Here is a 72,089-nt window from a genome sequence, read left to right on the forward strand (position 1 = left end):
CACCCGTTCACCTGGATTAACATTGTCCCAATCTCAAGTAGACCCCTTACCGCCCCATATGGACCCAACGATGCAATTAGACTTGACCCTATATGATATGAAAATTTACACGCCATGCACCAATACTTTTAAAAATAAACAGTTAATGCAATATTGACACAACGAATGTAACTAAATGCCTTATAAAATAAGCTAAGTCTAGGAGCGTACAAATACTCACAAGAACTCACCAAAAGCACTTTAAGACACTTTCGAGTCAAGATAAGGCTAAAATCAAACCACTCACCTTAATTCGGAAAAGTCCGGATTTTGCCTCGAAAAACGTGCCACACCTCAAAAATTGTGTAATTCTTCTTCCAATGACCCAATTGATTCCTATTTCACCATTTAAGACCGTTGGAATCAATATTTCTATTTTTCCATAATTTTTCTATTTTTATTTATTTTTCAAACATTTCTATCTTCGGAAATTCATTAAAAATACCTAACATCAATTTTCACAAAATATTTTTCCATGATAATTCTTAAAATAATTTTACCTAAATTCTGAAATTAAAATCAAAGAAAAAACATACCTCACGCGCCCTCACGCGCCACCCAGAGGTCCCGCGAGTGGCTGCCACGCGCCGCCGCACAGTCTTCTTCTCCGGTCGTCTTCTCCGATTCCGGCGATGTCCAATGCCCTAAATTCTTATAGGGGCTTGTAGAGCTCTTCAATGCGACCTCAATGGTGCCCTTAATCGTCGGAAAAAGTGGCCGGAGGTGGGTTTAAAACCCAGTTGCAGGTCGCGGCGGCGGTGGTTCGATTTTCCGGCCAAGCTTCCAAAACCTCTCCAAATCTACACCAAACGCTCCCAAATGCTCCAGAAATGATCCTCTCAACCCAAGGAACAAAAGCCCCTTATCCCTCAAGCTCGATTCAAGCAAAAACACAAGAAATTTGAGCGATTTCGTTTTTGAACCCTCGGCCGAAAACCTCCTTTTATACTCGTTTTTTACCCGATTCCCTACCATATCCGGCTCATCCTTATCCCTTAAACCCATATCCAAACTCTAAACCAATCGAGAAGCCCCAGAACGCGAGCCTAAGCCCTCAAAAGATTCGGCCAAATCGGAAATTTTTCCGCCATTAAAACCGGTCACCTCAATGCATTTTCCGGCCAATGGTAAGCCCCTACAGCTTCATCATCGCCTGAAGCTAGTCTAGCACCTCCCAGGCGACCTTCCCGACGTCCAGAGGCGGCTGGCCGGCGACCCATGTGCGGCGGTCGCGTTCACACCTTGGAAGTTTTGAAATTTTGCAGTTTAGCCCCTATTTAATTTTTAATTGCATTTTCTCTTAACCCTAAACACCCTTGAACTATCCAACACTTTCACAACAGCCCTCAAGTTCTATATTTTCCATTTCCTTTTGGAATTTCTGAAAAATTCGTCGATTCGTCCTCCCTCTGATATTTTGCAAAATCTGCACTTTTGCCCGAACTCTCCTAATTGCGTGCTTTTGACTTCAAACCTTTAAAAATCCCTGATTTTTATCAAATATCGTCTAACTGTGCCATTTCTTGTTAATTGGCTCATCTTAACTTAGTCACTCTTCTTTCGTTTAAGTTTTAAATATCGCACTTAGGCCCGAAACTTTGCTAAATATCATTTTTGACCCATATCTTCAAACATTCTCTTATTATTTAATACCGGGTATTACATCCTCCCCCTCTAAAAAGAAATTTCGTCCTCGAAATTACTAACTTACAGTATTAAAATAAATGTGGATAAGAAGTCTTCATCTCTTCTTCGCGTTCCCAAGTTGCCTCTTCTTCGTCATGATTACCCCATAGTACCTTCACTAAGGGAATAACCTTGTTCCTTAAGACTTGATCCCTTTGATCTAAGATTCGAACTGGTTCCTCAGGGTACGTTAGATCATTTCGTATCTCAATGGTCTCATTTCGAAGTACCTGCGTAGGGTCTGGCTCATGTTTTCGTAGTTGAGACACATGAAACACGTTGTGGATATTTGATAATGCCACAGGTAAAGCTAATCTGTAAGCCACTAATCCAATTTTCTCCAAAATCTCATAGGGTCCTATGTATCTTGGGCTTAATTTCCCTTTCCTTTTTCCTCGAATCACGGATTTAAATGGAGAGACTTTCAAGTATGCCTTGTCACCGACCAAAAATTCCAAGTTTCGTCTTCGTTGATCAGCATACGATTTCTGACGACTTTGACTTATCCTCATTTTCTCTTGTATTTGCTTAATCTTCTCAGTAGTAGTCTGAACAATCTCGGGTCCCACTAATCCTACTTCTCCAGTTTCTACCCAGCAGAGTGGTGTTCTGCATTTTCGCCCATATAATGCCTCGTAGGGAGCCATTCCAATGCTGCTGTGGTGCCCGTTATTGTAGGCAAATTCTACCAACGGTAGATGTTTTTCCCAACTTCCCGAGAATTCCAAAATGCATGCCCTCAACATGTCCTCGAGCGTTTGAATTGTCCGCTCGGACTGTCCGTCAGTCTGAGGGTGATAAGCTGTGCTGAGCTTCAATTGTGTTCCCATACACTTGTGGAAACTTTCCCAAAATCTTGACGTAAATCGTGGGTCTCGATCTGACACTATACTTGCAGGTATTCCATGCAATCGTACTATTTCCTCAATGTACAGCTGAGCCAGAGCGTGAGTCGGTTGCCCTATCTTAATAGGCAAGAAATGTGCCGACTTGGTCAGTCGATCCACTATTACCCAAATAGCATCGTTTCCTTTGGGACTTCGAGGTAGATTGGTTACAAAATCCATAGTGACGTGATCCCATTTCCACTCGGGAATGTCCAATGGTTGTAATTTTCCTCCCGGACGCTGATGCTCAATTTTGATACGTTGACAGGTATCACATTGTGCCACGTACCGTGCCACGTCCTTCTTCATTCCTGGCCACCAGTAAATTTCCCTAAGATCCTTATACATTTTTGTTGATCCGGGATGTACTGTGTATCTTGCCCGATGAGCTTCTCCCAAGATAACTTGTCTTAGACCCTGATCCCTTGGCACGTATGTTCTTCCTTGAAATCGAAGTATACCACCATGGTAACTGAATTCAGGTGCTTTAACTTGATCGTTCTCATCTATCCACTGACTTCTTCTTGTGTCTGACTGAAGAGCTGATTTGATTTGATTCACCACATCAGGTTGAATTGTCAGATTTGCCATATATCCCTTGATTGGTTTAGGCTTAACACCTACTGTTAGGTGGCTAAATTCCTCGATCATCATGTTAGCCACAATTTCGGAACTTCTTCGGCTAAGAGCGTCTGCAACTATGTTCGCCTTTCCTGGATGATAGGAGATGGTACAATCATAATCCTTCAAATACTCCATCCATCTTCTTTGTCTCATGTTTAACTCTTTTTGAGAAAATATGTACTTCAAACTTTTATGGTCCGTAAAAATCTCAAATTGCACCCCGTAGAGATAATGTCTCCATAACTTCAAAGCATAAATTATAGCTGCTAATTCCAAGTCGTGGGTTGGGTAGTTCTGCTCATGTCTTTTCAATTGCCGAGATCCGTAAGCGATTACTTTTTCATCTTGCATTAGAACACATCCCAACCCTATTCCCGAAGCATCACTATACACCACAAACTTTCCTGCCTCCGTTGGCATTGCTAGAATCGGTGCCGTGGTTAATCGTGCCTTAAGTTCTTGGAAACTTTGCTCACATTTAGCATCCCATTCAAATTTAACTTCTTTCTGCGTCAATCGAGTAAGTGGAGCCGATATCTTTGAAAACCCTTCTACAAACCTTCTATAGTATCCAGCTAGTCCAAGAAAACTTCGGATCTCCCCAACGGTCTTAGGTGCTTGCCATTTTTGAACTGCTTCTATCTTTGCTGGATCGACAGCTATACCTTCTGCAGAAATTGTATGTCCAAGAAATGCTACTTGAGTAAGCCAAAATTCACATTTCGAGAACTTGGCGTACAATTTGTGGTCTTTTAAAGTCTGCAAGACTATCCTTAAATGTTTTTCATGATTACTCTCACTTGCGGAGTATATCAGAATGTCATCTATGAACACTATTACAAACTTGTCCAGGTATGGTCTAAACGTTCGGTTCATTAAATCCATGAATGCAGCAGGTGCATTGGTCAATCCAAACGGCATCACTAGATATTCGTAGTGACCATACCGTGACCGAAACGCAGTCTTGGGCACATCTTCCTGTTTGATCTTCATTTGATAGTACCCAGACCGAAGATCTATCTTAGAAAATACTCTAGCTCCTTGGAGTTGGTCAAACAACTCTTCAATCCTAGGCAGAGGGTACTTATTCTTTATAGTTACCTTGTTCAACTGTCGGTAGTCAGTACACATACGTAGGGTACCATCTTTCTTTTTCACGAACAATATCGGAGCTCCCCAGGGTGACACACTTGGTCTGATAAATCCTTTGTCGGTCAAGTCCTGTAATTGCTCCTTCAATTCCCTCATCTCAGCTGGGGCCATCTTGTACGGAGGTATGGATATTGGCTGTGTACCTGGTATAAGATCTATCGAAAATTCAATTTCTCTTTGGGGAGGTAATCCTGGTAATTCCTCAGGAAATACCTCAGGATACTCATTCACGACCCTCACTGATTCCAACTTGAGACTTTTCTTTCCTGATTCGGGTTTGGCTGATTGCAATGTGTGCAGAATCACGCCATTTTCTCTCTTAGTCTTCCTACTTTGACCCTGGAACACCACCCATTCTCTGTTAAGCTTGGGTAAGCTCACGGTCTTACTCTTACAATCTATTTTAGCCTCATGTAGCGATAGGAAATCCATACCGATAATTATGTCGAAATCTTGAATGTCTAATACCACTAAATCAATCTTAAAACTTTCCGATCCCATACTAAAAATACACTCGCGGCACCCTACTGCAGTTCTTAGAGTTGAACCCATAGGAGTGGCTATTACCATTTGATAACCCAATTCCTTAGGTTCTAGTTTTAAACCTTCTAATGATGCATGCGACACAAATGAATGCGTAGCACCTGGATCAATTAAAGCATGAGCTGGAATATTCGAAAAGAACAGTGTACCTTCAATAACTGCAGGATCGGCCTCAGCGTCCTCACAAGTCAGATTGTACACTCGGCCTGGACGAACATTTTGTGCACTTCCACTCGGTGGTTCCATCTTCTGTCTTTTTGAGCAATCGCGCGAGATATGCCCTGGTTGACCACAATTGTAACACACCACCTTTCCCTGATTCCCAACCTGGGGCATTGCTTTGATCTTTGGGCAATTTCTCCCAATGTGACCTTCTTCGCCGCATCCATAGCACCGCAAGACACATCTCTTCCCAGGGTGTTTCCTCTTACATCGAGGACACTTCCCGTCATCCCTTGGTTGAGTCGTCGGACTGCCTAGTTTACCGCTCTTACTTCCTTCCTCTGTCTTGATGATCTTGGCTCGTGTCAGATTTCTCTCAATGGTCAAAGCTCGGTGCAATGCTTCTTTGTAAGTTTCAACGTCCCATCCACTTAAAACTTGTTGGAGATGTTCTTGTAGTCCTGAAACAAACTTTTGTGCCTTCTGACTCTCGTCAGTCTCATACATGGGTACATACTTAATCAGTTGAATGAACCGATTATCATATTGACTCACAGTCATCTCTCCTGTCTGCTTGAGCCTCATAAACTCCCAAATTCTTTCTTCCTTCCAACTCTTGGAAAAATACTTGGCGTTAAACTCCTCCTTGAATCCCGCCCAAGTATAGGTTGGTACATCCTCATTCTCAGCTTCACGCTCCTGTTGAGACCTTATTAATGATCGTTCGGTAGACTGCCACCACCGACCTGCTTCTTCTTCCAGTGTGTAGGTTGCACACCTCACCTTCTCCTCTTCACTGCATTGGAGATGTTGAAGTAGTTTCTCGGTCTGCTCCAGCCAATACTCGGCTGAGCTAGGATCATCGCCTGTCCTTCCTTTGAACACAGGGGGTCTCAAATGTCGGTATCGCTCCAAAGCTGTGGTCGTGTGCCGCGTAGGCTCCTCTCGACTCACGTATGTTAGCATATTTTCTAAAAATCGCTCCATTCGCTCAAATCGGTCCTCACTGGAGCTCGATTCCCCGACGTATCTTCTGTTCCCTCCTGAGTGATTCCTGCGATCATCCTGATCTTCGAGATTATTTCCTTCTCTTCTTCCACTTACGTCATGAGCTGCGTCCCGTAGCCTTCGTGTATTCACCATCTGAAGTGAATCACGGAAATAAATTATACTCAAGACAAGATTGTTTCTACACAAAGGGGACAGTTTTATTTCTTTATAATATCCCACAAACAGAACAACTTAGTACAACCGAAAAGGAGAATAGACATAACATCTTATTTCATTTTATAGTATATTTACATATCGCTTCGTCCAGCAACTATCTCTTCGGCCCTAGTAGTTCTTCGGCCTCCAGACCCATGGCTCCTTGTGGTCCCCATCACTGTCGGATGCTACCGGGGGTCCTTCGTCATCATCTTGGACTTCCTGAGATTCCTCATCTGATTCCTCATCAGAGCTAATATCTATGACCTCATCCGCGAGATTTGCAGCAATCTCTGCCTGTTCCTCCTCATCCATAACGTCCCCGAGTAGATCCTGATGCTCGTTCCGCATTCTTGCGCAGAATTCACGTAGAGAGTCGTCTTCCCAGTCCTGCCATAACCATTGCGCAAAAGTCTTCCATTCCCCCTCCAGCTGGTCAATAAGAAATCCGATCTGAAATTCTGATAAATCTACCATCTGTCGGTAACTAGGGGGCACATCATCAATAATTTCCTCCATTGCAAGCAAAAACACATTCATGTCCTCATTTTGCGGGTTTCCTCGAGCTTCGATCCTATTTGCCCAATGTGACAGCAGCACTTGATCCACCATTGTCTACTAATAATACACAAAGATTTTCCTCAGAAACCTCAATCAAGTGTTTCCTAAAGTTTTCATATGACACCTAGAATCCATATTCATGTTCTAAGTTAACAAACCTAACCGTGCTAAGTTCAATAACCTAGCCGAGTCATCCTAGGGTTTTAACCTGTCTCTGATACCAATTGTAACACCCCGCCCTATACAGGCATGTCACTATAAGGAAATTCCCGGGGTTTCTTTTTTTTTGATACCCGCGGCGCCTGTGAGCACAATCTTCGCATGCAGATGAAACACCCGTCGTAAAACTACATCCGGCTCCCGCGGTGATCAAAGAACCACTCCTCATGCAGATATATACCCCGAGAGTTCCAGTCTTACTCATTTAGCTAGAAATAACAAATCTTAACTGAACGAGATAAAATAAACACAGCGGAATACTTAATTAATCAAAATGACGTGGCCTACCACGTGTTACACACAAAATGTTCCCATACCGATATGTGTATACAACTTTGATACTAACGATTACAACACCGTCGAGCGGTTGCTCATACATACGACATTATAAATACTAGTGTTTCCAAAGTAGTACAACAATTATCAAATAAACACCACAGATTCACTGGCCGTCTCCTCGACCTCGCAGCTGTCCCTGACTGGAACGTTGAATGTTCCAGGGGCATAACCCATGTTAGATGATAAACCATCTAAGTGAAGGCATGAAACAGATATACAATGCATAAAGACATACGAGCATGGCATACTATACGACAACATGCAAGACACATCTAACTCGAGATATCACCTTGACATACTTAATCCCTCGAATATCCCACTGTGGCACACGTTCACCTGGTCCAACGTTAATCCCTCGAGTGCACCGTCGTGACACCCGTTCACCTGGTTTAACATTATTCCCTCGAGTGCCCCAGTGTGACACCCGTTCACCTGGATTAACATTGTCCCAATCTCAAGTAGACCCCTTACCGCCCCATATGGACCCAACGATGCAATTAGACTTGACCCTATATGATATGAAAATTTACACGCCATGCACCAATACTTTTAAAAATAAACAGTTAATGCAATATTGACACAACGAATGTAACTAAATGCCTTATAAAATAAGCTAAGTCTAGGAGCGTACAAATACTCACAAGAACTCACCAAAAGCACTTTAAGACACTTTCGAGTCAAGATAAGGCTAAAATCAAACCACTCACCTTAATTCGGAAAAGTCCGGATTTTGCCTCGAAAAACGTGCCACACCTCAAAAATTGTGTAATTCTTCTTCCAATGACCCAATTGATTCCTATTTCACCATTTAAGACCTTTGGAATCAATATTTCTATTTTTCCATAATTTTTCTATTTTTATTTATTTTTCAAACATTTCTATCTTCGGAAATTCATTAAAAATACCTAACATCAATTTTCACAAAATATTTTTCCATGATAATTCTTAAAATAATTTTACCTAAATTCTGAAATTAAAATCAAAGAAAAAACATACCTCACGCGCCCTCACGCGCCACCCAGAGGTCCCGCGAGTGGCTGCCACGCGCCGCCGCACAGTCTTCTTCTCCGGTCGTCTTCTCCGATTCCGGCGATGTCCAATGCCCTAAATTCTTATAGGGGCTTGTAGAGCTCTTCAATGCGACCTCAATGGTGCCCTTAATCGTCGGAAAAAGTGGCCGGAGGTGGGTTTAAAACCCAGTTGCAGGTCGCGGCGGCGGTGGTTCGATTTTCCGGCCAAGCTTCCAAAACCTCTCCAAATCTACACCAAACGCTCCCAAATGCTCCAGAAATGATCCTCTCAACCCAAGGAACAAAAGCCCCTTATCCCTCAAGCTCGATTCAAGCAAAAACACAAGAAATTTGAGCGATTTCGTTTTTGAACCCTCGGCCGAAAACCTCCTTTTATACTCGTTTTTGACCCGATTCCCTACCATATCCGGCTCATCCTTATCCCTTAAACCCATATCCAAACTCTAAACCAATCGAGAAGCCCCAGAACGCGAGCCTAAGCCCTCAAAAGATTCGGCCAAATCGGAAATTTTTCCGCCATTAAAACCGGTCACCTCAATGCATTTTCCGGCCAATGGTAAGCCCCTACAGCTTCATCATCGCCTGAAGCTAGTCTAGCACCTCCCAGGCGACCTTCCCGACGTCCAGAGGCGGCTGGCCGGCGACCCATGTGCGGCGGTCGCGTTCACACCTTGGAAGTTTTGAAATTTTGCAGTTTAGCCCCTATTTAATTTTTAATTGCATTTTCTCTTAACCCTAAACACCCTTGAACTATCCAACACTTTCACAACAGCCCTCAAGTTCTATATTTTCCATTTCCTTTTGGAATTTCTGAAAAATTCGTCGATTCGTCCTCCCTCTGATATTTTGCAAAATCTGCACTTTTGCCCGAACTCTCCTAATTGCGTGCTTTTGACTTCAAACCTTTAAAAATCCCTGATTTTTATCAAATATCGTCTAACTGTGCCATTTCTTGTTAATTGGCTCATCTTAACTTAGTCACTCTTCTTTCGTTTAAGTTTTAAATATCGCACTTAGGCCCGAAACTTTGCTAAATATCATTTTTGACCCATATCTTCAAACATTCTCTTATTATTTAATACCGGGTATTACAGCCGCTCACCGAGTGGTGTGAGCTGATTGAAGCAAAAGTTATGAGAAGTCCGGGAGAAGCCAGAGTCTCTCAGGAAATTAGCTAGCTGCTATAAGTATAGTAAAGTGACTTGTGGAAAATGGTCTAAGGGTGGGGTCGTGTTTGTCGTGATGACCAGTAAGATTCAAGGAGCAGCGAGTCTTTTGAGATGACGTGGTGGTGTCATTGTCGCTGTCAGAGAACTCATTGTTGTCATGGTGTTGTCCCTGCCGGGTAGGACAAAGGGAACCATTATCCATGGTTTAAATCAGGTGTTTATCGCAAATTGAGAAAGAACCTGATTTTGGGATTGCCGAAAGGTTCCATGCTTCAAGAGTAAGAGGCTTTGTTGAGAAATGTGAGATTTAAAAAGTCCAAACGAAATTGAAGCTGGGCGAGTAAATTTGGCTAGAAGACCGCTACAAGAGTAGGGGTGTTACCGTGTTAGGTTGTTGTGGTGCGGACTAAAGGCACGAGTCATCCTACAAGTGCGATGCAATAAGTGATTGTGCAGATGGTAATAAGCCAATCACTTGTGCCACGCACCGTAGGTGATGACGAGGGCTGATTAATGGTTTCGCGACCTTAAGCGCAATGGTAGGATCCTTGACTCGCGGTAGGGTTTAATAGCCAAGATAAGGCCTAGCATGGGGCATGATAGCGAAAGCCGAAATGGATGAAGTATTGAAGAGGGGTTGCTCAGTGAAGAGTTCCCTTATATGGGTAAGAGACCCCTACTAGCGTGCGATATCGGCTAGTAAGTATCCTTGTGTGCTCATGCGAAGAGCTCCTGGTTGGGAGAAGGTTGTGGCCCGAGTATGGTTAAGCTCGAGGTGAGATGGTAATGGTGCGTGTATCGTCAAGCTCGAGTTGGACTCGGGTAATGCACGTATGGCTGAAATGTGTGATTACCTGACATGGTGTTAGGTATATCGATTTTGCGTAATCGTATCGATAAATGAGGGTCGGCTGGTCAAGGTAATAGGCCATGTATGAAATGGTCGAAATTGGCTGGGTGAGCCAAATGGTTGCTTCCCATGTAGTGCTAGCATGGTTAGTTGATCGGTAATGAGAAGTTGCCATGAGGATCAACTCAAGCTGTGCATGCTTATGATTAATGGCGGTATGCCATGGTGACATAGGTGCTAGAGTGTCTTATTGGCACTAGAAGTGACATTGCGGCTGATGGTCAGTGCTAAAACGTTGCTGGTTGAACTAGCGTAAAATCGTGGCCATGTGTGATTGGCAATGGGAAACATTGCCGCGTGGGATCGGCGTAAAATCGTTGTAGACTGATCGGTGATGCAATGTTCGCAAGTGTTTATTTTGATCGATGGGGAAAGGGGAAATAAAGCTACAAAGCGATGCTTTGAGACAGAGAAAGTTCATCTGGAGATAAATGTCATTGCAGTAAACATGACCAGCGACCAGTGGTGCGGTTTGGCGAGAAGCCAAAGCGGTGTTTGGTTGATAAATGTCCTCGAGAAGTGGAGGACCAAATGCCTAAGTGAAACCTTGAGGTGAAAATGACCCGAGATAAAGGCCGAGAAATGGTTCGGTTACGAGATTCTCGAGCAGGGGATTCGGAGAGTAGCCGGAGAATGTGATTATCTTGGGTAAGAGATTTAGGCAAAGTGAATTTCGAGGACGAAATTCTTTAAGGAGGGTGGAATGTAATACCCAGTATTACATAGTATTGTAAATAAATGAGTTTTGACTATTTCGGCAGGGCCTCGGGTGGTCCGGGAATGCCAAAAGTCAATTTCGAGTAATTTATTAACAAATTTGCCGAATTGGCGGCTGGGAGTGCCTCGGGACTTGGATGTCCAGGGAAGAGGGCAAGAGATTGACGAGCGTCTCAAGATGAGATTAATGATGCTCGAAGCAGTCCGAACGGGAATAATTTTCGGAATAAATTTTGTATAAGCCCGAGTGGGTGCCAATACCGAATAGGCGGAGGGGACCTCCTGGAAGCTAAGGGGACCCTAGGGGTGGTTCGATTTTCTGAGTAACGCAACCCTTAAGCATTTTCGGATCGAATAAAGGTCCCGGGCAGGCGCAGGGACGAAATCGGCTTTATCGAGTAAAGTCGGTTATTAATGTTTAAAGAAGTCAAGTCTTGGTGTGGCTTAAGGATAATTAAATTAGGCTTAGAGGGCCCAAATGGCATTATTAAAAGTTCCTAAATGGAATTAGGGGTTCTTAAGTGTAATTAATGAGAATCAAGGGAGTTAATATGTAATTAAATATATATATATATAGAGGCGCGCGTGTAAGGAAGCTTCCTAGCCTCTGTAATTTGAAATGAGAGTGAGAGGGAGCTGAGTGAGAGAGCATTGCAGAAGAGAATGAGAGCCTTCGCGAGGGATGGATCAGAGAGCTTGGCCGAGGCTCGCGTGATCGGAGAAGAGCGAGTGATAGGGTGTTGATGGTCGATTGAGGAAGCTCGGAGGATAGCCGTGACCAGCAACAACGCTGGAAGCTGCCATGGCCGATGAGACAGCAGCTTCAGGGGAGCTGGAGCTTCAGCGAGGGCCGACTTCGATGGCTGGTCGGGGTCGCGGTGGCATGGAACGGCCAATGGCAGGGCTCGCGGTGACCAAGAGGCAGCTGGTCGAAGCTGGAGCGATCGGTCGAGGCAGCCATGGCAGTCGGCAGTTGCAGCGAAGCAGAGGCAGCGTTGGCGGGCGGACGTGCGACAGCCAAGAGTGGCCGTCAATGGCTCTGTGTAGGGTGGCGTGAGGCGGCCTATGCTAGTCGCGTCAACCAGCGACGTTGGGGGTAACCGGCCATGGAAGCTGCAACGCACAGGCAGCTTGCGCGCAGGGGAAGCCAGCAGCAGCAATGGCGACCGATCGAAGGTCGCGCGGTGGTCCGGAAGCACGGGCGACGCAGCGGGCTGGCTAAGGCAGTGGCCAGCGGCGTTCGGCGATGGGAGGCTGCTCGTGCACAGGCGCGCGCTGGAGGAGGAAGATGATGAACAAGGCAGGCCGCGCGCGGGAGAAGACCAAGGAAGAAGAAGGGAAAAGAATAAAAGAAAAAGGAAAAAGGAAAAAGAAAAGGAAATGTAAGAAAATCTGGAAAACTAGGGAAAAATCCCGAAAAATTCCAGAAAATTGGGGAAAGGTCCTGGAAATTATATTGAGGCTCGTAGAGCATACCGGAAGCTCGAGAATGGGATTTCGGGCATGTGATGGTAGCTCGGGAAGCAACGTCGGCGTGGGCGATTGGCCGATTTTTCCTTCCAATTGAATGAGGTAATTAATTATTTCTTTTGAATTAATTGAGGTAAATTAATTTTATTATTTTCATTATGCGAGATAATGAATTATGTAGTATTAGTTGGATTAAACCCTGTGTGAGGGTTATTTGAAATTAGTTAATGGATGATTTTGGTGATGTGCGGCGTAATTGAGGGCATTGGTTTAATGCCGGAGGTTAATGGAGTTGGGATTTTGTGTGTGGTTGCATCTAGGTTCGACCGGAGGGACGGTGATCCTAGAAGAACTTGCGGTTCAGGTTGGAGTTCGTGCCGAGGCAGAGAAGAGGCTTCGAGCCAGGTAAGGGACGGCCCCATGTGGAGGTGGCCTTGCAAGTTGGTAAATGTGTTTGATAATGTTTTTATGTTGCATTGGCATGTAGTGGTTATATCTTGTGTGATGCAAGAACTAGTGGACCTGTGGCCATATGGAGGACTAGTGGTGGGGGCTGATAGGTTGATGCCTCAAACCTTAGTGGGTTGTGAGGATGTGTGAGCCTAGCCTCATTTGCATGCATTTGGCATACATAAACATGATTATACTCATATTTACATGCATTGCACCCTTACTGAGTCTTTATGACTCATGAGGTTTTACCTCATGTGTAGATGATGCAAATCCGGATGCAAGCAGGGATGGCGCCGGGAGGCCGTTGTGGCAACTAGCTGAGTTGCCCGAGTTATGTATTTTTAATATTGCTTGTATGTAGCCAGGGGGCGTGGTATATGTATACCCTTGTGAGTAAATGTATACTTGTTGAGAGTTGGTTATATCTAATTGTTGTAATCATCGAAGAGTGATAAATGATTGTGAAATTGTTCATTATATATATGGCTTGGGTTATTGAAGCCAAGTTCGGATCGAGTAAAGATCAGCGAGGTATGTTCTCATAAATTCCCAATACTCAGCGAAGTGTTTGTATGCTAGCTTTGTGCCTGGGTCACCTCTGGCTTGCTATGGGGCGAGCTGAAGAGAGGTGAAGCTCATTCGGGTTTCGAGTCTCAGTCCGCTGTGTCTTCTTGATTGAGTTAGGACCGATTCCCGAGTGGAGCGAAGGGAAGGGCGAAGCCTAGTTCCCACCTAGGGCGTTTCTCTTGAAACATAGTCCAACCCTTCAGTTGTGGTTTGATAGGTAAGTAATCTGGTCGATTATTTACCAGTGGCACCTGTAAGTGGGAGCGGGTCGTTACATATTGTAGGGATGAGATAAGAGTTATCCATGCAAGTCTAATAGTATCACATGGTGCAAGCATTGATATTACAATGCTAGTCACAAAAATGCTAGATGTTCTACTATACACAGTCTTTTGTTTAGTAATTAAGCTGATGAGTTGTGGGGTAACTCTTCTTGTAGCTTGACAATAATCAATTTTTAATATTAAGGTTCTCCATTTTTTTATTTTGAATATTCTATGAACTCATCTATACGGGAAATGAATAATGCAAGTCCAGGAAATATTCTGGCATAGTGCTTATTTTATCTAGTAATTAATCGAAGAATAGTATCTTTACATGGTTGGGAACTAAAAATTAGGGATGGATGGTAGGTTCTGGCTTGGTTCACTTTAATTTATGTTAGGCTTCGTGATTTTTTCAAATTATGTTTCTGGAAAGGAAATTTTAAACTGTGTTGACTGCAATTAAAAAACTCTCATATTTCTAACTTTTCAGTTTTTTTCCTTGTCGTACTCTATATGTACCATAGGAAACAAGATCAATTCATGCTGATGCTGGGAAAGTACATCATTATTCCATAGTCTCACTATTTGAGTCACAGTGGAGCACATTGCAGATGGTTGTGCTAAGAGAGATCCTACTATCTGCTGTCCGAGCTGGAGATCCTCTTGCTCATGGAGTGTAGCTGCACAACTTCTTCGATCCTACTATCCTCTAATTACTCCAGCTGGACAAAATGGTCTTGCAAGTGCACTTGCAAATTCTGCAAAAAGGCTTCCTTCAGGAACTCGCTGTGCTGATCCTTCCTTACCTTTTATCAGGTATTTTGTTGGTGTTGAATATTGTTTTTCTAAATGAGAACCAGGATTGACTAATCTCAAGTTATTTTCTTAATTAACGAAGATGATTCTTTATTTCATCCAGCGGCACAAGGTACTTTCTTAACTTCTTATATTGGTTCTTCTGTGTATAAGCAAAGATTGCATTTGTCCTCCAAAGTGTCCAAAGCGAATCCAATGGAAAAAAGTAATTAAACAATTGACCAACACAAGTACGACATGTTCTCTAAGTTCTTGTGGTTTTATGGCTATTGCTATGTTAAAGGCTACAGCTACAAATGACTCCTATATGAGTTGGATTCCTATGTGCTTAAAAAAAATTGCCTGCATTCTATAAGAGGATATAAAGAATTTGCTAATACATGATTTGTGTGTGAAAGGCAATTGTGAGGAATAACTTGCATGTTGGTTAGTTCCTAGTGGACTTAAACTTACTAATGTAAAATGGAGGTCTATAATTCATATAGCCAACCCCTTCTAGTGGTATTAAGGCCTGTTATTGTTGTTGTAACATGAAGGAACACAAGGGAGATTTATGCTTTTGCAGAGACTTCACATGAAATAGCCATTTTGCAAGCCTTGGTAGCAACAATAAGATTGCTTCAATGTAACTAGAAGTTCATAGATTCTGGAAATAGCTTTGTTGAAAAAAAACTAGGGTAAAGCTGCATACAATCTCTCCCTTGACCCTTGCAAAGATGGGAATCTTGTGCACCCAAGCACACCCTAAAGGCTTGACATGAAATTATATCCTTTATTGTCTGAAATGTTCTACATTTTCCAAAATTTTCAAGCCTCTTCAAGATAAGAGTTAGCTAAGACGTGCTACTAGATATACTGGTAGGGATGGTCATGGGTCCATTGCAATCATTTCAACCCCATATTTATGGTGGAGGAAGCAAGCCATATGAAACAATAATTTTTGTTGAAGAATTCTCCCATAATCTTGTTCCATCAATGGGTATTACAATATATAGGAATAATGGTCATTAAGATCCCTTTATTCTAGGAATACACAGATAGGAAACTACTGAACATAGAATAGAAAATACCAAATATAAAACAGAAAGTTGACTTAAATCTAATCCCGTAAAATCAGGAATTATTCTGGGAATTATTCTAGGATCCTAACAAGCTGATACCTCGAGGAACATGGTCATTAGGGCTAAAACTTCATTAGTGGGGTGACTGCACATTGACAATGGAGTAGTCATGCATATAGTCAGAAGCAGCATTTGTATTGTTAAATCATGGAGATCATGCAATCATGACACAAGTCACACGGTGTAAGTGATAAACTCAGGCCTCGCATATTCTTCATCTTTGAACAATCTCTCTTTAGAACCAATCAAGGTAAGAATCCTTTGTAGTGGAGGATCTGTTCTTGAGAAACTCCTAATTCCAGCCTGTTAGTGTAGGTGCTCTAGACCCAATCAGATTGGGCATGTTGTACACTGACAATTGTAATCATGTTATTATTTGAATAAGGAGTTATTCAAATTCACAAGAAGTCATTCTATTAGTTTCTTGTTATTATTGTAATAACCGAATGAAACTAGATAGAAGTCCATATGATGTATACTGTGAATAATCTATAAAGATGTGAGATGATGCATCACAGTTTATAGACATCATTAAACGTCCCAAGTCGTAGCAATGTCAAGAATGGACATTGACAATTGCGGTAAGACTTGTATGTGCTATGTTTTTGCTATGTGATAGCAATGGGGGTCTCACACCCATAGGCATGGGGATGCCTAGACAAGTACATAGGTGACCAATGTTAGAGAACGTGTCACTGGACATGACTCGCCATGAAAATCCATTTTGGTTATATGTTGATGAAATTCTCATACGAGATGGGTGTAACTAATCCTTGGACCTGAGGTTGTCACGGTCATCTCATAAGAAGACCGGTATGCTTTGACATCGTTTCGATGGGCCTAGACAAAGGCTGCACGTGGGCGATCGTTGGGTATATCATGAGGCTTATGGAGATGGGTGCATAGCCAAGATGGAACTCGTCTATCCCTTGATAGAGGATGATGTATCTAAGGCGCCTTCGGTGGATATTCACTTTAAATCCATGGCCATGGTGAAAGAGATCAATAAGGAGTTATTGATTCACTTTCTATTAAGTGAAGATATCCGAAAGACCGAAGAAAACTCATGTGATCGTTATCAAGCAACACATCGCCATACTTGAGATCACATAAGATACATTGACGAGAGGATCGTATTACACGGTAACCATGCTCGTGAAAGGTTATTTGCGGATTATGAATCCTTCTGAATAATTGGGTAGGCATGACGCCTTGCTAGAGGCCAATCTTGTCTTATGTGTTCGTACCGACACATTGCCAACATATTCGGAAGCCTAATGAGTCATACGCAATAGGCACGGTCCCTGGCTTAAACCAGGAGAGTGGACGTATGGTTAAGTGGGACACTTCGGCAAGAAGTTGTGCCGTCGTAGGTTCTCACGGGAAAAGAACAAATAGACGTAATGACGTCGATATGACGAGGAGTCGTCATAATGGAAAGAGTTTCCTAAAAATGGCATTTGATTAAATTAGGAAGGAGTTTCTAATTTAATGATTTTCTATTTGTTGGAGTGGCAAATAGGAAATAAAATATTTTTGGGCTTAAGTTAATATTTGGACTAAATTAGATTTGGGCCAAATATTAAATTAAATATTATATTTGGACTAAATTGGATTTGGGCCAAATATTAAAATAAATATTATATTTGGACTAAATTAGATTTGGGCCAAATATTAAATATTATATTTGGACCAAATTAGATTTGGGCCAAATATTAAATAAAATATATTTGGGCTTGAATTAGATTTGGGCCATAATATTTTATTTAACCTATAAAAGGATTGGACCATTTAATTATATTTCTAGTTGGACTAGAATAAGCCCACTTATGATTCTAATTAAATTAGAATTAATGGGCTAGCCCAATCCATTAGGGTTTTAGAAACCCTAGGATATTTCATTATAAATATCCTTTTATAGGTTGCCCATTATAGGTGATTTTTGGTGTCGTTTTTCAAGAGTTGAAAAATGCATTGCCGTTCACTCTTCCCCGTTTCTTTTGGCATCGATTTGAAACGTGGGTGTTCTTTTACCGTCCATACACAAGCCGCGCAAAGGAGAAGGAGTTAGCACTCCTATTCCGCTCTCCTTGCCAACGGACGCGTGCCGCGTATCACGAGTTAGAGGCCGGACACTTGGACGGCTCGAATCCGCGAACGACTCGATAATCTAAAGGTTAGATTTATTTATTTGTTTGTGAATGATTTGATTTCGACGTTGATCCAATCGCCGGGATCGGGGTAAGGTTCAAAAATTTTGAACTACGCCGCTTGCCCCGTAGCGATCTTGCTTTACTTTTACAGCCTCCATTCCATAATCTGTTCTTGACGAACTCCTAATTCCAGCCTCCATTCCATAAAACCTTGAAGGTCCTGCATGAAGGAGTCCCTAAGCCCTATCTCAGCTGACGTTACTGAAGCCATTTGAGTTACTAAAGACATGGGATCCTTTGGAGCGGCTCCCATCATAGTTAGCAGTGGCATATGGGACCCATCAAACGTGTATGAGATGGGTGGAGAATTCCTATGACCTAACCAAATGGGGTGGTGAGTATTTTTATAACATGTGCAATGGTTGGGCAGAGAGATCTTGCTGAACTGAGGGGTGCCTAGACTAGTCCAATCAATAACACATAGCGTATTACTATTATTGCAAGTTATGTAAACAAGCTCAAAAATTGGAGACATGGAGATAGGCTCGATGCCTGGGGGGACAACTCATGGAGCCGTTCACTTGCTCAAGCTAAGCTGAAGGACTTGATAGCTTAGAGTGATACAAGCACTCACAATTGGAAGTAACAATCACAATTGGAAGTAAGAATGTTATTTTTAAAATTCTCTGAGAACATTTAGAGGTTTTAGAAACAGGAGAGCCACATTATATAATTGTTCATGAGCTACGCAGCCCTCTAACTGTTATTTCTTGATGTTTCTTTTCTTATGTGGTCTTCCCATTAGACTATGGTTTTTGTCTCTATGTGTGTGTGTGTGTCTACCTTTCCCTAAAGCTTTTTCTTCTTGCTCCCCATGCCCAATTTTATGTGCAAAATCAGATAAATATAAATATTCATAGAATTGAAACAAAATGATAGTACTGAAAAGCTCTGCTCCTGAAACAGTCCCATCTCAGAAATTCCTAAATCGTGTTACAAACGACTTTTTCTAAAACCTTGAAATATTTTCTTTTTGTCAAACATTAGAGCATTCACTTTTTCTCGTACCCCCCAAATATTTAAGAATTAGATGTATGTGCTGGTATTTGTGAGGTGTGTATCTGCTTTAGAATGCTGGGGCTTTACTCAAGATTCCAATCCTACCAAAACATGTTTGGTTAATGCTTTTCCTTTTCTTTTTTTTTTCTCAAAAAAATCTGCTTCTGACGATGAAGTGCCATGCAGTTTCCTGAGACTAATAAATTTTAATTTCAAGAATGAATGAAAGTCCTTGCCTTTGTCCCAAATATCCAATTCTATCGCCCAGGTTCCTATTTGATCCAATGGTTACTATAAATTCGTAGTTAGGAGTATCCTTTCACATGCATTTTTCAATGATTTAGTATTATTTTGTCCACTGTTTTAATCCTTCTAGATTGCATTCTTTTCCTCTCCACTTCTTACAAATGGACATTGTAAAATGCCATCCAGCAAGAGAAGATTGGTGGGCATGATCAGCTCCCTCTAGACCATTTACTTATACACCATTCAGCAAGAGAGGGACAAATCATACCAGTAAGCAGGAACTGATCTGGGTTGTTGGAGAGCTAGTCCAGGTGTTGGTGGAATTGGCCAACCCTTGTGGCTTTGATTTAATGGTGGATAGTATCTATCTGTCGGTGCATTCTGGAAACTTTGATGCTTTTCCTATCAGTGTAAATCTTCCACCTAATTCTTCAAAGGTGATCACCTTATCAGGCATTCCAACTAAAGTTGGACCAGTGACAATTCATGGATTCATAGTTCATTGTTTTGGCGTTATTACCGAGCACCTTTTCAAGGATGTAGACAACTTGCTACTTGGAGCAGCACAAGGTCTTGTGCTCTCTGACCCTTTCCGCTGCTGTGGATCTGAAAAGTTGAAAAATGTCTCAGTTCCAAATATTTCAGTGGTACCCCCATTACCATTGCTAGTGTCACATGTTGTAGGAGGAGACCGGGCTATAATTTTATATGAAGGTGAGATTCGTGATTTGTGGATCAGTTTGGCCAATGCTGGGACAATTCCAGTTGAGCAGGCACATGTTTCTTTGTCAGGAAAAAACCAAGACTCTGTTTTATCCATCCCGTATGAAACTTTAAAAGGTGCTCTTCCCCTAAAACCTGGTGCCGAAGTGACAATACCAGTAACCTTAAAAGCCTGGCAGCTTGGTTTGGTGCATAGTGACTTTGCTAGCAAAAATTTATCTGGAAGCACAGGGAGGCAAGCTAAGGATGGAAGCAGCCCAATGCTGTTAATTCATTATGTAGGTAATTTTTCAGCCATAAATGTTGGTGAAAATTTTCGGCTCATTACTCTGTTTTGTACTAAATGATATTGTTTAACTCTTGTAATCTTGTGTTTACTAGTCTATTCATTCTCTATTTGTAAGCCACATACCATTATTCAAGAATCATGACATACGATCTACCAATTAAGTTGTATCCATACATATAATTGTGCTTTTAGATTTTAGTGCTTGTGTGTTTGTTTATTCTTATATTATATAATATAATAGATTTGTGCAAGTAGTCATTGGATTTTGTTTTCTTAACTACCCAGTTTTATATGTGTTCTCCCACTAAACTCCAGTGTTGTTCCCTCAATTGAGAGAAGGGGGAAAAAAGAATCAGTTTTCTACCTGTTACAAGTTTGGTGTACCCAACCTATTTAGAATTTACAGGAAAAAAAAAACCTATTTAGAAACCCAAGCCCAACCCTTAATTTCCTTGCACTTTTTAGCCCTTAAGCCCTACCCATCATGTGTTATTCTATGAGACCCAATAGCCCTTGTAACTTATCCCTTCTGGTCTATTTGAATCTCGCCATTACCAATTCTATAAACACGTAGGTCTTGACTTACAAACAGGTTGCTTCTTTCCTTTCATATGGTTTGAATCTCTGTTTTCTAAATTAGTGTTAATTTATTATGTGCTTTTTGTAGCTTTATTTGCTTTCTTTAGCCATATTTGCCTCACATTAATTTACTTTTGCATGTTGGTTAGTTCCCAGTGGACTTAAACTTACTAATGTACCGGATAATATTTATTATGTGGTCGCTAAGGAGAGCCACCGATGATCTCTATGATGCTTTCTTGGTTGTCAGTTTTATTAGTGAGACACGGATTTTGGAAATGAATGCTGATGATGAGTTGGAAGAAACTGAGATAGATGGATTTTGTTCTCAAGTCCAAACTTTGTTCTGTCATGATGCTGTGTACAATCAACTTGTGCAGGTTGGTTATTATCTCATCTTCAGTCATATTATTTGCAAAATGCTTTTTTTTTTTTGGCTTGACCAAAAGTATTCTTAAACTAAATCTTAGTGTAAATCATTTAGTGTGTCTTACATGATGGCTTTGTCTTAGCTTAATTGAAGTTTACACATGAAACTTGTTTGTTTGTTGATAATGTTGTATTTATGTGTCTTCCTCTTTTTGTGGTTTGCATACCTAAACGTGACCCATTGAATTAGGTTGCTTCCCTTATGGCTTCAATGACTAATTTGTGTAAGATAGTTGATCACGAGTATTATTACTTGGTCACCTTTTTAAATTTTCATAATTTATCCAGAAAATGAACTTATTAATCCTCCATGCAGTTGTCTCTAAAATTAATTATTTGTAAATATCAGGGGATAAGCAAGAGGGTGGGCTTTTGTAGCGTTGATAAATTATGCTGGATAATATGTGGCTAATCAATATTTTGCTTCTAAAATGATCACTATAATCTGTTTACAGTTTCTTATGAATCATTTTGACAGGTTACTTCAAGCTCTGTAAGATTGGTTAGCTCTACCTCTAAAATGCTGCGTGATGAATGGACTGCCCTATCTGGCCACTGCTAATGCCACCCAGGTTTATTTCTGATCTCTTTCTTTTGGAATTGGTTACAAATGTGCTTATTATTATTGTTTTGGTATTTTGTGCTTCATTGGTAGTTCATCTAGATGGATAAACTTAGAATTTCATGGCTACAGAATGCAGGGTCATTTGCTGTCAAGTTTGCCCTTCTAGCTCTTATCATATTATGTTGAACCATTTGTGGGCACTATAAAGCATAAGTAGGAGGGGAGGGGTCTAAAGGGATAGTCAAACCCTTTGTATACCTGTTTCTTCATCTCCACAATTAGCAGGCCTAGTTTAATGAAAGGGAGTTGGTGATTATTAATTTGGCCACCCACTTATAAGAAGTTAATTCTACTTATAAGAAGTTAAGTAGCCTTAATTCCCTTCTCTCCATATAATATTTTTTCTCCCTCGTGATATTATTCATAAATAGGAAAAGTAACTTTATCGTTCTCTTTTTTCCCATCCTACCAACAGACTTATTTTTTTGGGGGGTAGTTATGGGCATATAATTTCATTGTTTATATATTTCTAAATGAAACAATTTTAAAGTCATTTCAGACAAATAGCTGGCATTTGTTTCACGACCTTATACAACAACAAAAACAACATATCCAGCCTTTATCCCACTATGTGGGGTCGGCTACATGAATTCTAGACTTCCATGTATTTCTATCTTTTGTCATATCTTTATTGAGATCCATACACTTCATATCAAACTTTAATGTCTCCCTCAAAGTCTTCTTAGGTCTGCCTCTACCTCTTTTTTTGATTAATTGTTCCATTTCATTAACTCTCATCACAGGAGCATCTCTTGGTCTCCTTCTCACATGACCAAACCATCTTAGTCTAGTCTCTCTCATCTTCTCCTCTATTGGCACTACTCCTATCTTATTACGAATAACTTCATTTCTAATTTTATCTTTTCTTGTATGGCCGCACATCCATCTTAACATCCTCATCTCTGCTACACTCGTCTTTTGCTTATGTTGGTATTTGACTGCCCAACATTCTGAGCCGTACAACAAAACTGGTCTTATAGCTGTCCTATAGAATTTTCCTTTCAATTTTAATGGGATTTTACCATCACATAACACCCTCGATGCATTTCTCCATTTTAGCCAACCTGCCTTAATTCTATGTGCGACATCCTCGTGAATTTCTCCATCTTTTTGAATCACTGATCCCAAATATCAAAAATGGTCTTTTCTTTGTAAGATTTGGTCTTCCAATTTTATTATAACATCCTCCACTCTTGCATTCTTACTAAATTTACATTCCATATATTATGTTTTCTTTCTGCTTAATTTAAATCCCTTAGATTCTAAATTGTTTCTCCATAACTCAAGCTTAGTGTTCACTCATTCTTTTGTTTCATCCACCAACACTATGTCGTCTGCAAATAGCATATACCATGGCACCTCTGTCTGAATATCTTTAGTGAGTTCATCCATTACTAAAGCAAATAAGTATGGACTTAGTGCAGAACCTTGATGCAATCCTATTGTAATTTTAAACTGTTCAATATCCCCTCCGCATGTTCTGACCCTTGTCTCTGCACCATGATACATGTCCTTAAGGGCTTGTATATAGACTATTCGGACTCATTTCTTCTCTAAAAACCTCTATAATACTTCTCTAGGGACCCTATCATAGGCCTTTTCTAGATCTATAAACACCATATATAGGTCCTTCTGATGATCCCAATACCTTTCCATTAGGCGCCTCAGTAGGTATATAGCTTCCATTGTTGACCTACCGGGCATGAAATCAAACTGATTTTTCAAGACCTGTTTCTTTTCTGAGCCTCTACTCTATTACTCTCTCCCAGAGTTTCATGGTATGGCTCATTAACTTAATTCCTCTGTAATTTTCACAGTTTTGAACTGTTTCACGACCTTATGTGTAGAAAAATCAGTATGAAAGTGATTGAGATTTGAGACAAATTATGACATGCGTTTGACAACCTTTATTTTTGATAGCTTAAAATCAGGATTGTAACTGGTATGATTGATTGTTGTCATTTGTATTGATTCTCTTCCCTTTTTAGTTTCAGCTGCATATGCATAAAAGGAGGATTGATCAATCAAATAACTCATTTGATGTTCTCTTCTATATTTCATCTTGGTATCAAGGCAGTGCCTTCAAATTTGAAGTGCAGTTTCTCTAAAAAGAAGCTAAAAACGCAAGGAGAAGAATATGTAAAGGTTAAAGAAAAGCAACATTGTTTAACTTATTCATGTAAGTTTGGTGTTGATTGAAAGCAATAGAAGGCTTATTGATAGATGACTGATAATATTGATTGGGGTCTTCATGCGAGTGAGAGTATTGTTAGAAAGAGAATATTCTTCAACTGGGTCTCTTCATTGTGTGAAATAAGTTCTATTTGTTGATGGATCTTGTGATGCATGGCTTAACGAGGGGGCCATTCTTTTTGGGGAAAAGATATGGAGGCTATTGGAGCAATAGCAAGTCAGGCAACCTGCATTATTCCGAGTTTGGTGACCCATTGTTATCAATATCATACCAAATAATGTATCAGGATGGTCATTGAGATGGTATTGGTACCAAGAACCTTTGAATACGTCGTTATAGTAAATAAATAATATATTATAAAAATATGTATAATTATAATAAAGTTGTATAGACAAAATGACCTTATGGAAGCATATAAAATCCTAATTATTATTGTGAACATGCTTTAAATAAAACTTAACATATAATAATATTTCTAAAATGATTATGGAAAAATAGGGACAACCACTCCTCTTAAATGATAATTGTTGTTGTCAAATAATTGGTAATAAGGAAAAAATAAATTAAACTATAATAAAAAAGATAAATAAACTATACAATTAATAACATAATATATCAGTATAGAGAAAATTATATTAAATAGATGATTAATTAAAATTGAGGAAATAGAGAGCCATATTCCCATGCTTGACCAAAAATATTTCTTTTATTGTTGGAACATGAGGCTTAATCCTAGCTCTCAATGTTAATGCAGGAACTCAAGCTCTACATGTAGCCTTCCCACTTCAAAGAGCTAGGCAGGCATCAAGTGCATGTTAAAAACTAAACTAATTTCTTTGGTATTTGGAGAATTATTATTGTTTATTTCTTTCATCTTTAAGAGAAGATAGAAATTGAAACAAAGAGATCACAGAAGCTACATAGATACTCTCATCATCTTCAACAAAAACGCAAAGAAAAAAGAGAGAAATGCTGAGCAGACAAAAAGGCAATCTCTTTTCGTTATCAACTCCAATAGAAGATACATACCTAAAGATATAGATGAAAACAATAAGATAATCATGGATTGAATGTCAAATTTTTTATAAAGGCATTTTACCTTTTGATAGGATAATTGGCTCGAAGGATATTTCCCTTCTATTCATAGCTTTATATGTACATGCATTTAGATTACTTTTAGGATAGTGGCACATATAAGCTTTATTTTACTTGCTGGATGCCGGCTAGGGGCGTTACATTGTGGGCATTGAACCTGTTAATTGCTTTCATGAGAATGAGTCTGTGTTTCCACTTTGTACAGTAGCTTTTCTTGATATGTTGATATAACATTTCTTTTTATGTTTAGTTACACTTGGTCTTACATGCTGTTGTATTACAAACATTAATTGATTGGCTCTCTATTACATATTTTCTGACAGGTTTTCTTAGCTACTGGTGGTGGTCATTTAGTTTACCTAGAAATTGGTGATGGGATATTGGCAGAAGTAAAACATGCCCAATTGGAGTATGATATATCTTGCCTTGATATAAATCCCATTGGTGAAAATCCCAACTTTAGTCAGCTAGCTGTAGTTAGAATGTGGACTGATATAAGTATGAGAATATTCTCTCTTCCAGATCTAAATCTTATTACAAAAAGAAAGCTTGGGAGGAGAGATAATTCCTCGCTCTGTCCTATTATGTTCATTTGAAGGGGTATGTTATCTTTTTAACCTATTCTGGCATATCTTCTTGTTCTTTTCTTAATTTTTTCAAGCTCTACATGCAATATTCTATATTAGGGCATGTAAAGTTTTTTGGTAAAACCTTGAATACCCTACCAACTGCATGTATGAAAAGGGCATTCATACTAGATTGGTTCTTCACTATGCATCACTTAAATTATGGTTCATTACCACATTGCTATAACATTGCGGAACCATAATAATGAGGGACCAATCTGGCATTTAGCTTGGAAATTTTCAAGCAGAGATGGGTTTGGAACTGTATGTGCCAATTTCATCTATATATGGCTGGTAATGTGTATCTGCTAATAGTCTCTTTTGATCCAAATTTCTGCTGTGTTTTTTTTTTTTTTTCTAGATACTTATTTGCTATGCGGCCTTGGAGATAGCCATCTCTTAAACTTTTTACTGAACATGAGCACTGGGGAGTTAACAGATAGGAAAAAGATATCCCTGGGAACCCAGCCCAAAACTCTCCGTACTTTGTCATCAAAGAATACCACCCATGTTTTTGCTGCATCAGACAGACCAACTGTCATATACAGCAGCAACAAGAAATTACTTTACAGCAACGTGAATTTGAAGGAAGTCAGTCATATGTGCCCTTTCAACTCTTCTGCTTTCCTAGATAAACTCTTAAATTTTCTCTTTATTCGTTGTTTATTCCCCAACAATGTTAATTGATAAGTCAGAAGTTTGATTATACAGAAATTTCTATTGTTTCCAGAATATGGGTCATGTGATTCTAGGGTATCTTTCTTGCAGGGGTATTTCTAGGCCACCTGGTAATGTTATCACAAGATTTGTTTTTAGCCAAGTTCCTATATTTTTACCTATGTGATTGGAGGGTACTTGAACATAGAATGGGAGCAAATGTAAGTGATAGGCCGCCGATGCACCGAACCTATCAAAGACGCATCAAGCAACCGAAGGTATGAAGATGGGAGTAGGGGGCGGTCCGCACATGTAGGTGTAACAACCAGCATGTGCGCATGGGGGTAGAGTTGTAATTCACATTGCTGAGGGAATAATCAGCGTGTGAATGGGGAATTCAATTAGAGTGGGGTTCGGGAGTGGTATAAGTAGGAAGGGAGGAGGGAGAGTGAGGGAGCTGAATTTTGATAATGATTTGGGAGAGTTAGGGCCTCTCGAATGCCCTGTTCCATTCTTGTTTTGCTGCTATAAAGAATTGGAACTATTGATAGTGGATTGTTTTTTTTGGAATTCAATCGGGTTCCTATCAATTTGGTATTAGAGCCATTCCGAACTTGATGGTGAATTTGACGGAGAGAGTGGGTGAGTTGGAGTCGAAGATGGAAGGCATACAAAGGGGAGTCGACGACATTAGAGGGAACGTCTAGACGGTGGAGCGCAATGTAGCAGTGATGCTTGAACAGTTCGCTTTCATGCGAATGAAGCGGGATGAACTGGAGTGGGAGAGAAAGAACAAGTCCAAGGAGCGAGAAGGACCTTCAGAATTCACCATGGATTCTGAAGTAACTCCTGGGGTGGTGGGGGGTTGCAACTCAGAGGGGGGTATCGAGGGCGGGTACCGGTTGGACTTACGTGGAAGACGATTGGAGATGCCCATTTTCGAAGGAGAAAATCCGGATGAGTGGATCTTTCGAGCTGAAAGGTATTTTGCTATCAACCAACTAACGGACGAGGAGAAGATAGAATCCGCAGCCCTGTGTTTCAAAGCAGCAGCACTGTCTTGGTTCCAATGGGAGACAAGGCGAAGAGGAATTCGGAACTGGGAAGGCCTGAAGCAAGGAATTTTGGGCCGATTTCACCCCACTCAGGAGGGGTCGCTAGAGGAGCGTTTCTTGGCTTTTCGGCAGGAGGGGTCGGTGAAGGAGTATCGCTTGAAGTTTGAGACCATGGCCGCGGCAGTGCCTGAGGTTCCTGAGGCATTTTTGGAAGGTCAATTCCTCAACGGCCTCACCCCAGAGATAAGAGCTGAGATCAAGGTGTTACAGTTACGGGGGCTCGATCGAATTATGGTTGTGGCCCAGAACATTGAGGACAAGAATGTAGCTCTTCAGAATTGCCATCGGGCAACCGGACCAACCAGGAGCGGGTATTCCACAGCAACCGTGATCGCAGGTCGAATGTCACCGGTTCCAGCGAAAAGTTTGGGTTCCTCCTAAAAGTCTGTAAATCAGCCAGGCCTTAGCATTCACCCCGCTAGTAATGGGGGCAACTTTCCTTTCAAGAAGCTTAGTGAGGCTGAGTGGAAGGCAAGGCGGGAGAAGGGCCTTTGCTTCCGCTGCGATGAGAAATACTCAATTGGCCATAGGTGCAAGAACAAAGAGCTTCAAGTGTTGATGATCTATGACGAAGAAATAGCCGAGGCTACGGCAGAAGAAGAAGAAGAAGTGCAGGGGGCCGATAAAGGGTTGGAATATGGGGGAGAGGTGATTGAATTATCCATGAATTCGATGGTGGGATTAACTACACCTCAAACGATGAAGCTAAGGGGACTCATAGAAGGGCAGCCAGTGGTCGTTCTGGTGGATGGCGGTGCAACTCACAACTTCATCGCATCCGAATTGGTGCAACGCTTGAGTTTGCCGAGGACAGAGACGGCTGGGTATGGGGTGATAATGGGAACTGGGTTGGTTATACAGGGAGCAGGAGTGTGCAAGAGGGTGAAACTGACACTAGATAACCTACAGATAGTGGAAGATTTTCTTCCCCTTGAGTTAGGAAGTTCTGATGTCATTCTTGGCATGAAGTGGCTGGCTTTAGTAGGGAAGATGAGTGTGGATTGGAGGAATCTGACCATGAAGTTTCCAGTGGGGGGAATGGCGTGACATTGCAGGGTGATCCTAGCTTAAGTAAGACATTAGTCTCCCTAAAAGCTATGATGAAGGCATTTAAAGAGAAGGGGGAGGGAGTGCTGCTGGAAATTGGAGAGGTGGCTGCCGAATGCAATGAACTACAGGTGGGACTACCCCGAAGCTTGGAGGAATTATTGGCTGAGTTTGGAGGAGTTTTTTCCAACCCGGAGGGACTGCCACCTACCAGAAATAAAGATCATGCCATCAATCTCCCACCCGACACTTCCCCGGTTAGTGTTTGACCTTACTGTTACCCGTTTCTTCAAAAGAATGAGATTGAAAAGATGGTACGTGAGATGTTGGCAGCTGGTATTATTAAACCAAGTGTTAGCCCTTTTTCTAGCCCGATGTTGCTTGTTAAAAAGAAGGATAGGGGATGGAGGTTTTGTGTAGATTACCGGGCTCTCAACAAGGTAACAGTTCCGGACAAGTTTCCTATTCCAGTCATCGATGAATTGCTGGATGAACTACATGGCGCGAAGGTTTTTTCAAAATTGGATCTCAAATCTGGTTACCACCAGATTCGAGTCAAGGCTGGAGACGAACCAAAGACCGCATTTCGAACACATGAGGGCCACTATGAATTCCTCGTCATGCCTTTCGGATTGACGAATGCCCCGGCCATCTTCCAATCTTTAATGAATGATGTATTCAGGGAGTATTTGTGTCGGTTTGTGCTGGTATTTTTTGATGATATTTTAATTTATAGCCAAAATTTTGACCAACATTTGCAGCACTTGCGTTGTGTGCTGAAGGTGCTGGCTGCAAATCAGTTGTATGCCAACAAGAAGAAATGTTCCTTTGGGCAGTTGGAGGTCGAATATTTGGGCCATATCATCTCCCAGCAAGGCATGTCGGCTGATCGTTGCAAGGTGCAAGCCATGTTGGACTGGCCTGCACCTACTACCTTGAAGGAATTGCGGGGATTCCTTGGTCTTACGGGTTACTATAAGAGGGTTGTAAAGGATTATGGCAAGTTGGCTTGGCCCCTCACCGAGAAATTAAAGAAGAACAATTTTCGTTGGGATGGAGAGGCTAAACGAGCATTCCAGTAGCTCAAAACAGCAATGGTGTCGCTGCCAATTCTTGCACTTCCGGACTTCGATCAACCCTTCATAATTGAGTCTGATGCTTCAGGGCATGGGTTAGGGGCGATGTTGATGCAGAATCTTAGACCGATTGCATACTACAACCATGCTCTTAAACCATCGGAGAGGAAAAAATCGATTTACGAAAGGGAGCTGATGGCCATGGTGTTTACAGTCTAGAAATGGAGACATTATCTCTAGGGAAGGAAGTTCATAGTAAGAACAGACCAAAAAAGCTTAAAGTTTTTGTTTGAGCAGCGAATGGTGAGCTCGGATTATCAAAAGTGGATGCTGAAACTGATGGGCTTTCATTTTGAGATACACTACTGGCCGGGGCTGGAAAACAAGGCTGCAGATGGCCTTTCGAGAATTAATCAACTAGCAGCTCTATTCGCACTAACGATTCCAAAGGTGGTGCAACTCGGTTAGCTAGTCCAAGAGATGGCGAAAGATGCTTCTTTACAGGACATCATACGGAAGTTACGAGCGGATCCGGCTTACAACTCAGATTTTCAGCTAGTGGGTAACCAGCTCCTTTATAAAGGGCGGTTGTTCCTGCCTAAGGGTTCTTCCCTAATTCCTTTGGTGCTCCATGAGGGTCATGATGGCAGTGTAGGAGGTCATTCCGGGTTCCTAAAGACATATAAACGAATTGCAGCGAGTGTTTACTAGGTGGGTATGAAGCGGGACATACGCCACCATGTGGGAAAGTGTCACATTTGCCAGCAACATAAGTATGAGGCTTTAATGCCAGAGGGTCTTTTACAGCCTCTTCCGGTTCCTGGCCAGATTTGGGATGATATAGCTATGGATTTTATTGAGGGGTTGCCAAGATTGGGCCATATGAATTCTATACTTGTGGTTGTAGATAGACTTAGCAAATATGGCCACTTTATTAGTCTCAAACACCCATTTACAACAGGAGTAGTAGCTGGTATTTTCGTAAAAGAAGTGGTGCAGCTGCACGGTATGCCTCGGATTATTGTTTCGGATCAAGACAAGGTGTTTATGAGCCATTTTTGGGAGGAGTTGTTTCGACTTCAAGGTACTAAGCTCAATCGTAGTACGGCCTACCACCCGTAAATGGACGGGCAAACGGAGGTCCTCAACTAGACCCTAGAGACTTACTTGCGCTGCTTTGCATCAGCAAGACCTATGGGGTGGTGTGTGTGGCTGCCATGGGCTGAATTGTGGTATAACACATCATACCACACTGCTTCAAAGGTTACTCCCTTCCAAGCTGTTTATGGGAGGGAACCACCAACCTTGATCAGGTTTGAAAAGGGCTCAACGCAGGTATCTGCAGTAGAACAGCAACTGTTGGAGCGAGATTTAGCATTGGAAGAGCTCAAAGACCAGCTGGTACGTGCTCAAGCGATCATGAAGAGGGGGGCTGACTGGAGAAGACGGGATGTGCAGTTTATGGTTGGTGACTTTGTCTACTTGAAACTAAGGCCTTATAGAAGGAAGTCCCTAGCTGCCCGCCCTAATGAGAAGCTGGCTCCTAGGTACTATGGGCCATTTGAAATTGAACAGAGGGTGGGACTGATGGCTTATAAACTTAAATTACCAGCCTACTGCCATGTCCACCGGGTTTTCCATGTGTCCCAATTGAGAGAGGCCAAGGGTGAGGTGGGCGCAAGGGCACAAATTCCCCTTCAGTTGCAGGCTGACTTAGAATTAAAGGTTGAGCCAGAGGCAGTGTTGGGAGTTCTGCCTGGGAAGGGTTCTAACTTACGAGGGCTGGATATTTTGTTCCAGTGGAAAGGTTTACCACCGTTAGAGGCAACTTGGGAGCCCTACACCATGATTCAGCAACAATTTCCAACTTTTCACCTTGAGGATAAGGTGAAAGTCCGGGAGGGGAGTAATGATAGGCCGACGGTGCACCGAACCTATCAAAGACGCTTCAAGTAGCCGAAGGCATGAAGATGGGAGTAGGGGGCAGTCCGCACATGCAGGTGTAACAACCAGCATGTGCGCATGGGGGTAGAGTTGTAATTCACATTGCTGAGGGAATAATCAGCATGTGAATGGGGAATTCAGTTTGAGTGGGGTTCGGGAGTGGTATAAGTAGGAAGGGAGGAGGGAGAGTGAGGGAGCTGAATTTTGATAGTGATTTGGGAGAGTTAGGGCCTCTCGAATGCCCTGTTTCATTCTTGTTTTGCTGTTGTAAAGAATTGGAACTATTGATAGTGGATTGTTTTTTTTGGAATTCAATCGGGTTCCTATCAGTAGGATTGCAGTATGCCACATGGTCCAAGTTTGGTACACAGCTAAACTTGTAGAGGCCATGGTTGGAAATAATGATATTTTTAGGGAGTATTTTTAGTCAATTTGATATCTCATAAAACTAAAGAAATAATCATTTTTCACTTCCAAGTTTGTAAAAACACTTTCTAGTCGTGAATATTTTTATGCTCTACAACAGCACCAAGCTGTAATCCTACTTGTATCTTTTGCAAGGCTAGTATTCCATGTCATGCTTATGAGTTTTTTGCATTTCTTTTTTTTTTGTAAATCTTCCTTTATATCGTTTGTTACGAACTTATTTTGATTACCCACTCCTCTTGAATGTATTTACTGATCACATGTTTAAACCATCTTAAATGCATCTCTCACCTTTTCTTTTCTTTTTTTCAATAGGCAACACTACAACTTTAGTACAAATAATCTCTTTTTTAATTTGTCATTTTTTACTTTTTTGTGTGGCCGGATATTCAATTAACATCCCCAACTCAATTATGCTCATATTGGTACTTAATTGCCCAACATTCCATGCCATAAAGGAAAGTCAGTTGCCATCCAATAGAACTTTATAACTTCAAAGCAATTTTACAATCATATAAAATCTTGAAGCACTTTCTTATTTTAACCATCACCTTGTCTTGATTATGTAATTTTCTCAATTATTGAATTTTTTGATCCTGTTATTTTAGATATTTTAACTGATCTTTTCTTGAAATAATTTGGTCTTCAAGTCTGACCACAACATCATTCACATTTATTTCTTTCTAATTTGCATATTAGGTATTCTATTTGTGACCTATTCAACTTAAAACCTTAAAATTGTATGGCGTCCTTCCATAACTCAAGTTCACTATACATGCCATTTTGTTTCATTTGTCAGGACTGTCATTTACAAATAACATACACCAAGACATTTCTTCTAGAATGTATTTTTAGTGAGCTTATACATCATTAAAGGAAAGAGTTAATGATCGAACACAATTTTTTTATGTAATATAATTGTAATTGAGAAAGTATAAAGATTTTCTCCAGAAGTCCCAACATGTTCCTATTTTTTGAATAATCTGTATATAAACAACCTGGATTCCTTTCTAACCTTTCCTAAAATATTGTTGGTGATTCTATATAGGTTGCTTCTAAATCTATAAGCACTATATGTAAATGTTCTGTTTATTGTAGACTTTTATCAAACTCTTCAACAAGTGGACTACTTCTATTGATGATATATGAACATAGACTCAAATTAAATGGCTTTGGTTTTTCTTTTTAACCTTTGCTCGGTCACCCTTCTCAAAGTTTCATAGGATGATTTATTAGCTTGATTCTTTTGTAATTTTCGCATATCCTTTATTTTTGTAAATGAGTACCAAAATGTTATTTTTTTCTACTTGCCAGGCATCCTATTGGATCTAAGAATCACGTTAAATAGTTTCCTTAACCATAAAATTTTATCTGCTTTTATCTGGATGTTATTTAGTCCATTTGTTTTATTTTTTATTTTCTCATTTTTTCATGGCTTGACATTTTTTCAGACAGCATGCAATTCCTATGTACTTCTAAATCATCAAAATTTTTGAATGTAACATTTTCTTTTTCCACATTCTTTGAATAAGTTGGAGAATAACTCGCATTTTTCTAGGCCTCATTAGCACCTTCTATTTTTCAAGATAGTTAATCAACCTTCCTTTTTCGTTTTGCTCTGATCCATTTGTTTTGTGGGTTTTATGGCCATTGCATTAGTAATCAAAGATCATGAACAATTAATCATATGGTGGGGTTGTACAAGGAACTGTGGATGGTAGAATCACATTTTATTTGTTGGGAACAGTTCTTCACCAATGATTGAAAATCTGTCAAGAAGATAAGCAGGTTGGTCAAAGGGGCAAAAACTAGGAATTTTTGGCTTTTTTAAGTTTAACATATATGGAGGAGAGCTGGTATATCTCTCAAATTGTTGCAGTGTCTCACATGCACTATATTCATGTAGAAGTGTTTAAAAGTAATGTGTATCGATGATTTGCAATGTCACATATGAATTGTCATATGAAAACATATGCTTTGACTGGCCAGTCTTAATACAAAATGAAGCAAGCTCTCTTTTATTTGAAATACTGTTTTGTTTGCTACCTACCACTAATAACTTAAGCTTAATTGCAAAATTTTCCATAGCTGTTGCACATTGTGTCTCTCCTGCATTATTTGGTTCCATGACATTGAAATATTTCTATCCTTTTATGGTTGACATTTCTAATGGTTGGCTTATTACTTGTCCAGTCTTGCAATTGCCAAAGAAGGGGAGCTTACAATTGGCACAATTGATGACATACAAAAGCTTCACATTCGCTCCATCCTTCTTGGGGAGCAAGCACGCCGTATATGCCATCAAGAACAGACTAGAACCTTTGGCATAATTAGTTTGAAGTACAACCAATCAAGCACAGATGAGTCTGAAATGCACTTTGTCCGCTTGCTAGATGATCAAACCTTTAAATTCATATCAACACACCCACTTGACCAGTATGAGCATGGTTGCTCCATTCTGAGCTGCTCATTTTCTGATGACAACAATATGTATTATTGTGTTGGGACAGCTTATGTCATGCCTGAGGAGAATGAACCCAGCAAGGTAGGATTCCATGTCCATATTGATAATTTTCTAATATAAATTGCTTTCTAATGTGATCAAAGTTTAGCACATGTAATTAATTGCTAAGCTTTAGTATTATTTAGTTCTTGTTGAAGATAAATTTTTTACTTTCTTATGTAGAATTGCAAGTTAAATTTTTCATCGTCTTATGTAGAATTTGCAAGTTTGTATATGTTGTCAGTGTCTTCAGATCTGTTTTCTCAGTGGAACTATTTCTATAGTTACCAAAAAGGAAAGGAATGGTTAAATGTATGTCAGAATAGGTTCCTTTACTTTTTCACCCTCTAAACAAGAACTTTCACTAGGTTCTCTTATAAGATATATAGTAATAGTTGGAGATGCATTCTCTACGTTTTTCTTTTCTTTTCTTTATATTGTTAAATGGTTTATTGATAGGAAAACATTTTTGTAGACTATTTCTGAGGCAGCCTTTTCCTTTGACCAATCTGCAAAATGGAAAACAAGTACATGCATGCTTCTACTGATGTAAAACAGAGTTTTAACTGAAGAATTCTTGAGTAAAAGATGCTTGCATGACTTGGTTGGGAGCATAGTTATTATGCATACTAACACAGAACTGGCAAGCACGATCATGCCCCTATCTTTCTAGGCAACTTGAACAGTATATTCTGATTGTTAAGGTTGGGTATTTTGAAAAACTGAATTGAACTTGACAGGATCTGAATATCACAGTACCAGTATAATTGTGCTGTTTGGGTATCTCGTAATTGAATATGTTTTGTGTGGTTTTAGATTGCCTTTGACCCAATTTTGATATGCAATGAGCTTAAGGAATTCAAGAATAATCTTTTAATATTGTTAATATTTACCCATCCAATGTTTGGTTTACTGTTCTTTGGGTGGAGGATTAGGTGGAAGCTATAGGTGCACTAGGTAATACCGTAACCAGGAATACAGTGTCCAATCCTGCATAATATGTAATCATCTGCCTATTTTGTCAAGTTGAAACTCAACTGGCATGGAGGTTGACTATCCTACATGTACTAGCACAGAACTGGCCATACACATCTTCTGCGTTAGTTCTTCTTCTTGACAAGTTTACAATCTCCTACAGGGCCGTATACTGGTCTTCATAGTTGAAGATCAAAAGTTACAGCTAATTTCTGAGAAGGAAACCAAGGGGGCTGTTTACTCCCTGAATGCCTTCAATGGAAAGCTGCTCACTGCTATTAATCAAAAGATTCAGTTGTACAAGTGGATGTTGCGAGATGATGGTAGCCGTGAGTTGCAGTCTGAATGTGGGCATCATGGGCACATACTTGCCCTTTATGTTCAAACTCGTGGGGATTTTATTGTTGTCGGTGATCTGATGAAATCAATCTCCCTATTAATCTATAAGGTTAAGGACCTTTTCCATCATATTTCATATACAAGGATACTTTTTTGGAGTTTTATTTTTAGCATGGCTTGAATTTCAAGGACAAATTGTGTGTGCAGTAACTGGTTTTTCTTGCTTACATTTTGACTCTGTGTTGTCTTCAGCATGAGGAAGGTGCTATTGAAGAACGAGCCCGTGATTACAATGCAAATTGGATGTCAACTGTTGAGATTCTTGACGATGACATCTACCTTGGTGCAGAGAACAATTACAACCTGTTCACTGTCCGGAAGAATAGTGAAGGCGCCACTGACGAGGAGCAGGGCCGTCTTGAGGTGGTTGGCGAGTACCACCTTGGTGAATTTGTTAACCGATTCCAACATGGTTCACTTGTTATGCGCTTGCCAGATTTTGATGTTGGTCATATCCCCACCGTAATTTTTGGCACTGTTAATGGTGTGATTGGTGTGATTGCCTCCCTCCCTCATGAACAGTATCTCTTCTTGGAGAAGCTCCAATCAAATCTGAGGAAAGTGATAAAGGGTGTTGGAGGATTGAGTCATGAATAGTGGAGGTCATATTACAATGAGAAGAAGACCGCTGATGCTAAAAATTTCTTGGATGGAGATCTGATCGAGTCATTTCTCGATCTTGGTCGTGCTCGAATGGAAAAGATATCCAAGGCAATGGGTGTTCCAATGGAGGAACTCATGAAAAGAGTGGAAGAATTAACGAGCCTGCACTGATAACAGGGAACGGTTGTAAGGCCCCTACCCAGGTCCCCAAAGAACCAGAGCGGGTGCCCTACTAAAACAGAGGCAACCTGATCTGAAAGGACCTGTCATGCATGCCATAGATAAATATCAAGAGAAAACTGCTAAAAGAAACTTGCCATCCCGGCATGCATATCAAAACCTTAACTTGCTATACAATAACTGATCTCCAGGCTTGCATAGCCCAAGCATGCATAACATACAACACTGGCACACCGGCCACAAAATAAACACAAACCATATAGACCCAAATAAACTAATGAAAATATAGTCCGGAAGCGGCAAAATGAACAAAAAGAAACCCCCAGGCTGACAACTGCTAGGTCTGCATGGCCTTGTACACCGTCTAACCCGGAAGTCGAGACCCACTTGACTCGCCCACAACTAGATCATTGCCTTTACCTGGAATGAAGAGAAAACAAGTTGAGTCCAAATGATTCAACAAGCTCATATAGAAATGAAGGACGAAAAGAATAGGCACTAAGAGTAAACCTGCATCTCAAGTGCATAACAAATCGAAACTCATGCCGAGCATGGCAACCAACCATACATCACATGTCCATGAATCACATGACAGCTATGCAAAACTGCAGCATAATAAAATATGCACATACTGGTCCTTGGGGCCTACATAACACACACGGCACCCAAGTCCCTATCACAAACCTGCTGTTGCCCTGAAAGGCAACTGAACCTATAACTCGAGCCGAAGCTCAATCGAGTGGGAGCGACCCACAATCGTCTCTACAACTAGAGCCAAAGCTGAATCTGGAGCCGAAGCTGTAACTGGAGCTGAAGCTATAACTCGAGCCGAAGCAGTAACTCGAGCCGAAGCTCGCTCGGCACGCTAGAACGTTCGAAAAACATTACAACACACACACACAGCTCCAGTAACCATGCAATGCAAAGATATAATGCAATGGCATAATGAGCATAAACGATGATACATAGCCCCCATAAGCTATGCATAAAGCCCTGCTCACCCATATAGGAAATCACATACAATGCAGTGCTCATGTAATGCAGAGGCATAATGAGCACAAACGATGATACATAGCCCCCATAAGCCATGCATCATGCCTTGCTCGCCCCGAATGGAGGACAAATATACAATAATATGCCCCATGGCCAAGCACACAATCACATGAAACCCCCATATGCATATCCCAAGCCCATGCATGCATATGAACTGACAAAATAATGGTAATAAAAGAAACACATGCAAATACTCTCGGCTACAACAACCTCCAACAAGAATCTACCCACAGGTTCCTAGCTTTATTCCAACAATAAAACAAAAGGGAGAATCGAACCCTTCAAAGCTCACAAGGAAAGACCCACCATCTGGCAAAGATCAAACCAAGATGAAGAAACTAACCAGAAACAGGCCTATAATCCTCGAATGAAAGCATCTACAACTCAACAGAGCAAATCCTCAATTAAAAAGCTTACAGGGAGAATATCCTCAATAATCCCTCATATAACAAGCTTCTCTAGAAACTCAAAATACAACCTCTAAAGCAACACCATAGTAAGGAAAATAAACCATTCTCAAGAATAGGCTCACCATTTCAAATCGACCCAACCAACATGAGGAACACTAGCAAACATCAAGCCTGTAATCCCTAGATGAAACCTCCAGTTCAACACCCAACCGGTCAACATCAAAATAAGGAGGTAACAAATAAGGAAATAACTTAACGATAGTAAGGGAGATAAACTAAATTTGAGAATGGAAGCATCTATCACATGCTATCATCTGGCATTAGAGAAGTAATAAGGGTAGCTAATGGAAAGAAAGATAAGAAAGGATGGAATGCTTGCCTTTGACAATTTCCAAGATGCCTCGATTAATGTGCCCGACCTGGATTCGCGCACAAATCACATCGCCTAAATCATCAAAGCACCCTATTCATCATTTTATCCCAATAAACATCAAAACTTATTTTTCCATATTTTCCTTGCATTATTCTCTATTTTTCTCCCATTTTCCTCATTAATATTCTAAAATAAATATCTACTTAAATATTCCACCAAATATTTATCCATGGAAATTCATCAAATAAAATTCTAAGAATAGTAGAAATTCTAAAACTTACCTAGGCTTAACTTTTAAAGCCTCATTGATGCGCGTGTATTGACCTCGAAATGCATGCCCGAACCGTTTTTCTTGCCAAAAATTTCAGAATATTAATATAACACCAATTCCTAATTTTTTGGAATTTTTCAGAATTATTTCACCATTTTTCCCATTTTCTTTCATTTTCTTTTCTTTTTTTTATTTCTCTTCTATTCATCATCTTCTTCCACCGTTTCTTCTCCGCGGCTACAATTCGTGAAGCCTCCATGGCTGAGAGAACCAAGCTCCATGCGCGCATGGTAGCACCGCCGCACGCCCTCAACGCTTGCCGCCGTCCGCACCAACCCAGCCGCGAGCCACCACTCGCGTCGCCTCCGCCTACATCGCAGCCATCGCGGCTGCTGGCTGCCTCCTGCGCACAACCACTGCCCAAGCACTAGCTGCCTCTTCTTCTTCTTCTTCTTCTTCTTCTTCTTCTTAGCCACGAACCGCTACTAGCCAGCTGCTTCGCGCGCTTGCCTTCGGCCGCGGCTGGTTGCGGCCATGGCCGCGCCGGCTTCTCACGGCCGCCTCCCGTGCCTCCAATGACCCCTCCAACCTCGCTGGACGTCTCCACCATCATCCTCGGCCTCCCGCGCACAGCAACGGAGCTGTTGGCCGCGGCTAGTTGCTCGCTTCAACGAACGGCCCTCTCTTTTGGTGAGAGACACACGGCCCTCTCTTTTCCTCATTTTCCTCTCATTTGTCTCTCAATCATTCTTCTTTTTCCCCTTTTCCCTCTCCTTTGTTCCTCCATTCTCTCTCTTCTTTCCTCTTCTGAGAATTCTTCCTCTTATTTCTTCTTCTTCTTCTCCTCTATTTTCATTTTCTTCATTTGAAGCAAGGGTGAGTTTCAAGTTCTTCTTGGTTTATCTCCATCTAAAGAAAGGAAAGTTCTCCTTGTGTCTCTTGTTATGCAAGATTTCCTCTCTTTATTTTGATGTATAAGTTTCTTGTTTAATTCCCTTCATTTGAGCCCCTAGTGGCCTTGCTAAGTTCTGCCAAAGAAATTCGTAACTTACTGCTCCATGTAATTCGACCTTACTTGGGTTTTTGTGGTATAACTTTCTGTGGTTATATCCGATTTACAATCCATTTGTTTCTTTTCAAACTAGACATCATAGGTTTTGTTTCGGTATAGGATTTGAAATTTTTTGTCATGATTTGAACCCATAAAAGCCTTGTTGAATTTTTTCTAGAATAATGTAATTTTACTGTAGCAATTCTGCCTTGCTTTGGTTTTTGGACAATAACTCATTGTAATTATTTCTGATTCTAAATTTGATTATTGTTTCAGAAACTAGAGATCTAAGGCTTCAATTTGATATATCTTTCATGAAATTTGACTGAGAAACGAGCCCAAAATAGGCCTTTGAAGTTGCCCTTCAGAATCTGGAAATTTCCTAAAAATTGTCTAATTAATCCTTTTTGTGTGAGATTTTTCTTAATCGTTGACGATTGACATGAAATTGGGATATGATTATGTTGAGAATCCGTGTGAGAAGATGAGGACATCAACAAGGCATGCAACTAGAGATAGAGATGAAGCCAAGATGATGCGAATAAAGCTTCTAGATAAACTAGAGAAGTTATAGGAGATAAAAGATAAGTTCCTAAATAATAGAGATAATAGTGTATATATCTTAGAATCTGAAGATTTTTATAGTGTTGTAGCTAAGTAGAATTCTAACATAAGTAGGATCCTCCTGTATAAAAGTTTGCCTATAGTCTAATGCATTCGAACGAGGAATATTCTTTTCGAAGTTCTATTCAACCTAAGTGTTTAAGCTTAGGTGTTCATTTTGTTCGTGGTATCAGAGCTCGATTCATCCGAGTATGAGTTATTCAGCCGTATCCCTACAACAGCCATGGCTACTCCAACATCTACGGCATCTACAGAATCATCCCCTGATCCTAACTCTCAACCGATGGTGAATCAAGGACTGCCCCTATCATTCGAGAGCCAAAACTTGCAGATCACTCAACACCGATTGAATGGCCATAATTTCCAAGAGTGGTGTCAATCGGTCACATTAGTGATAAAAGGAAAATGTAAGTATGGCTACTTATCTAGGGAGGTTGTTGCACCACCAGAAACTTCTATTGATTACCACAGATGGGAGACTGAGAACGCGATTATAATGGCATGGCTCATCAACTCAATGGAGCCGAAAATTGGTCGCACATACCTCTTCTACAAGACAGCTAAGGAGGCGTGGGATGCAGTCCAAGAAACATACTCTGATCTCAAAAATACTGCCCAATGTTTCAAGATAAGATCAACCATTAGAACCACTAGGCAAGGTAATGTGAGTGTGACTGAATATTACAATACTTTGTTAGAACTTTGGCAGGAGATTGATCTCTTTTATGATCCAAGCTGGGAGTGCACAACTGACAGTATGAAGTATGGCAAGATGCTAGAGAAAGAAAGGATTTTCAACTTCCTCCAGGGTCTTAATTCTGATCTAGATGAAGTGAGGTGCAAAACCTCCCTTCTTTTTATTGAGTTGCTCGCTTCAACGAACAGCCATGGCCAAGCTTCAAGCTCCCTTACTCTCTCTCTCTTCCCTCAAGCTCTCGGTCTCTTTCTCTCGAGCTCTCTTCTCTCTTCTCTTGATCTCTCTCGCATGCTCTCTTTCCCTTAGCTACCATCTTCTCCCACTCTCTGTTTTTGGCCATGGCCGAATCTGGGCTTCCAAGCTTGCTGCTATTTCTTCCTCACTCTCTCATTCCATCTCTCTCTCTTTGCTCTTCTCTGTATAAATGCATAGGCGAGCACCCCCGACAGCTCTCTCAATTTCTCTACAATCCAACAGCCCAAAACCAACATGCTAAAATTTGCTCCCTCCATGCATGCAAACAGCCTTCTTGGGGTTCCTTCACGCATGCATTGCTTATACATATATATAATATACATTTTATATATTACACATTTAGTCCCCACTTCTCATTAATTACACTTAAGGATTCTATTAATAGCACTAAGGGAATCCTTAAATTGCATATACACCCTCTAATGGCTAATTAATTTGCATTACGATGCTTTAAAACCAAAATTAATAATTTCGGATTTACTCGATAAAATTGATTTCGCCCCTGGGCCCTCACCGGGCCCTTAATTCATTCTGAAACTGCCTCAGGGTTGATCTTTATGAAAAACTGGAGCCCCCTCAGCCTTCCGTTGACTTCCCGGAAGTCCCCTACGACGATTCGATTTTTCAACCTCAATCATAACTGTATTTTACCTACACCGAAAACCATTTTAATTTTAATTTCTTTTAATTCCATAAATCCTATCTCGAAATGCTCATCAAGACCATGTCATTTTCTGTAGACATTCACTCTCCGGTGCACTCCCTACAATCAATTCGACGATTTATTTTGCTATCAAGCCATTTTTCGGTATTCTAACTCATGCATACTTTAAGTAATTCTTGAAGAGTATAAACTTTAAAGTTCTATTACTCAAATGCATTCAATCTAAACACGGCAATCAAGATTATAAGTTGATGGAGGAGCCTATTAAAAGCTTACATGATGATTTGAGGGTGATTTGTAAGCATCCAAAAAAGAAACAGGTGACCACAGAGGCAAATTGGTCGACAGATATGGTGCATTTGTCAATCGCCAGAAGCTAGTGGTCTCAATTGATCAACAGCCTCACCCCCATCAGTTTAATTATAGAGGTTTTTAGGTTTTTATGCCTTTTTTTTTCTTTATTTCTATTGTCTTGGTTCTGATTTTTGAACTTAAGTTAGCTGTTTTGTTTTTTCTTAGTTAGGGGAATGAAGTTGGCAGTAGGCACATTTATTCTGGCTCCCTCCCTAGGTGGTGGAGTGGGGGAGTATTTGATTTCATCTCTTCTTTTATCAGTTTTTATTATCCATTTCTTTTTCTATTGAACAAAATGAAAAGAAAACCTCCATATTCCTTTGATTGAAAATCTACATGACAGTTCAAATGAGAGGCTTCAACATAAACAAGCTAAGATTATCATGTTCCCCCATCTCTTCTTTTTAACTAACTTTGGTGGAGCTAATAGTAGAGATGCTTGAACTTGCCTTATTATAGTTATGCCTACCAATTGGCTAGATGACTGAGGTCTGGTTGTACTCTGAGAAATGGAGCATGACTTGTCAAGCCCGAGCTCAGCTCGTATGGTGACTAGCTCCATTTTCCTACCTACCTAAAAGTATCATTTTGTTTAGAGATGTGTAAGTTTAGGCTATGTCCGTGGGTGAGAAAATGATATCTTATCAGCGCTTGACACGGGTGAGATGGCCATCAACCTGGTAGGCGAGGCTCAAATTGTTATTACTTGTTGATGTATTTTCATGATGCATATATATTCATGTATGGATATATTGGCCGTGGGAAATAAATAAAGAAGTATTTTCCTTAAAATTTGCAAAATGGATGAGGAAGTTTGATGTTTGAATTTCAAAAATTTATTTCCTAAAGGTTGGAAATAATTTTTTTTTAAAATACTACTGATGTTTAAAAATTTTATTGTATAATTAATAATATATATAATAAAATTAATTATATATATTATTAAAATTGTGTTTATCTCTTGCTGGGAAATGTATTATTATTGATCATTAGTGATATTAATAATAAGTTAATATCACTTTGTTTTAACAAAGCCTTGGTAACAAAACAAGGTCAGGTTTTATAGAGCTAATTTCGTTTCAATTTTCCTTTGTTCGAAGATGATCCCTTTTTGGACGTTTTCTTGAGAGGTTTCTTCTTTACCTTGTGATATTTCCCTTCATGCTTTGGGGGCTTTTCTCCTGGAAGCTTCTTGTCAAAATTTTCCCCATTGGCAGTTGAGGTTGCAGCCATGCCAGCAACATTTTCAAGTTCTTCTTTACTAGCTTTCTTTGGTGCGGCTTGAGTTCTTGTTATGGGCAGAGATGTAGCAGCCAATTGAATATGGCTGCAGATTGAACACAATATTTTGTTGGTGTTATGATGAATGGGATAAAAATAACCATAATTTCTTTATGCACAATCAACATAATGACAACAGGGTAAGAGTCCATGGTGCAATCAGTATATTTAAGCCCAAGCGCAGGATCTAAAAAAAAAAAAACATGATATTCCTAAAATCCTAAGAGGTGACATGTCTATTCAATTCATGCAGACTCCTTGCTCCAGATGAATCAACAAAATGCCCCCTTGCATCAGATATCATTATTTAATAGAAGCAAAAGAGCAACACAACGTGGTGACAGCTCTGAGCAAGTTCCTCTCCAAATACGCCGAACGCAGCCTCCCTTTCTTCAAGACCTTAAAGGGCGGTAGGGATATTCAATGCACTACCAAATGCGAAAAGACATTTCAAGAATTGAAGGAGTACCTAAAGGAGATTCCCCTATTGACTCGATCGAAAATGGGAGAAAGGTTATGCTTATATTTGGGAGTCAGTCACCACGTTGTATGCACAATTCTTGTTAGAAAGATGGAACAAGTCGACAGTCCAGTTTATTATGTGAGCAAGGTTTTGTAGGGAGCAGAGTCGCGATACCTCTACGCTGAAAAGGTACCTCTGGCGCTAATAACAGTAGTGAGAAAATTGAGACCCTACTTTCAAGCCCACACCGTGACAGTGTTAACAGATCAACCATTAAGACAAATCCTACAGAAGCCTGAGTGTTCGGGATGGCTAACCAAGTAGGCTATTGAACTCAATGAGTATGATCTCAACTTCGAGCTCAAAAAGACAATAAAGGGGCAGGCATTGGCAGATTTTATAGTGGAGTGCAATCACTCCCCAACAGCAAAAGAGGTCCACAGGAAAGAGTGGATGTTATTTGTAGACGGGGCGTCCAATGCGAATGGAGTAGAGCAAAAGTGGTATCAATCTCCCCCAAGGAGACGTTAGAATACTCCCTACATTTCACCCTTCCCAGTTCCAATAACACGGCTAAGTACGAAGCGCTGCTAGTGAGGATGAAGCTGGCTGAAAAGTTGGAGGTAATTGATCTAACGGCTCACAGTGACTCGCAGTTAGTTATGGAACAGTTTCAAGGGACTTATGAAGTAAGGGTCCCAACGTCGTCCCATTATCTGCAGAAGGAGAGGGAATTAGCACACAAATTCAGACGGTTTGAGCTAATCCAAATCAACAGATCCCTCAACCAACATGCAGACGCGATGTCCAAGCTAGCCTCCGCTCGTGACACCCTCGGACGACCGATTCATATGGAGGTCTTACAACGGCCAAGTATAGATGAAAAGGAGGGATAGATGCATTGCATTGAAATGGCCAATGAGATATCTACTTAATCAAGAGCTCCTGACAACACCTTCAGAGGCTAAGAAGCTCAGGATCAGCCCGACCCGCTTTACGGTTATTAGCGGAGAGCTATATAAGAGAGGGTACTCCATGCCGCTGTTAAAATGTTTTGGACCCCCAGAAGCAAGACGGGCCGTGGAAGATTTACACGAAGGGATTGCGAGGAGCACCTCAGAGGGTGAGCCTTGGCCGGGAAGATCCTACGGGCCAATTTTTTTTAGCCAACCTTGAGTCAAGACGCGACCCTAAAAGTCCGAACATGTGACAGATGCCAGAGACACGCACCTTTGACAGCACAACCCCCTTCATCGATCCTGCCAATATTTCAACCATTGCAATTTGTATAATGGGGGTTAGACATCGTGGGTCCGTTTCCAATGGCGTCAGCACAAAGAAAATTTCGATTGGTGGCTACTAATTACTTTACGAAGTGGGCTGAAGTAGAGCCCCTAGCAACCATAGCTGAGAAGAAGGTAGAGGGAATGGTATGGAAAGATATAATCTATCGCTTCGGTGTCCCTTGGATTCTCAACACCAACCATGGGACGCAGTTCGATTCTGAAGCTTTTAGGGCCTTTTGCCCAGACGACTCCATTCTCATCGGTCTCTCTATGGTATACCTTAGCGCTCGCCATGAGTCTAAGTCAGGCCAGGGAGGTTAAAACTGGTAGGGAAGGAGAAAATCCAATGCCGGTAAAACGACAGAAAGGAGTCTCTCGAAGAGAGAGAAATCTCTCAGAGAGAAAAGGGAACCATTCTGGGAGAGAGTCTTCTGGAGAGAAGATGAAGTCTTTCGGAGGGAACAAGATTCAATCGAAGAAAGGAAACTCTTTCGAAGGTAACCTGCAGTCTTCCGAAAGGATGTAGGACTCTCTTGGAGAGAAGAAACCCAGGGAGAGAAGAAACCCAGGGAGAGCGAGAGTAGTTAAGGATACCGCAAGTGTGTAACGGTTCATACGACAAGGGCCTATTTATAAGAAGACCCTCAAGAAACGGAAAAGACAGAGCTTACGGAGGCGGATCTTTCGGGAAGAACCTACTCTCCGCATTTACTTAAAGGTAAAAACAGAGAATGGGGCCAATTGTGATACCCTGTCTCCCCGAGAGGCCTCACTCAAAGAGATCCTCTAGGTAAGAGGTCCCTCTGGGAAATGTCTCTCGGAGAGATCTCTCCCTGAGGTGGCACGAAGAGACCCACAACTGGGTCTCTGAGAGACCCACATGTCACCCTCTGAATTTTAACAACACATTAGAACTATGCTACTCATGAGCATATGAATTCTAAGCAGTAAAATCAAAATACAGAATCCTATAATCTAATTTTTAAATTCAAGAAATGCACATACACCAAAGACATATCTCATATAACGTTTGTACACTTCATGTGTACCCAAATCAATTAAGAAAAATATTCAAGCAGGCTTCAAATTTCCCAAACATTTTCAAGTAATCCTAAACCAGATTTAATCACTCGATCCATCCTATCACTACTCAAGAGAGCTCAATCAACCTATCACTCAATGCAGTTATGATCTCAATCGCATAAACTGAATACATAGAATTGTGCCACTCATGAGCACTCCAAACATAGTCACTCACAAAGATTTTTAAAGCAGTGAACAATATTACCTTTAACCTAATACAATCGTAAGCAACCCAATCATTTGACTACCACCTCATCTAAACATCAAGATTTTCCACTTTATTATCTAAACGTAAATCATGAACATTCAATCAGATATGAATGCAGTTAGGTATAGAAATACCTTAGTCAACAAAAAATCATTTTCATTATAATGCAAAGATCATCCAAAACGATGAGCATAACTTCATTGCATTCCAAAACATCAATCACAGAAGAAGAACAAGCTAATTCAAGAATTTTATCAATCATACACCCATAGCAAAATTCATCATCAAAACATTACGACATAGCACTCAATGAGCAAGTTCATTTAAGACACTACAATATAATTTAGCACCTATTTTCACAGGTATAGACGTACCTCAATTAACACCATGAGGTCATATCCAAAACAATTCATACCGATGAGCGAAAGATGATTTCATCCTCAAGGCTTTAATAATCAGCAAACAAAAATAATCAATATTTAATCACACGCGTAATCATGGCAAACAGTCATGGTTGAAACCATATAAACAAAGACATTTAAATTTAAAGAGATACGAGATTAGAATATATTACCTGGGGAGATACATCATTTTCTCCCAAAGCTGAATTGTTTTAAGTCCCATGGACAACATATAAAACCTATCTAAGATAAAGTACCCAATCATTTGAGTCTTCGAATTTTCTAACCCATTTTGCATAAAGGACTTATTCTTAACTACCAAAACCAATTTTGGAGATGCCTTGAGCTCATCCTTGGGAACCCATACCTTCTTTACTCTAAATATTCATTTGAAAAAAGTTTTTCATATTCATTATTGCCATCAACAGCTTCAGTTATATCATAAGAAGGTAAAATGGTTACCTCTTTTTCGTCTATATGCTCCTCTTGACTGGTGGATGGAACTCAAGATTCTTGAATGTAATCTTCTTTGATATGCTTGTGTTCACTATCAAAAACCTCACACAAAATATTAGAGCAAGCAGATTTATTTAAAGGAGAATGCACATTAAAATCCATGGATGATTTTGAAATGAAACTGCTTTTTATGGTATTTCAGAAAGCATTTGCTTAAGAAAAGATGACACCAAAATCCCCCTTGAGAGCCATGGATCACTCTTAGCTATTAAGCCATAAAAGTAAATAACAGTACCTGCTCTGATACCACTTGTGAGAAAAGAAAGACACCCAAGAGGAGGCTGAATTAGGTTTTCAAAAACTTTTCTTCATTTTATAAACAGTTTTGCATTTATCAATCCATGAACACTTAATGTTATAATTATGACCTTGACTGAAAATGATATGTAGAAAGTGTAAAATAAATTTTATGCAAGAAGATTTATTGTCTTTAAATTTTAGAAAGCTAATGATTTCAGAATTAAAACTTAAAACAAATTTGCTAAGAAGAATGATAGTTGCCGAAAGTAAAATGTAAAGTTGCTGAAGGAAAAGTAAATTAATAATGCAGCACAAAAGGATGTATAGTGCTTCGGCTCAACCAGCATAATCCACTATGAGCGAAAGATCTACAAAAAAGATGGTTACTGCAAGTATTAATCGAAAACACAAAAAAATTCGAAAATACACAAAGTATAGAGAAATTCCCTGACAGACACGGTAGAGGCGTTCAAGGCTCAGATCTAGGCAATTGAATCACCACTCAGGCAACACCAAGAATAGAAACACCAAGCCCCAACAAAGCCCAACCCCATATCTGTTCACCCACCCAAGAGGAAGCGAAAGCTCTACGCGAAGTAGAGTCCACACACAAGAACCAGAATCACGAAGATAAAGCGAGAAGCAAGAAGCCGAGAACGAATCAAGACTATGAAGCTAACCTACCAAGGACCGGCCACCCCGATTATATAGAGAGGGAAACCAAGAGATGCGGCACATAAATGGCAAGAAGGCACCGCACAAACCAGCAAGCAAACGCCGCACAAAGCGGCAAGGAAAGTCGAGAAATGCGGAGGGGACATCGGTACCGACAAGATGGAGGGAGGGAGGGAGAGAGAGAGCAAGAGTCTCCCCAAAGACATAGGGTATATATACGTGGATAGTTAGGGCAAAACATCAAAGTGCACTGGGCTTCTCATTTCTTGAGCAAATGGCCTTAGGCTCATTTCTCCTCCAAAGAAATAATTAATGGGCTTATGAATCGATTTCTGTTTAGGGCTACTAATAAGTGGTGATATGGGTTATGCTTCAATCACGGGCAGAGGCCTCTGAAGATTAGACCCACCCGAAAAATCGTCACCGCCTTGGGCCTTATTTGGAAACACAACCTAACATCCATTATCTTGCCTCCTCACTAAGGATTTTAATAAATCACTACAACTTTTGTAAAACAAGAACACGTATAAGCAGATCAAAAGCATAAATGATTTAAGATACTACTAATGCATGCTTTAAGTTATTCTTGAAGAGGATAAAATTTAGAGTTCTATTACTCGAATGCATTCAACCTAAACATGAGCAACACTAGGAAATATTGCTTGGAATACATACAACATTTCTAGATGCATTAAGATAGCACCTCTTACATGCGACTTCATTCATTAATCAAGTGATTAACCATTAATCCATTATAAGCCCGAGAGAATGAATTTTTCGCAGCTTAACCAAATGATGCTTGACATCAACAACCCTATAAATACAAGTTTCAAAGCAATGAGCATTCAACTAATAAAGCCTCAAATGTTCTTCCATTATATTTCAGAACATTGAGAGCCTTCAGAATATGATATTAAATATCAAATAAATAACTTAGGCTTTGAGAATCTAGAACGTAGAATCACTTGCCTAAGCATATATACATATATATTCGAGAGCATGGATGCTAGATATTTATGCAACAACTAAACCACATCGCGATTTGAATTTAGCGACGCTTCCACATATTTTGAGCACTTAAGATATTACCCAACCTTAATCTTACTCTTAAGTGTCACGAGGATACACGACATTTATTATCCATGACACTAATGCATTAGGATACTTAAGATGTCATCCCGGAGTAACTTATTGATATAACAGACGCGTAAGAAAGAGCGAGATTAATCATTAGCAAAACATAGTAAGGTTATTGGCACAACCTTAATATGAAGTATAAGATAATATAAATCCTTAAAATCAAAACTCAAGTACCATCACTTGAGTAAACGATCACTTACTTAACAATCTCGACGCCTGGCACCTAAAACATCAATTACGAAATATAGAAGATATATAAGCACTTAATATCCTTTTCGAGAAGGAGAATTCTATTTGACAATCATAAGGAGGCAATAGAAATATTAAGGAATTCTCTCCCCCTTTTCAAATATTCATTCCAATACTAAGTACCGACAAATATTACAGGAATATATATATATATATATTCAACACCAAGTTGATCAAACAAATGATTTAACTATCTTCTTAAGAAATCAAACCTTAGATAGATTTAAATAGAGGATATGCTTCCCCTGCAAACAAGTTACAAATTCTTTTAACACTCGAGACTTAATAGAATTTAGCATTCACGTCACAATGAATCAAAATGCTAATCAGTCTTTGCATATAAGCACATACAAGCATTCAAGCATGTCATCTTGACAATTTAGGCAAACATTAATCAAAAAAAGCAAAGAATTCAAAATCTTAAATCTAGCTTAAGAAAATTTGAACTAATGTATCGAAAGCTAAAGTGCTTTTAAGAACTAGGATTCTAGTCCTATGACACTCGAGTGACAAGCTCGAGCTTCTTTTAGAAATATCTATTCTATCTTAGCAACTCAAGTAACATTTCCCCATTACTCGACTAATATTCCATAGAGACCTATATCTACACACTCTTACTCGATTAACTTCACAGATTAATCGAGTATCTTATGACACTTTCTAGAAATATGCAGCACTATATGGATGAAATTGAAAATCACATTTCAGGACTTCAATCCATGAACACTTTATTCACTCCTAGGAGATTTTCCTTGTTCCCAGGATTTCAAATAAAATCTAAAATCAAATTCATTCAAGAACTTATCACAAAATATTATTCCACAAGAAACAACTGTTTATCCTCACATGCACGAATAATAAATCCATTCACGAGAACATATATTTTCGGGACAAACAATTTTCAAACATTCAATCATATTATCAAAATGCATATTCAATAACTCCTAAACGCATCCATTCTTTTTTTAAGAGACAGAATGGCAACAAGTAAATAATCCTAAGAGAAGAACCTGATAAAGATTGGGCACTCGATTAACTTTCATTCACTATTCGAGTGACCATAAACCAAACTACCACTGAGTCTCAACAACACATTAGAACTATGCTACTCGTGAGCATATGAATCCTAACCAGTAAAATCAAAATACAGTATCTTATAATGTAATTTTTAAATTCAAGAAATGCAAATACACCAAAGACATGTCTCATATAATGTTTGTACACTTCATGTGTACCCAAATCAATCAAGAAATATATTCAAGCAAGCTTCAAATTTCCCAAACATTTTCAAGTAATCCTAAACTAGATTTAATCACTCGATCCATCCTATCACTACTCAAGAGAGCTCAATCAACCTATCACTCAATGCAGTTATGATCTCAATCGCATAAACTGAATACATAGAATTGTGCCACTCATGAGCACGCCAAACATTCTCACTCACAAAGATTTTTAAAGCAGCGAATAATATTACCTTTAACTTAATACAATCGTAGGCAAACCAACCATATGACTACCACCTCATCAAAACATCAAGATTTTTCCCTTAATTACCTAAATGCAAATCACGAACATTCAATCAAATATGAATGCACTTAGGCATAGAAATACCTTAGTCAACAAACAATCATTTTCATCATAATGCAATGATCATCCAAAACGATAAGAATAACTTCATTACATTCCAAAACATCAAACACAGAAGAACAAGCTATTTCAGGATTTTATCAATCATACACTCATAGCAAAATTCATCATCAAAACAATAGGACATGGCACTCAATGAGCAAGTCCATTTAAGACACTAGAATATAACTTAGCATCTATTTCCATAGGTACAGACGTACCTCAATTAACACCACAAGCTCATATCCAAAAAATTTCATACTGATGAGCGAAAGATGATTTCATCTTCAAGGCTTTAATAATTAGCAAACATAAATAATCAATATTTAATCACACACGCAATCAATGCAACCAGGCAAGGTTGAAAACCATATCAACAAAGACATTTAAATTTAAAGAGATATGAGATCGAAATATGTTACCTGGGGAGACACATCATTTTCTCCCAATGCTGAATTGTTTTTAAGTCCCATGGACGGCATAGAAAGCCTATCAAAGATAAACTACCCAATCATTTGAGCCCTTGAATTTTCTAAGCTATTTTTGTATCAAACACATATTCTTAACTACAAAAACCATTTTTGCAGCTGCCTTGAGCTCATCCTTGGGAACCCATACCTTCTTTATTCTAAATATTCATATGAAAAAAGTTTTCATATACATTAATCCTATCAATAGCATCAGTTATATCATAAGAAGAACAAGAAATGGTTACCTCTTCTTCTTCTATATGCTCCTCGTGACTCGTGGATGGAACTCGAGATTCCAGAAAGTAATCTTCTTTGATGCCCCTGTGTTCACTATGAAAAACCTCATGCAAAATATTAGAGCTAACAGATTTATTTAAAGCAGAATGCACATTTCAAATCCATAGATTATTTTGAAATGAAATCATTTTTCATGGTATTTCATAAAGCATTTGCATAAGAGGAGGTGACACCAAAATCTCCCCTTGAGAGCCATGGACCACTCTTAGCTATTAAGCTAGAAAAGTAAATAACGGTACCTGCTCTGATACCACTTTTGGGAAAAGATAGACACCCGTGAGGAGAGCCATGGACCACTCTTAGCTGTTAAGCTAGAAAAGCTAAAGTTCTTTTAAGCACTAGGATTCTAGTCCTATGACACTCGAGTGACAAGCTCGAGCTTCTTTTAGAAATATCTATTCTATCTTAGTAACTCGAGTAACATTTCCCCATTACTCGACTAATATTCCATAGAGACCTATATCTACACACTCTTACTCGATTAACTTCACAGATTAATCGAATATCTTATGACACTTTCTGGGAATATGCAGCACTATATGGATGAACTTGAAAACCACATTTCAAGACTTCAATCCATGAACGCTTTATTCACCCCTAGGAGATTTTCCTCGTTCCCAGGATTTCAAATAAAATCTAAAATCAAATTCATTCAAGAACTTATCACAAAATATTATTGCACAAGAAACAACTATTTATCCTCAAATGCACGAATAATAAATCCATTCACGAGAACATGTATTTTCGGGACAAACAATTTTCAAACATTCAATCATATTATCAAAATGCATATTCAATAACTCCTAAACGCATCCATTCTTTTTTTAAGAGACAGAATTGCAACAAGTAAATAATCCTAAGAGAAGAACCTGATAAAGATTGGACACTCAATTAACTTTCATTCACTATTCGAGTGACCATAAACCAAACTACCACTGAGTCTCAACAACACACTTTACTATGCTACTCGTGAGCATATGAATTCTATGCAATAAAATCAAAATACAGAATCCTATAACGTAATTTTTAAATTCAAGAAATGCACATACACCGAAGGCATATCTCATATAATGTATGCACACTTCATGTGTACCCAAATCAATCAAGAAACATATTCAAGCAGGATTCAAATTTCCCAAACATTTTGAAATAATCCTAAAACAGATTTAATCACTGGATCGATCCTATCATTACTCAAGAGAACTCAATCAACCTATCACTTAATGCATTTATAATTTCAATCACATAAATTGAATACATAGAATTGTGCCACTCATGAGCACACCAAACATAGTCACTCACAAAGATTTTTAAAGCAGTGAACAATATTACCCTTAACCTAATACAATCGTAAGCAACCCAATCATTTGACTACCGCCTCATCAAAAACATCAAGATTTTCCACTTTATTATCTAAATGCAAATCATGAACATTCAATCAGATATGAATGCATTTAGGTATAGAAATACCTTAGTCAACAAACAATCATTTTCATTATAATGCAAAGATCATCCAAAACAATGAGCATAACTTCATTGCATTCCAAAACATCAATCACAGAAGAAGAACAAGCTAATTCAAGAATTTTATCAATCATACACTCATAGCAAAATTTATCATCAAAACATTACGACATAGCACTCAATGAGCAAGTTCATTTAAGACACTACAATATAATTTAGCACCTATTTTCACAGGTACAGACCTACCTCAATTAACACCATAAGGTCATATCCAAAACAATTCATACCGATGAGCGAAAGATGATTTCATCTTGAAGGCTTTAATAATCAACAAAAAGAAATAATCAATATTTAATCACACGCATAATCTTGGCAAACAGTCAAGGTTGAAAACCATATCAACAAAGACATTTAAATTTAAAGAGATATGAGATTAGAACATATTACCTAGGGAGATACATCATTTCCTCCAAAAGCTGAATTGTTTTAAGTCCTTTGGACAACATATAAACAGTATCAATTTTTATAGTCAATCAAAATGGTTAGCCAAAAGTACACTTCAAGTAAACACTAATAAGAAGAAAATAAACTTACAAACTAATAATAAAGAAATCTAAGACATAAAGCATTATACAAATCAATCTTTACCGTCAATCAAAATTATTAACCAAAAGTACACCTCAAGTCAACACCAGTAAGGCCAATCAAGGAATAAAATGAACTAACAAGCTATTAGAGGGTAGGGTAGTTTTTGTGCGAAACTTATTTCATGCCCTGCAAAGAGGCGATTTCAACTGCTTGAACCAATGACCTTACATTCACGAAGGTGCACCCCTACCTTACAACCAAAGCTTGTCCTCCAAATCAAAATACCAATTACAATAAAGATAATAATTGAAAAAATAAATCAACATAATAAAAAATTAAACAAAACAGTAAGTATTGAGAGCAACAAAAAGCATGAATCTAACGAGATTGAAAATAATCGAACCATATTCAATCATAAAAACAAAACAAAACAAAAAAAAAGAGAGGAGAGATCAAACCTTGGGGCAGATCTTCAATCTCGGTGAATTCCTTCTCCAATGCGGCACCGATCATTCCGGGCAAGCTGACCTCCTTGGATCTCGGGTGGGAGGAGTTGGATTCCGCAGCGATGGTAGAGGCGTTGGCGGCAGCGACGGAGAGAGTGAGACGAGAGAACGCAGAGAGAGAGAGAGGAGAGAGCTGTCCGCATCTCTCCCAGAGGGTTAGATAGAGAGAGAGGAGGGGGGAGCGTGGGGGGAAGGGGAAGATACGAGAATCCGAATGGGGGAGGAGCGTGGGTGGTTGGAGATATGCTATCCCAGAAAAGATACGTCCGTTGGAGCGCGGGAGCAGGGTGGCATGCTAACATTAATTTCTGTTATTTAAAATTCAAATTTAATTTCTGTTATTTCTCAAGTTTTTTAATTGATTTTTTGACTCAGTTTTAATTCCAATAGTCTCTTTTATAAATAAATTATTTATTTTTTTAATTAATTAATTATTATTAAGTTGTAATAATAATTTTATTTAATTAAAAATATCATCACCAATTAAAATTTATAAGACAAAAAATAATATTATTAATCATCGATTCACTTGGGGTATCCGGACTTACGCCCAACTAGTCCCTAAGGGGCGATGACCTTCCCCCTGATGCACGTCCGAGTAAATCCGAATGCGGATCCAATCTATACACACCCAAATTGGACCTTCGAGATATGGCTATCTTCTCTGTGGACCCCCCTCATGTCGTGCGGATGGGACCCCTAGAGGGGAGACAGGGCGCACCAACACGCTCTCTCCACAAGGGCAACAAGCCAGCAATAAATGCCACAAGTCGCCATTAAGATTTGAACCCCCGATGCTCGTGTTATTCTTCTAAGTGCTTTACTGCTAAACCATGCCCCTGGGTAGCAGGGAACCTTCCTTCCTCCTGCATATAATCAAATAATTAAGCATGGGGTATTGTTATTATGACATGACTAGTCAATGCCACTAAACTGAATATATACCGTCCTGAATGAATATAAGGACTGCGAGAAGGTTGTTGATCGAGGTGGCAGGCACATCACTCACACACGTGGAAAAGATTTTATCACATCCCATCATATTCATATTAAGGCTTGGGCCTCTCTCTCCTCATATTCATTCATTCATTTGCTTGTGACTAAAATAATAAAAGACGAGTAGCCTTTACTAGTCTACCACTACCTATTCATTTCATGACAAAAGATAAAAAACAAAATCAAATTAGCTAGTTCTTTTAAAATTTATATATATATATATATTTATATATAAGTCCAGTCTTATTTTATGAAGGATCCACTAAACTTCTCAAAACCAATAAATAAAGATATTTATAATTATACTATGTCATTTTCTTTAGACATCTAAGTTCTAAAACACTCCCTTCAGTTGATCAACGACGGGATTGGTCTGTCGTTGATTTCGTCACTGATTAAAAAATTAATAAAAAAAATAAAATTTTAAACGTAAATAAAAAATAATAATAAAATATATAAAAAATACAAATTATATAAATTAAAATTTGAACTTAAATTTTTATATTTATTGAATATAAATATATAAAAATAAATTTATGATAATTAATAATTTATTTTAATTAAATAAATAACTAACTCACCAACAATATTTGGATCATTATATTTGTATTTCTAATTTTAAAATTGTATTTACCATATTTATAACATTATATTTGTACTTCTTATTTTAAAATATAAATGAAAACAAATCAAAATATAAATATTAATCTTTTTATTTAAAATTATTATAATATATTTAATAAATAACTACTTAAAAACACTTTTTTACAAATAAATTGTATATTTATTATATTTTTTATATATAATTAATATTTCATTGAAAAAAATTGACATAATATTTTTTTTATTTTAAATAAACATTTTTTAATTATTTCTCATTTAAATCATCAATAATATATACACAATGCACAGTAATATATACAGAATATACAATTATATAAATGTAAAATAAAAAATAATATACATACAATAAATATAAATAACATAGAAATTAAAATAAGTAGTTAATCATTAAAAAAAACTAACAACTAAAAAAAACTATAATGCACAGAGAAAATGAAGCAATCTATAACTAACATTAATATTTTTCATCTAAAAACATTTAAAGATGCATTTAAAAGTTAAAATAATAAAATACTAAAAATATAACGCAGAGGCAAAAATAAAATAAAATATTCGGATTTAGATGTCTCAGGTTAAGCGTGGTCGGATTTAGGCAAAGAACTCTCGGGTTAAACGTGCTTGAGCTGGGAAAGCTCAAGAATGGGTGACGCCCTCGGAAGTTCGCGTAGGCTCATCAAAGTAAGTTGTTCTGGTCATTCTTATCGCTCGATGCGGGATGTTACATATGGTATTAGAGTTGACCCTTGGAGAATGTGGTCCGATGAAGGCGGAGAGTGGCACCGGGGCTTAAGGGCCTGTGCAAGGAGCGGCTTTTAGGATGGTAGCCTCCAAAGAGGAAAAGAGCTGGGACCAGTTGTAAGGTGGCATGACAAAAACGTCATGTGCTGAAGGAGGGGAGAATGTAATACCCCAAGTGTCCACAGAAATGTAGTATATATCGAAGATAAATAAGGAATGAAACAACACCACTTGGATATCTTTTGGGCTGAATGTAGGCAAAGAACTCCCGGGTTAAGCATGCTTGAGCTGGGAAGCTCAAGGATGGATGACCCCCTGGAAAGAAAGAACTCCCGGGTTAAGCATGCTAGAGCTGGGAAGCTCAAGGATGGATGACCCCTTGGAAAGTTCGCGTAGACCCATCAGGGTAAGTTATTCCAGTCCTTCTTATTGCTCGATGTGGGATGTTACAAATGTTTATTAATTTTATTTCGTTGCTAATTCAAATGAAAATTTTATAAATTATTATAATAACGGTAAAAAATTATGACTCTATTTTGATTTTGATTTTAATTTGTAATTTTATTTTTTATTAATTTTGCAACTTAAAGATGAAATATTATGTCACTAATTTTGAATTTATTTTGAATTTTTATAAATTGTACATTAAATATGAAAATTGTCTTTCTCACATGAGATTTTAAATTTAATTCAAATATTTTATGAATTTCACATTTTAGCAACGAAATAATTTTGCCACGAAAACTTATAATTTAATTTATAATTTTTTTAATTTTAGCAACGAAAGAATTCCATCGCTAAATGATTTAAATTTTAATTTACATTTTTTCCAATTTATCGATGAATTTGTTCCGTTGTTAAATAATTTTAAATTAAATTTTAATTTAAAGGATTTAAATTTAAATTTAATTTTCTTTAATATTTAATACATAATTCTCTACCTACCTGGCTATTTAAAACTCACTTAAACCGCATTTAATCTTGATTTTTCTCCCAAATTTTCTCCATTTTTCATCACTGTGCCCGCGTCTTCTTCTCTTTAAATTGCTATCTGTTTGTGCTGGTTGGGGATGCCCGAAATGGGCTTAAAATAGGAACAAAAAGAGTGGCTGGAAGGGAAAATTTTGGGAGGCCTAATCCCATACGGACCCCCGACAAATTCAGGAATAAAGACAAGTTCTGTGCTTACCACAACGAGGCAAGACATAACACCTCTGAGTATTGGGTATTGAAGGATGCGATTAAAGAACTGATTAGGAAAGGTTGCTTACATGATTATGTGGTGCGGTCGAGGGATCAACAGCCCTAGCATCCTGTCCAACCTGAACCTCGCCAAGCTCCCGAGCAAGATTTGGCACCTGTAGTAAGAACTATCTTCACTATTCACAGTGGGCCTCATATTGCAGGAACCTCTAATAGGTCGCACAAACATTATGTATGGGAGGCCGGTCACCTCCTACTTGCCAGGTATGGTGAATAGGGAATGCCATCAAAGAAAGCCAAAGCAACCCCCAGTGACATCGTCTTTTCAGAGGAAGATACAAGAGAGGTGCATTGGCCACACAATGACGCTCTTGTGGTCCGAGCTCGAATTGGAAAAGTTGAAGTGCGAAGGATCATGGTTGACACAGGCAGCTTAGTAAATCTACTATATAGAGGATGCTTCGACCAGATGGTCCTGGGTTCAGATCAGCCAATGGCTTCCCCGGAGCGACTTTATGGTTTCACTAGAGATGCGGTGACCCCCGCAGGATGCATCAGGCTCCCACTTACAATTGGGGACTCAAATCGCCAAGCTACTGTAATAACGTACTTCTTGATCATCGATTGCCCTTCGGCGTATAATGTTGTCATAGGGAGGACCCGCTATGAATGACCTGAACCTGATCATCTCGACCAAAGTGCTATCCGCCAAATTCCCAACTCTGAACGGGACTGGACGCATGAGAGGCAAGCAATATTCAGCGAGACGTTGTTATGAAGAGGCGTTGAAAATGAGACTCAAAGGAAAGAAAGTCAACATTGTCTCACGCGGTGACTCAAGGGGTGTGAGTGAGAAAGGAGTCAGTCACGACCTGAATCCACGCGAGGTGGATTGCGACCGAGCTGCAGGCCCTGTAAGCGAACTGGACGATGTCATGGTTAGTAACACCGATGCTGAGAGGTGTCTCAAGCTGGGTAAGGACCTTGTTCCTGAGGTAAAGACTCAACTAACTGACTTTCTCAAACCAAACCTAGATGTGTTCGCCTGAAACCATGAAGACATGGTGGGGATAGACCCGGATGTGATGATACACCGGCTCAACATAGATTCTGATCACAAGCCAGTCTGTCAGAAGAGAAGGCCTATGACTGCAGAGCGTTATGCAGTCCTGAGAGAAGAAGTAGATAAATTGTTGGCAAACAGGTTCATCAAAGAAGCCCATTACCTGGTCTGGGTAACTAATTCGGTTCTGGTAAAAAAGAAGAACGGGAAGCGGAAGACCTGTGTGGATTTCACTAATTGGAATAAAGCATGCCCAAAATACAGTTTTCCTCTACCCATAATAGACCAGCTCGTGGACGCAACGGCCGGTCACTAACTTCTTAGTTTCATAGACGCTTACTCAGGGTATAACCAAATTCCTATGAAACTTGAAGACGAGGATCACACCTCGTTTATCACAGATCGAGGATTATACTGCTATAAGGTGATGCCTTTCGGGCTGAAGAACGCTAGAGCGACCTATCAATGCCTGGTTAACATGATGTTTAAGGATCTAATCGGGAGGACCATGGAGGTCTATGTGGATGATATGCTGGTGAAGTCCAAGCGAGTTGACGACCATGGTCGCGACCTTGAAGAAATGTTCCAGATCTTGAGGAAATATCAAATGAAGTTGAATCCGCTCAAGAGCACATTTGGCGTAGCTTCTGGGAAGTTCTTGGGCTCCATGGTTAACAAAAGGGGGATCGACGCAAACCTAGAAAAGATTCGAGCTCTGCTTGACATGAGGTCGCCAACTAAGATAAAAGAGATGCAGATCCTTAATGGCTAGATTACTGCCCTCAGCAGGTTTGTCTCCAAGTCCTCTGAAAAATGTATTCCATTCTTTAAAATGTTGAAGCAGGCTAAAAATTTCCAATGGATGGAAGAATGTGAGGTTGCCTTTCAGCAGTTGAAAGAATATATGGGGTAGACCCTGCTCATGTCCAAGCCAAAGGAATGAGAGAAGCTAATCGCCTACTTGGGAGTGTCTCGATATGCTATCAGTGCCGCACTAGTGTGAGAAGAAGACATGGTACAATATCTAGTATATTATGTAAGTCATAGATTGTTGGATGCGGAAACCAGATATGCCCCAATGGAGAAGCTCATTTTTTGCTTAATGGTGGCTTCAAGGAAGCTGTGCCCTTACTTCCAAGCCCATTAGATTGATGTACTTACAAAATATCCACTAAAACAAGTCTTGCAGAAGCCTAACTCATTAGGTTGGTTACTCAAGTGGGCCATCGAGCTCTCTTAGTTAGACATATAGTATAGATCAAGGTCGGCTATAAAAGGACAGGTGCTAGAAGATTTCATCGCCGAGTTCACGGGGCCAGTAGAAGAAGAGCCTGAGTCTTCAGAGAGTCCGATCTGGGAGTTATATGTGGACGGATCTTCCAGCGAGCATGGAGCTGGGGCTAGGGCTCTCCTGATAAGCCCAGAGGGATACAAGATTCCGTAAGCATTGAGATTTGGGTTTAAAGCGACCAACAATGAAGCAGAGTATGAGGCACTATTGGTAGGGCTACGCCTGGCGAGGGAAGTGAAGGCTGAATGACTAATGGTCTTCAGTGATTCTGAACTCGTGGTATGTCAAATACGAGGTGAGTATCAGGCAAAAGGCTCGAAGATGGCGGCCTACCTCCAAAGAGTTTAGGATTTAATGCGCACCTTTGAGGCATGCGAGGTAAACCAAGTGTCGAGGAACCATAATTCTCATGCCGACACTCAAGCTCGCTTGGCTTCAGCTCGAGATGCAGACTCATTAGGAGCCATACCGCTAGAGTTCCTAGCAGCACCAAGTATGGAGGGTCAAGGCAAAATTTTAGGTATCACAATGGTCCCGGGGTTGTGGATGAAACCCATTATCGATTATCTACATGAGGGAAAATTACCAAGCGACAGAATAGAGGTGCGCCATGTGCAAGCTCGAGCGTCTAGATACTGCCGTTACGACGATATGCTCTACAAAAGGGGGTTCACTACCCCATTGTTAAGATTCCTCGATGACCCCGATTTTCAGATGGTACTTAAGGAAATCCATGCAGGTCATTGTGGAAACCATGCTGGGGGGCTATCCTTGGCTCAAAAGGCACTTCGCCAGGGCTTCTACTGGCCCACAATGAAGTAGAACACTATAAACCAAGTAAAGAGATGTGACATAAGCCAAAGGTTTGCGAAGATCCAAAGAGTTCCACTACCCTATTTGCAGCAGATGAGCAGTCCATGGCCCTTTACCATTTGGGGCTTGGATCTAATTGGCCCACTCCCAATAGCTCGCGGTGGATGCAAGCACGCTATAGTAGCAGTGGATTACTTCACTAAATGGGCGAAAACGAAGGAGCTCGCACTGATATCCATGGTAAGATAGAGATTTTTTTTTTGGAGTAACATCATTTGCAAATTCGGAGTTCCTCAACAGATAGTCATGAAAGTAAAGCAAGATCGCTACGGGGCAAGCAGTGTAATTCAAAAATTTTGAACCTTACACCGATCCCGGCGATTGGATCAACGTTGAAATCAAATCATTTACAAACAAATAAATAAATCTAACCTTTAGATTATCGAGTCGTTCGCGGATTCGAGCCGTCCAAGTGTCCGGCCTCTAACTCGTGATACGCGGCACGCGTCCGTTGGCAAGGAAAGCGGAATAGGAGTGCTAGCTCCTTCTCCTTTGCGCGACTTATGTATGGATGGAAAAAGAACGCCCTTGTTTTGTATTGATGCCAAAAGAAACGGGGAAGAGTGAACGGCAATACGTTTTTCAACTCTTGAAAAATGACACCAAAAACCCCTACAATTTTGGGCAACCCATAAAGGGATATTTATAGTAAAATATCCTAGGGTTTCTAAAATCCTAATGGATTGGGCTAGCGCATTAATTCTAATTTAATTAGAATCTTAAGTGGGCTTATTCTAGTCCAACTAAAATATAATTAAATGGCCCAAATCCTTTTATAGGTTTAAATAAAATATTTTAGCTCAAATATAATATTTAATATTCAGCCCTAATCTAATTTGGTCCAAATATAATATTTAATATTTAGCCCAAATCCAATTTAGTCCAAATATAATATTTATTTTAATATTTGGCCCAAATCCAATTTAGTCCAAATATAATATTTAATTTAATATTTGGCCCAAATCTAATTTAATCCAAATATTAACTTAAGCCCAAATATATTTTATTTCCTATTTGCCACTCTAAAAAATAGAAAATTATTAAATTAGAAACTCTTTCCTAATTTAATCAATTGCCATTTTAGGAAACTCTTTCCATTATAACGACTACTCGTCATATCGACGTCATTACGTCTATTTGTTCTTTTTCCGTGAGAACCTACGACGGCACAACTTCTTGCTGAAGTTTCTCACTTAACCATACATCCACTCTCCTGGTTTAAGCCAGGGACCGTGCCTATTGCGTATGACTCATTAGGCTTCCGAATATGTTGGCAATGTGTCGGTACAAACACATAAGATAATATTGGCCTCTAGCAAGGCATCATGCCTACCCAATTATTCAAAATGATTCATAATCCGCAAATAACCTTTCACGAGCATGGTTACCATGTAATACGATCCTCTCGTCAATGTATTTTATGTGATCTCAAGTATGGCGATGTGTTGCTTGATAACGATCACATGAGTTTTCTTCGGTCTTTCGGATATCTTCACTTAGTAGAAAGTGAATCAATAACTCTTTATTGATCTCTTTCACCATGGCCATGGATTTAAAGTGAATATCCACCGAAGGCGCCTTAGATACATCATCCTCTATCAAGGGATAGACGAGTCCCATCTTGGTTATGCACCCATCTCCATAAGCCTCACGATATACCCAACAATCGCCCACGTGCAGCCTTTGTCTAGGCCTATCGAAACAATGTCAAAGCATACCGGTCTTCTTATGAGATGAGCGTGACAACCTCAGGTCCAAAGATTAGTTACACCCATCTCGTATGAGAATTCCATCAACATATAACCAAAATAGATTCCCATGGTAAGTCATGTTTAGTGACACGTTCTCCAACATTGGTCACCTATGTACTTGTCTAGACATCCCCATGCCTATGGGTGTGAGACCCCCATTGCTATCACATAGCAAAAATATAGCACATACAAGTCTTACCGCAATTTTCAATGTCCATTCTTGACATTGCTATGACTTGGGACATTTAATGATGTCTAGAAACTATGATGCATCATCTCACATCTTTATAGATTAATCACAGTATACATCATATGGACTTCTATCTAGTTTCATTCGGTTATTACAATAATAACAAGAAACTAATAGAATGACTTCTTGTGAATTTGAACAACTCCTTATTCAAATAATAAACATGATTACAACTATCAGTGTACAATATGCCGAATCTGATTGGGTCTAGAGCACATACACTAACAAGTCATAGATAACGGAACCCAATTCACCAGCGAGCAGTTTGTCTAGTTCTGCGAATCCTTGGGGATCCAGAAGAGTTTCTCGATCGTGGATCATCCCTAGGCTAATGGTCAAGTCGAGGCTGTTAACAAGATAATCAAAAAGATTTTGAAGACAAAGCCGGGAGACAAAAAGGGAGCCTGGGTGGACGAACTACAAACGGTACTTTGGGCATAACGAACGATAGCTCGGACTACTACGGAAGAAACTCATTTCTCTATGGTCTATGGATCTAAGGCAATGATCCCCATGGAGAATGAGGTTATCAGTCAACGAAGAGCCACCTTTAACCCTGAGGACAACAACTGGTTACTAGCCACAAACCTTGATCTACTCGACGAAGCAAGGGAGTTAGCTCGCATGAGGGTGGCTATCTATCAACAGCGGATCGCGAGGTATTATAATCGGAGAGTTCGAGTTCGGTGCTATAACGTCGATGACCTTGTGCTGTGCCTTATTCTTCCAAGAGCTCAGAAGGCCAGCGACGGGGCACTGGCCCGAACTGGAAAGGCCCTTATATTATTAGAGAAAGCATGGGCAACAGAGCATATCACCTGGCATATATGAAGGAAGCTATTCTCCCATGAGCTTGGAACGCGAAGCGTTTCAGACCATATTTCAGATAAGCAACATCTTTTCTTTGCATGATGTTTGACTGATGTTTTGTTTACGCTAACATTGCTCCGTTAAGGGATTGAATTTATTATCATTATTGTTAACACTTATTATTTCCACTTTTCGTTAAATATTAAGTGGCAAGAAATAATTCTAATTCGGGGTTAAAAGGCTAGGATATGCGAGTTGGGGCCCATTCAACTTGGCCTATGCGCCATGGTTTGCGGCTTATTTGAGCATCCATCTTAACCATTGCCCTAGGCCATGGTCGAAGAATTGGAGCCCATTCATCTTGACCTCAATGTCATGGTTTAGCGCCTATTAAGCCACCACCTTGGCTAAAAACTTATGAGTCATGGTTCACTAGATGAGGTCCTCTCATCTTGACAGAAGTCATGGATTGTGACATACCTGGGTGTTCATCTTGACCTCGCTAAGCCCCCAAAGTCATGGTACGTTAGCTAGGATCGAATTGCGATCTACCTAGACATATAGCTTGATGGCAAAATGCGATTTAATTTAAATATCGTGTGTTAGCTTAGATTTGATCTCATGATCATGACCTACTGGGCATACGGTTTGAACTAATGAAACCTCAATTAACATATTATCCAAAGTTGTTTAGTTTTGAGATTTATCAGTTGCGAGCTAAAGGTGTTTTTGAATTAACTAAATTCATCTTTGTGTTTGGCTTTCAGTTGACAATAAAAGATAAAGAAGCAAAAACTCAATTGAATGAGAAAAGTGTATTGCTTTCAAAATCTAAGTACAAATATAAAGCAAGAAAAAAAAGGAACCATAACGGCCTAGAGAAGTAGAGCTCAAAGCTGTTGCATCTTAGGGAGCTGGATTGCCGGCATCTTCAGTAGAGAGGTCGACCACGGTCTGATCGGGCTAGGGCGAGGCAGTAACGACTCGGGAGTCCGTGGCATTGGCATCAAATTTCTTCATCGCCTCTACCGCCTCCTCACCGATGCAAGAGAAGTCGAGATCTGGGTGCGCTTTCCACAAAGAGAAGACAAATGCACTACAGATGTTTGACACAACCTCCTCGCGTTCCTTCATGACCCGAACCTCGACGTCGACCTTCAGTTGCTCCACCTCATTTTCTACCACTTCAGCTCACTGCCGGGCCAGCTCCAATTCACTCCGCGTTGCAGTCTGCTTCGCCTTAGCATTTTTTTAGCTTTGAAGTGGCCTTGGAACAAGCCGAATCGTACATTCGCTTCTCACGGTCCAGCTACTCCTCGACCTCCTTCTGGGCTCTATCGGCCTCTCTCACTCGGTGTTCTAAGCCCTCGACCATGTTCCGATACGTCTTGGACTCACTGGTCACGAAAGCCAGATTCTTCTCCAACTTTTTCTTGTCCTTCCACAACACCTCGACGACAGCCTCGAGCTTCTCTTTTTCCTTGACGGCTTGAGCTCTTTCTTCTATTTGGTTGAAGATGCCTAAACAAGCCTACATGTTTAAAATGGCTATGAGGCAAGGCTGGAGTGGAAACCTAAAACCAAACTCTAGGTGTTGGGGGCTGAGGGCCATAAGCCTTGCGGGAGGAAAAGCTACGTGGTCACTAGGAGAAGGCACTATCGAGCATGTGCCGTAGGGAAGGCGGTACGTGAAAGCGCACGATGTCAGCTCACTAATCGTCAACTTTGAAGGGAAGCGCTTGAAGACCTCGAGAGTTGCGTATTCCTTGGTAGCTCGTTGGGTGACTACAGGAGCGGTACGTTGAGGAACTCAACCAGCAACCTCGGAGTCGGACGAAACCACGTCCTGAGCAGTTCATGGCAACATCCCTCTGCTGTGCCCCGAAGAGCTGGAGGTGTCATTGTCTTCTACCCTGTGGTTGTGGCGCTCCTGACCTGATGTAGACATCTACAATAAAAAGAGAAAAATAAAAAAATATCAGGTCGTTGAGAACAGATCGGCCCTCGCGAACTAAAGTTCTTAGAGATACTTCCTACCTATCAGGTTGTGCGCTTCGCAATAGGGTATGACTCAAAACAGAGGGGGCTAAATTTATAAGCCTATTAAGCCTCCTAAAATAAATGAAAGTTAGCCTACGAGACACACAGTCATCGCCAATAGGCGAGGCATGGAGATGGAATTGACAAGAAGAAGAGGAGCAGAGATGAAATAGACTAAAAGACTGCGAGAAACTTACTGTTCTTGATCAATTGCTACAAGAGTTGAGAAGAGGAACCAGCTAAAAAGCGATGGTGAACGGCGAAGAAGCTTCAAAACTGTCGGCAATAGAGTCTTGGAGTCAGGAGGAGGAGGAAGGTTGCAGAAGAAATAAGTATTTTTAAAATGACATGGTAAAGGAGAGGAAAGGGTTTTCCTCATGCTTTTATAATCTGGGACACTCCACCGTCAGATAAAGAGATTAACGAGCTGCCCTAGATCCGATGGTGACGCGCAAAAGCATAGGGCCCACAGACATAATGATTGAGCAATTATGGGGAACGTCCGCATTAAAGGCACCTTAGACAAGACTTGCGGCGTGAAACGACACAATTTGAAATGATTGGGTAGAAGCCCAAAATGTGGATTGACAACTTCTATAGCCCAATCCGGTCGGCATGTGTTAGCTCACGCTCCCAAGACCGTACCACGAGCTAGGGGGCTAGTGTTATGGGCATTTCTTGGACAGCCTTGGGCTATTGATAGGACTGCTTTGGGCTGGGAATGGTCCAATGATAAGGCCCAACCTCTCAGAGTCCAATAGGCCCAAGGCTGAAGATATCTCTGTGAGGTAGCATAATTGCTAAAGCGTGAGCTCTGATTACGATAGTAAGCGAGCTCCTAGCGATGGCTCTAGCTTGTTGGTCAACCTTATCAGCTCGCAAAGAAGACCACAAAGTAGAATAATCGGATCTGATGTCTAACTATCTTTATTCGTAGAAAGCCATTCCCCACATGGTGTAGAACTTTTACTCCCTGTTTTATGGAGATAATAAGGACACATTGTCCCTTACAATGTGGCCCCACTACTTTGAGCTTTGTGTAAATCGCTAATATCCCTCACTATAAATAGGGGATAAAAAGCCATTGTACAGGCATGCTAAATAATATACATAATGTTACTCTGCTAAAATAATCAGAGAACAGTCGTGGACTAGGTATCATTCCGGTCGAACCATGTAAAAATCTCTTGCGCATTGTTTGTTGATGGTGTTATTGTTTTCCTCCCCTCGTATTCGCAATTTTTGGATCAGTACGGGCCGACGAGTCTCGGTCGACCATTTCTGAACGTCAACATATATATATATATAAATAAATTATATATAAAGAGATTATATATATAAATCTATATATTAATAGAATTATTATATTATATATATAATATTGTGCATATATAAAGGGGATTAGGCCACAAGAGGTGATGGCAACGTCGTAACAAAGAGAGAGCAAATGTTGAGACTCAGAGAGAAAGAGAGAGACCAAATCTTCTACGAGCGGGAATGGCAACGTCGATGGCGACTGCAACTAGAGGGAGTAAGAGGCGGCGACGAGTTCACTATCCATAAGAGGCGGCGGAGACGTGCGACGAGAGAGGCTGAGACACAAAAAGAAAATGACAAGAGACGATCGGTGACGACGGTAACAGAGAAAGCAAGTGGCGAAGGCGAGACGAAAGAGAGAATAGGTAAGGGGGAAAAAACCTTAAATCTTCTTAGGTGCCACAATAGAGAGAGAAAGCGGCCGAGTCGATTCATAGGGCTAGGCCACCCATGCGGCTAGGCGGCCGCCGTGGCCGATTAGGCCCCGCTTGACACTGATTAGCCAAGTTGGCGCCTAAGGGGGCGGATTAGGCCAAAATCGTAGCGGCCGAGGGTGGCCTAGCGCCTTGGCAGTGCCTAAGCGACTGCCTAGGCCGATTGTTACAACACTGGTGGTGTGCATGATCTTGCTTGGCCACGATAAGCATGCACCCATGGAGGATTTCGTATGGACTATATATGACCGAAGACCCAGGGGCATTTGAGGTGTTCCCGTGAGGGACATACGTCTATAGTAAGAGTATACATTACCTCCGGCTAGCCACGAGCGAGAGGAAGTTGAATGGTGAGGTGGGGAAGAAAGTCAATATTTATGGTTTTGTTTTAGGATTTTAGGTATAATTACTTACTCTCTCTGTATTATATTATAACAAATTATTGTATATGATTTGTATATACTAATTGAACGTTTTGTTTGTTTTTGTTTACTATTATAAAATTATTTGCTATCTATAATGGTGGCTGATTCAGACATTCCCATGGGTAGAGAATAAGGGGGCCATAAGACTACCCGTCCCAGTCACCATTCCTAGGTGTAGAAAGTGGTTATCCAACAAAAGGCCTAAAAAAATCAATTACGATGAATGCCTTAGGGATGTAAGTGTGTAACCTAACTTCAAATTTAGTTTATTTTATTATATATAATATCTTACCAAACAATTCAATATTTTGCATGCACGAGGATCGAGCACGACACTCGAGCCCACTGCAGCGGAGTGCGAGACGAAATTTTGGCAGACCTTTAACCCTCTATACTTGGTTGGCATCGACGTCTACAAAAATGGGGCCGGGGGGGGGGGGGGTGTTGACAATGAGGAGAAAATGGGGCGTCGACAAAAATGGGGGTTGATAAAAATGGGGCGTCGACGTCTAAATCCGACCACACTTTCACCGTGAAAGCAACCCCGATCTACAAGAAGGTGATTTTGATGCGCCCTAGTCAAGAGGCGTTTGAGGGAATCCCGCCTCTTCTATAACATTGTGAGTGAGTAAATTGTATTATGGTGGTATTTGTTGCATTCATACGTTTAATTATTCTAGTATTCTATATATACTATTCATGACTTCGTTGTGATTTGTATATGGGAAAATTAGAATCCATATTATTTGTTTTTCACATATTGACACATGTGATTGATTGCATTTCTGTTAATGTGGATTGTGGATAGTGACATCTATATGTGATATATTACATGTGGCATTGATAATACCAAATGTTGGTATGAAATGTGTGTTAAATGGAGTAACAATTAGAACCTTGTATTGCTAACCACAGAAAGAGTTAGTCGTTGGTGCACTATGTATGTGTTAGGGTTTGTGATAGTCCACCCTGGATGGGCATGAAATAATCCGCCATCCTTGTTTATATCCGGCGTGAGATAGTCCGCCGAAGTGGATCTTGGTGGTGTTGAGATAGTCCGCACCAAGATAGGGAGTACCTCGGACCCTAGATGTACCGAAAACTGTTTCTAGTCCCACTTCTTTCATCACTAAAAATTATAATTCGAATCATTTGTCGATACTATACCATTTTCCCTAGCTATCTAGGGTCCGGGATACTCCCTCCGACTGATTCGATTGCCTAAAGTTGCGTTAATGTACCCTAAAGTCTCATTCTTTCAAAAATTCCAGTTATACCCTTCATAAAATTCCATTTATGTCCTTAAAAAATTCCTGGGTATTACAATGATGATATTGGGCAATAGTTTGAACGGTCCTGGGGAGTCTGGAGTTGCCATGTTCCGAGAAATGGAAAATAAATTAATTGTTGAAATAGATCAAACCATGTATGTTGGAGTCCTATATTCTTGTTGTACTGCCCGCGTGGTTGAAGATGGTAGGTTCTATTTCAGCTGTATTAAGGCACCTAAAGTTACACATTGTGCTCTATTTCAGCTGTAGGTTCTTTTTTTGTTTTTATTTTGATATGTTGGCATATATTGGTTTTGCAATACAATATTTAATTTTTTATTGCTATTAGTTTCTTGTTTTATTGGTCAAGCCCTGGCATACACTTTATTAAAAAGAAATACAATATTAAAAAGAAAATTGGTTTATAAATTAATACTTAAAATGTATCATACACTTTATTAAAAAGAGAACTGATTCCTTGCTTGTAACAAAGAAAGGCCACTTAACATGGCCTCATCCATATTTACATTCACCCATCAGCGTGGGGATTTATTTATTTTTTTTTCATTTTAAAAGTAATTTTTTAATCCATTTACTTTAAATAAAAAAAGATATTTTTAATTATTTTTTTTCATTTACCAAAACATAAGAAGTATTTGTAAGGAGTAAACCAGCCTACTACTCTTACCATCAAGGTTGGTAGGTCCATTATTTATTTAAAACGTGTCTTCTTTTTTATCTTTTATGATTCAATAGTGCTCTAACTATATATATAATTTATGGATCCTAGTACTAAATAAAATTTTTAAAAGAATAAAAATTCTAATCAAGAGAGATGCATAATTTGGTAAATTAAAGTAGAGCCAAACTCAAATGAACAAATATTTGAACCATTGGTATCCCTCTCCATTTGGGTAGAAAAAATTAAAACATTACAACGCGATCTCTATGTATCACATAAAATTATTTAATTATTTTTAAAAATTATTTAATTTAATTTAAAATATATATACACATTAATAAATATCTAAATCCAAATAAAATTAACAACAACTACTTCCCATTCCATTCTCAAATAAACATAATAATTTCAATTCAAAGATTCACAAAACAAATACAAACCAATTTAATTTATTAATATTTAAATTTCAACCAATTCAATTTAATTTTAACCTTCACAATATTCAAATATCACAAATTCAATATTAACTTCAACATCTTCAATACAAATTCATAATTAAATATCAACATTTACAATATAAATTAAAATAATTACAAAAGAAAATATATAAATATATGTATGTATATACAGACAGAAATCACAACTGCCGCCACCGACAACCACCGCCGGCCGATGCTTCCCACGATCAGAGCCTACCGTTAGAAACACCAAGTTAAGAGAGAGTTAACATACGAAAAAATGGGATAGATTTAACGGTTAGATTTTAGTAGATCTGATTTTTATTTTTCTGTCAAACTTAAAAAAGCATTGCCAGCCACCACCGGCCACCGTAGCCGATCATTTTTGGCGATCAGAGGCAACCACCTGACACCCAAGGGCCCATCGACCAACATACCCAAAACCTGGCAAGATCCAACGGCCGAATCTCCGTAGATCTAAACTTAAAATTTCGGCCAAACCCATAACACGTATATACGCACTGCCAGTCGCCACCGACCACCGTGGCCGGTGGTTTCCGGCAATCAGAGGCAACCATTCGACACCCCTATCGCCATCGACCAACATACCCAAAAACCAACAAGATCCAACGGTTAAATCTCCGTAGATCTAAGGTTAAAGTATCGGCCAAACCCAAATACGTTTAGAAGACTTACCTCTTTCTAGATCAAGGCCAATGGAGATGTGCAACAGACGC

At 39.8% G+C, this 72,089-nt stretch overlaps 1 pseudogene; it reads left to right on the plus strand.

Moving 5' to 3' along the window:
* The first annotated feature begins 14,356 nt into the window (after window positions 1-14,356).
* LOC127811141 (DNA damage-binding protein 1-like) lies at window positions 14,357-36,872 on the plus strand (annotated as a pseudogene).
* Window positions 36,873-72,089: the final 35,217 nt, after the last annotated feature.

Source organism: Diospyros lotus, chromosome 10, assembly GCF_014633365.1.
Source record: "Diospyros lotus cultivar Yz01 chromosome 10, ASM1463336v1, whole genome shotgun sequence".
Lineage (NCBI taxonomy): Eukaryota > Viridiplantae > Streptophyta > Magnoliopsida > Ericales > Ebenaceae > Diospyros > Diospyros lotus.